At 36.3% G+C, this 72,089-nt stretch overlaps 2 protein-coding genes across 3 annotated transcripts; one reads left to right on the forward strand and one right to left on the reverse strand.

The window, feature by feature from the left end:
- Positions 1–4,563: 4,563 nt before the first annotated feature.
- CHMP2B (charged multivesicular body protein 2B) lies at positions 4,564–36,196 on the forward strand. Its single transcript, XM_069578795.1, has 6 exons — positions 4,564–4,876; positions 22,091–22,182; positions 26,151–26,345; positions 29,992–30,094; positions 33,973–34,079; positions 34,278–36,196. The coding sequence occupies exons 1-6, from the start codon at positions 4,576–4,578 to the stop codon at positions 34,386–34,388; spliced, it is 909 nt and encodes a 302-aa protein (XP_069434896.1). The 5' UTR covers positions 4,564–4,575; the 3' UTR covers positions 34,389–36,196.
- Positions 36,197–40,707: 4,511 nt separating this feature from the next.
- POU1F1 (POU class 1 homeobox 1) lies at positions 40,708–56,420 on the reverse strand. Of its 2 annotated transcripts, none has more exons than XM_069578821.1 (6): positions 56,279–56,420; positions 52,543–52,614; positions 45,366–45,590; positions 42,751–42,915; positions 41,941–42,001; positions 40,708–40,918 (listed from the first exon to the last, which is right to left on the reverse strand). In XM_069578821.1, the coding sequence occupies exons 1-6, from the start codon at positions 56,418–56,420 to the stop codon at positions 40,708–40,710; spliced, it is 876 nt and encodes a 291-aa protein (XP_069434922.1). The 2 variants fall into 2 exon arrangements, with proteins under 2 accessions (XP_069434922.1, XP_069434912.1); XM_069578811.1 differs by having other exon boundaries at positions 52,543–52,692.
- Between the last annotated feature and the right edge of the window lie 15,669 nt (positions 56,421–72,089).

Genomic DNA, 72,089 nt, shown 5'->3' on the forward strand with positions numbered 1-72,089 from the left:
TGACAAAACGCTCACTATCTCATCTAGCACACATCCTGTTTTCCAAAAGTTCTGCTCTTTTATTTATTCTGAGCCAAAGCTTGTCCTGTGATGGACACGTATGCTATCATCATGTATAAAAAGAAATACATATTTGGTCTTCATCTTCATTTCTGACATAAAGCTCCTAAAATCCTTGAAAATTCATAAGTGATAAAAGCAATAAATCTGTGTTGACATTCATAACAAACCCCTTTCAAACACACCAAGTTCATGATAATAAAGTGACTTTTGTAAAGCTTCTAAGGATGGGGGCTGTTCATGAGAGGAACGAGCCATGTGTTAGAGGGTTGGAATTTTGAGTCTCCTTCCTCCAACCCCTGGAGAGGGAAGAGGGGCTGGAAATTTAGTTCAGTCATCACTGATCAGTGATTTAATCAGTCCTGCCTTTTAAGGCATTAAAAATCCAAAAGGTCGGGGTTTAGGAAACTTTCAGGTTGGTGAGCCAGAACACATCCACATGCCACCTTGTTGGGGCTCAAAACTCCATGGGGACAGAAGAGCCTTCATTCAGAACTTGGCCCTAGGTATCCCTTCATCTGATTGTTGATTCATATCCTTTAATATCCTTTGTAATAAGCTGGTAGTCTAATGCAGGTGTCCCCATTCTCTGGGGAGGTTGGCTGGGACCTCCTGTCAAATCAGCAGCAGCATTAGATTGGAAATAAAGTGCCCAATAAATATAATATGCTTGAATCATCGCAAACCCCCTCCCTGCCTGCCAGGTGTGTGGAAAATCTGTCTTCCATGAAATTTGTCCTTGGTGCCAAAAGGTTGGAGACCATTGGTCTAGTGAGTAAACTGGTTTCCTGAGTTCTGTTGAGATAATCTAACAAATTAACTAAACCCAAAGAGGGTGCTTCCTAGGTAGCCCTAGTGGCAAAGAACCTGCCTACCAATATAGGAGATGTAAGAGATGTGGGTTTGATCCCTGGGGTGGGACGATCCCCTGGAGGAAGAGATGGCAACCCACTGCAGTATTCTTGCCTGGAGAATCCCATGGATAGAGGAGCCCGGTGGGCTACAGTCCATAGAGTTGCAAAGAGTTGGACACTACTGAAGCAACTTAGCACGCATTCAAAGGTGGGGGTGGGTGGGTTATAGGAACATCAAGTTTATAGCTGGTTGGTTAGAGGCACATTTAACAATCTGGACTTGCAACTGGCACCTAAGTGAGGAGGGGGGGGGGGGAGGTTGGTGGTGGTGGAATCTTTTGGGATCTGATGCTATCTCTGAGTAAACAGTGTTGGAATTGTTGGAACTGAGTTGAATTGTAGGACACCCAGATGGTGTTGGAGAACTGCTTGGTGTGGGAAAAAAATCCCACACATGGGAGTTGGAGTTAGAGTGTAATAAGTGAATGATAAGAGATGAAAAACCTGGTAGGAAGGTGGGTAAGAGAAAATGGTGGAGGAACACAGTTTGTTTCTTCATAGTATGTCCCCAACACACACGGTATGTGTCATTAGGAATATAACAAATATTTTTCAATGAATAATTTGGAAGACTAGCCTTGTGTCATAATCATCATAGGATATTAAATCACTATTTCTTAAGATTTAAAAATAACATTAGAAAGTTTTGTCTGTCCACTATGCTTATACTTCCCTGGTGGCTACAATTCAGGAGACCTGGGTTTGATCCCTGGGTCGGGAAGATCCTCTGGAGAAGGAAATGGCAATCCACTCCAGTACTATTGCCTGGAAAATCCCAAGGACAGAGGAGCCTGGTAGGCTACAGTCTATGGGGTCGCAAAGAGTTGGACACAACTGAGCGAATTCACTTTTACTTTCTTTTGCTTTCATGCTTATACATGTTTCTTTTGGATTCAGTGAGTTTGTAAGTGATAATGTTGGTTTTAAAGAAATGAAAAATACCAGTGTTCTACATTATGACTCCTTGAAAGTGAAAGTCTCTTAGTTGTGTCCCACTCTTTGCAACCCCATGGACTATACAGTTCATGGAATTCTCCAGGCCAGAATACTGGGAATGGGTAGCCTTTCCCTTCTCCAGAGGATCTTCCCAAACCAGGGATCAAACCCAGGTCTCCTGCCTTGCAGGCGGTTCTTTACCAGCTGAGCCACAAGGGAAGCCTAAGAATACTAGAGTGGGTAGCCTGTCCCTTCTCCAGTGGTTCTTCCCCACCCAGGAATCGAACTGAGGTCTCCCGCACTGCAGGAGGATTCTTTACCAACTGAGCTATCAGGGAAGCCCCTATGACTCCTCGGTGTCCTAAATCTCAGTTATATTAAGTGTACATGGCCTTTAATAAGGTGGAGGTGGTAGTTTAGTCTCTAAGTTGTGTCTGACTCTTGCGGCCCCATGGACTGTAGCCTGCCAGGCTCCTGTGTCCATGGGATTCTCCAGGCAAGAATACTGGAGTGGGTTGCCATTTCCTTCTCTGAGTGATCCATAAAATATAAACAGGTACAGTTTGGACACCAATGAATCAGAATAGATTCCACTTTGCTTATCCAGCTATCAGCCTGCTTCAAATTAGGGAAGAATGACGCTATTCCAGTGCTGGGTTTAAATACTACACATCTCTATTTTGTCTTTATTGTAATGATGAAGCCCCATCTTGAGCTCCTGCTGTGCACTTTTGGAAGGTCTTCCATATGGTTGCTGCTAAGTATTTTGGCATTTTCCCAACTGTTACAATTGGGTCAGTGGGGGGGATTGTGTAGGAGTAATAAAACAAGGGTGACTGCAGCAGGGAAGAACAGGATCACTACACACAGAACAGCTTATTGCCTCTCAGGCATTCAAGCACTACTCAGTGCCATTCATTACAACAGGCAGCCAGGGTAAATTGCCTCTTTGCCATAGAGCTTACTCCAGGAAAGGCCAGGCCTTGGGCGCACAGACTGTGTCCTGCTTACCTTTTTTTCCATTTCTTTACTTTTTCACCTTCCCACAATATCTCAAATAACCTGAGGAGTAAGAGGATTATACTTTTCCTGAGAAAAGAAAGTTTTCCTGAGCAGATTCTCAGCTAAATTTCAGTAGCAACGGCAGGAAGAACAGTTAGCCCTGAGGGCTTTGATGTCTCTGCTGCTGCTGCTGCTAAGTCGCTTCAATCCTGTCAGATTCTATGCGACCACATAGATGGCAGCCCAACAGGCTCCCCCATCCCTGGGATTCTCCAGGCAAGAATACTGGAGTGGGTTGCCATTTCCTTCTCCAATGCATGAAAGTGAAAAGTGAAAAAAGTTGTTGTGTCGGACTCTTAGCGACCCCATGGAATGCAGCCTACCAGGCTCCTGCATCCACGGGATTTTCCAGGCAAGAGTACTGGAGTGGGGTGCCACTGATGTCTCTAGAGGGGGATAAACGAGGAGGGGAAACCTGACTACCTCAAATACTTAAAAATCCTTGAGACATAATTCATAAAACCAGAGGTGATTGATAATACTGATACTGTTATTGAGGTGTCTTCCTGTCAGAAATCACATCTTTGGGAAAAAAATACTATTATTTTCATCCTGTGGAAGGCAATGTTGCTTAAAGCACTAATAGATTGGGAGAAAAAGAGTTCAATGCAAAATTAAAATTATAAATAGCAAAGTAATATATTAAGCAGAGATGAGTACAAATATAAACACACAGAGAGTAAAAGCGGGGGAAGGAGGGAGGGAGGGAGAGGGAAACATACATACACACACAAAAATGAACAATGAATTTAAGATCTTGATCCAAAAATAATATTTCCCATATTTACGCTTATACACAGAAGGATTCTTTAAGTAATTCTTTATGCTTTTCCTTGTACATAATATAAAGCTTTTGTTCCACAGTGAACACCAATATACAGGTATGTAACATTCTAATAGGTTCACAGTGTAGCTATATATTTTTCTTGAGCAACTGAAAGAAACATATTAAAAAACAAGAGTTGGAGACATTTAAGCCGGTGTACAACAAATGTGTGTGGATTTCTTTTTTCTTTCCAGTCAAGAGCACTAAATAAAAAACGTTGCATTAAGAAAGTTGCTCCCCACCCTTCTCCTGGCCACTTCCAAGCCTAGAAACCGGACCCCTGGAGACCCACACCGGGTAATGGGAGCCCCGGGCCCAGGGCCGCAGTGAGCGCCTTGGGTCCGCAGGGGCTGCGCGGGTGGGCGTCGGGGAGATTGCTGAGCCACTCACCGCGGAGAACTCCCAAGACAAACACCACCAGGGCACGGACCTCAGCATTATCATCAGCCCCTGCACTTATAAAAGGCTTAATACAGACAGCAAGGGCATGGTCATAAATCAACTGGTTCCAGGACGACCCACGCTTGTCCTAGGACTCTGGGGACCCCTACTTCCAGCTTCTTCTGGGCACCGAGAGCGCCAAGGATCATCTCTGTCCGCATTCAGCGTGGAACCCGGACCGAGAAGCCACCTGACCCCGCCCGCGATCCCCCAAGTACTGCTAACACTGCTAGCGGCGCATCACTCCCGGCGCCAGGACCCCAGCAAGCTAGAGAGTGGGCAGCCGCGGAAGTGAGGGCAGCGGCAGCGGCTTCAGGCGCCGCAGTGCGCAGGCGCATGCGCAAAGCGCGCAGGCGCCGCCTAGAAGTGACTTCTCCAAAAAGTGTCTTAGTTCGCGGTCACCTGAGCTCCGGGCAACTCGGCTGCGGTAAGCTTCGTGGATACCCGCTCTCCGCGGGTCCTGACTGCAGACCCCGCCCTCTTCAGTTGCCCATCCGCTCCGCCATCCCGAACCTTTCGAGAGTCTGTCCTATCCCTCCTTGTTCTTTCTCACTCGCGGGCCGGATCGGGCCGAGCCGGGCTGCCCGGGTGCGGTTCCTGACCATGGCGTCCCTCTTCAAGAAGAAAACCGTGGATGGTGAGTTCCGTGCCTGGCCGAAGAGGCCTAGCTCTGCGTTTCGCAGGCTTATTTGGGGGACTTCCGGCCTTGACTCTTGTTGCTGTCCCTGGGGGCGGGGCTGGATCAAGTGGCCCCACAGGTGACCGCCTTCGTGCGTCACTTTTCCACTTCCCTGTCTCTTCGGACTCGCCCTACCTCAGTCTCACCTGGGCAGTCTGGCTTCCTTTCTCTGATAACACAATCCTTAACAGCCCCGCCCCGTCCCCAGGTTTCTCCTTCAGCTGTATCCTGAGCATTTCCTGGAGGCAGGATGCGGTTGACCCTTGAGTGTCATTAGACTTAGTGATTTGATGAATTTCTTGTTGGTTTCCTCTGCGTGTTTACTGCTCCTTCAGTTTGGAGCTGTACTACTTGGGAGCATCCAAACCGGAACCCCGTGTTGACGTGGGGGGAGGGTGTAATAGGCTCCAGTTCCCAAAAGAACTTGGTCTGGACCTGGGAACACACCATCAACAGAGATGTGAAATAAATGCTTCTAGACTGACACCAGTAGGAAAATACAAGAAATCCAAGGAAGGTACCTGGATTTCGTTTTCATAGTTGACTTCTGTCTCCTATAAATACCTTGCTGTCTAAAGTAACAAATGCGGTTTGCATTATCTGCATAGATGCTTATGTTTGAATATGCTTGCATTGCTTCGGACATTTAACTCAATGTCATTTTAAGGGGAAAAAGTGAATACAGGAATATACAAATTGGTGTCTGTAAGCAGTGATTGTCATATATGCTTATATAGCTGTTTAATTAGCCTAGATATTTTCATTGACTTTACCAGGAATCAAATTCATTCAAGTTATTTAGAAATCGTGTTTCACATTACATGTTGAGTCTAGGTTGTTGCTGATTCTATCAAAGAATCACTTCTTTGTAAGGGTCTAACTGCCACAAAAGGAGCAGTGGTAGCTAGACAGTGATTGGTACAAACAGGGTGCTCAATCCAGACGTGGGGTAACTCCTTCATTCCTTTGTATTGACTGTTCCGGTGCTGCCACAATTATTTTTTGGAGGATGACAGAGATAGCCTCTTTACCCTCCACACTACCTTTTACTTCAGCACATGTCTTTTTACCCCTAATTTGTCACACAGCATAATACTGTGTGATACATAAAATAATTTTTGGTTATTCTGAATGGATGAAATTGACTTTTTATTAACTGAGAAATACCACTTACAATATTTGCAATATCAAGTTTGGATAGGAAGTAATACAATTATGTGAAATGAGTTTTATGTGTATTTTACCTGAGAATGTTAATCTTTAACATGACACTTTATTTTTTCAGTGTTCAGTACCAACTTTATGGTTTTCAATTATTGTATAGTACTCCAGGGGGTGGGGGGAAAGGTGTATTTATTTTTTGGTTGTTTAAGTCTCATAGAGTGAGAATTTAGTAAACAGAGGGAAAGGGTTGCATCTTCTTACTATGATATTACAAATTAATTTTTTTTAATTAACATTAAAAGCCAAACATCCTAGCTCTTAATTGCTTGATGTCTGTCAAATTACAAAGACATAAAAATCAGTTCTATATTCTCAGTGCTGTGCTTCCTGGTGCTTTTGGCAATCCAGTGACTATTGTACTTGAAGTATAGAGCAGGAAAATAAAAAGACAATGAAGATGTGCTGTGAGGGTGTTTAGCTGTATACTTATTTGCAGCTGGGTTAATTCATCCAAGAAATGATGTTTTTGCTGAATAGACTTACTTGCGAGAAAAAGATCTTAAGGACTTTTGGAAGGAACTATACTACTGACTTAAAGAGCTGAGTGTGAAATTTCTGAATATAAATTTGGCCACTATGTACATTTTACTATAACCAGCAAACTGCATACTTGATGTTTTCTTAAATTATCATGTCAATTGAGATCAATTAATGACATCTTAATTGTAGATCTGTACTTTTGTTACTTTGATCTGGAGATTTGCTGATGCTTTTATTCTTTATTTTCTCAGGAAAAAAAAAAGATGTTTTGTTTAAAAGGTGACAGCATTATCTTAGCAATAATGAGGCTATATATTTTGAAAGTGAACGTATTCTTATGCATGTCTGCCAGATCCTCAGACTCGTTGATTATTGATCATAAGATCTTTTACTGTATGCTGTCTTTTTACTTGTTTCAGCAGTAATGAAATTCTGATATATAAGAAAAATATGTAACTGCTTATAGAGCTGGAGAATAATTTAATCTTTCTTGTCTCTTTGGATTGGCTAGAAGAGTTGCATACTATATCATTAAAGAATACTGCATATGTAAATTAAAAAGGGAGAAAACATTACAGCATTTATTACTATTCAGAGTTATGTTTAATTCATTTTTGACACAAAGATGAACAAGTCTCTGCAGTGTATACTTTGTTACAGAAATTAATGAGAATTGTAGCTCAGTGCTAAGGAAGAGAAAGATTCTTTTGAATTTGAAATTACAATTGACTACTTGCTTTTCCTTATACTGATTTCTAAGAGATATATATGTATGTATACACGCACATACACAGACACATTATATAGGCCTTTCCCAGTAGCTCAGTGGTAAAGAATCCACCTGCAATGCAGAAGATGTGAGAGATGTGGGTTCCATCCCTGGGTCGGGAAGATCATCTGGAAGAGGTCATGGCAGCCCACTCCGGTATTCTTGCTTGGAGAGACTCCATCAACCGAGGAGTATGGCAGACTATGACCCATAGGGTCATGAAGAGTCGGACACAACTGAAACGACTTGTATATATATGTACATATATATATACACATATACATGCATATATATTTTTGTTTTGTTTTCCTTTTGTATTTTTTTCCTAAGTGGACTAATGGTGACCTATTTTTTAAATCTAATTATGAACCTGTAAGTCAAGATGCCATGAGGACTTGTGAATGCACAGCTAAATATGCCTGTTAAAAAGTAAAGCTCTTTAAGCGCTATATACTTTTTGTCTGTTATCCTTAACAAAGACAAATTTGAGGTGCTAGTCTAAGCCAGCCAGAGAAGGCAATGGCACCCCACTCCAGTACTCTTGCCTGGAAAATCCCATGGATGGAGGAGCCTGGTAGGCTGCAGTCCATGGGGTTGCTAAGAGTCGGACACGACTGAGCGACTTCACTTTGACTTTTCACTTTCATGCATTGGAGAAGGAAATGGCAACCCACTCCAGTGTTCTTGCCTGGAGAATCCCAGGGACCGGGGAGCCTGGTGGGCTGCCATCAATGGGATCGCACAGAGTCGGACACGACTGAAGCGACTTAGCAGCAGCAGCAGCAGCAGTCTAAGCCAGCCACTGCGTTAGCATATTGTATCTTATTTAATTCTTACAAAACCTATAAGCACTATTGTCATCTCCATTTTATAGATGAGGAAACTGAGAAGCAAAGGACTAAGTAACTTGCCCAGGATCATTCAGCTACTAAGTGACAGAGTCATGACCTCCTCTCTTTGAGCATTATCATTGTTATTTATTTCTTACTGAAAAGCCTGTGGCACAATTTAATTTTGCGGTTCTTGCTAAGTACATGGACTTCTCAGCATTTGGTAGATACCATGTAAGGCATACCTTTTGTCTATAAGGCAAAATTTTCTTAGAGGAAATATTTTCCCTTAACCCAATGTTTTCTTAGGAAGTATTTTCCAACTCATTTTACTCTTCATCTAAATCTCTCAGAGGACTGGTGATGTCTCCTATCCCCACTTCTCTACTTCTCTGACGTCCCCCCCCCCCCAATGTACAGCAGTTTGATTTACATCTCATGTAATATATGAGATCTTGCTAAGATCATCAGTGACTTCTAGATCACTGAATCCCATTTTTAGTGATCATCTCTTGGGCTACGTTTTGCATTTGATTTTGATAATAATTTCTTCCTTGAAATTCTCTTTTGGTTTGCATAACATAACACTGTCTTCATTTTCCACAGATTCTTCTGACTACTCCTTTTCCTTTTATGTTTTTCTTTTCTTTCTTCCTTCCTTTCTTATTTTAACCTTGCCTTTAAATGTTAGTGTTTTTCTTGGTTCCGTCTTGGATTGCCATTATTCTAACCATACATTTTCTCCCTACGTGATCTTATCTAAACTCTTATTTTAGTTATAACCTAAGTGCTGATGGATCCCAATTGTGTATCTTTAGATATATTTTTCTGAGTTTCGGATCAGTATATCTAATAGTTTGCTAAGTATCTCCACCTTGATGTCCCAGAGTACTTCAAATTAAAAGAGGTCCCCAAAAATATTCATCACCATCTTTTTCAAGTCAGTTCTTTTCCTGGGTTTTCCTCTTCCAAGGTGTAGCAGTCCTTGATTTTGCCCTCTACCTTTAATTAATTACCAAGTCCTCCTTTTGTCTCTTAAATGTTTGTCACATATGAGCTTTCTTTTTCTCATTCAGGTCCCATTTATCTTAAACTTTTTTACATCACTTTTCTGTGTTTCCTTCTTGTAGCTTCATAGCCTTTAAATCATTCATCTGTAAAGTTGCCTGTGTGATTGGTATATATATATATATATACATATATATATATATATATATGAAATCCAAATCTGACTATGCTACTCCTCACTATAAATCCATTTATTGAGTCTCTAGCATGAAAGGATCAAGTGAGTGCCATGCTTGATCTGTTCCTTGTCTTGCTTACTAGCCGTGTCATTTCCCTAAGAACTCTTCTCATATTCATCTGTATATACCGTACTCTTTCTCACTCTGATGTATTTTTAGTTATGGTACGTTTATGTGTAGAGTTCTCTTTTTTTCTTCCTGTAGCTACTTTGAACAGGTTTTTTTCTTTTTCTAGAAATTCTTCTTCAGTGCCACCTCAGTTCAGTTCAATTCAGTCGCTCAGTTGTGTCTGACTCTTTGTGACCCCATGAACCACAGCACGCCAGGCCTCCCTGTCCATCACCAACTCCCGGAGTCCACCCAAACCCATGTCCATCGAGTCGGTGATGCCATCCAGCCATCGCATCCTTTCTCGTCCCCTTCTCCTCCTGCCTTCAATCTTTCCCAGCTTCAGGGTCTTTTCAAATGAGTCAGCTCTGCGCATCAGGTGGCCAGAGTATTGGAGTTTCAGCTTCAACATCAGTCCTTCCAATGAACACACAGGACTGATCTCCTTTAGGATAGACTGGTTGGATCTCCTTGCAGTCCAGGGGACTCTCAAGAGTCTTCTCCAATACCACAGTTCAAAACCATCAATTCTTCGGTGCTCAGCTTTCTTTATAGTCCAACTCTCACATCCATACATGAACACAGGAAAAACCATAGCCATGACTAGACAGGCCTTTGTTGACAAAATGATGTCTCTGCTTTTTAATATGCTGTCTAGGTTGGTTCTAACTTTCCTTTCAAGGTGTAAGCATCTTTTAATTTCATGGCTGCAGTCACCATCTGCAGTGATTTTGGAGCCCAGAGAAATAAAGTCTGACACTGTTTCCACTGTTTCCCCGTCAATTTGCCATGAAGTGATGGGACTGGATGCCATGATCTTAGTTTTCTAAATGTTGAGCTTTAAGCCAACTTTTTCACTCTCTTCTTTCACTTTCATCAAGAGCCCCTTTAGTTCTTCTTGCTTTCTACCATAAGGGTGGTGTCATCTGCATATCTGAGGTTATTGATATTTCTCCCGGCAATCTTGATTCCAGCTTGTGCTTCTTCCAGCCCAGCGTTTCTCAGGATGTACTCTGCATAGAAGTTAAATAAGCAGGGTGTCAATATACGGCCTTGATGTACCCCTTTTCCTATTTGGAACCAGTCTGTTGTTCCATGTCCAATTCTAACTGTTGCTTCCTGACCTGCATACGGATTTCTCAAGAGGAGGTCAGGTGGTCTGGTATTCCCATCTCTTTCAGAATTTTCCACAGTTTACTGTGATCCACACAGTCAAAGGGTTTCGCATAGTCAATAAAGCAGAAATAGATGTTTTTCTGGAACTCTCTTGCAGACTGTGTTAAATACCTCACTCCTTGTGCCCCCTCCCACTTTTTTTTTTTTTTAACATCTTCTTGATTTGTATTTTCCTGAATGAAAGTAGATCTTCACGCACTTCCACAGTTGGATTATGCTTTTCTTAAGTTTTTCCACATTCCACATTTGGATGGTTGCAGAGAGTCTTCAGCATAGATGGGAATGACTCTATAGCAGTTTAGAATTTAGAGACTAAATGCCAAAATAGTGGCAGTTACTAACCAAGAATGGTGTTCCCAGTATCCAGAACATCCTGTAGTCTACATCTATATTATCACCACCCACCTTGAACCTTAGTGCAAGTTTAGAGATAATTTGAGGACTCTTATTGACAGTAGAGGAACAAAGCTTCTTGGGTTTTGCCTTATTGGGTGCTATTTATGTATGCTGGTTTTCCAGAGTTCAAAACTTGTGATATTTTGACTAAGTTGGATAAATCTGACAAGAGGGGGTAAAATTTATCATCTACATAAATTAGATCCCGTTCAGAAATATCCCTGCCTTCTTCCAGATAAACTACAACATTCTCATGGTGCTACCTACAGTACCGAGATCTTTCTTTGCATGGTATGTGTTCCCAGAATGATTATTATCCTGAATATTCAAAAACTCAAATTTTGCTTTCTGGTTGGTTTCTAAATTCTTTGTACACCAAAGAAAAATAATTGAATAAGGAATTCACAAACACAATACTCTTCTGAGCATTTTCTGAGCAAAAATATTGCAACATTTTATTTATAGGAATGGAGACTGTTTATTTTCTTCTTTTTTTTTTTTTTGCAACAATTTCAGATCTAAAGAAAAGCTGAAATGACAATATTCAGTGAATACCCATTTTCTCATTGCCTCAATGTACCAATTATTAACATTATGCCACATTTGTTTTCTCTCCCTTTCTATGTGTGTATGTCTTTTTAAGTACGTTTGTACACATATGTGGGTTTTTGTTGTTGAATTATTTAGGGTAAGTAATAGACATCATGCAACTGTGACAATCCAGCAAATATTTCCCAGAATAGGATATTCACCTGTATAACCACAATGCCATTATGACTCAAAAAATTTAATAGTGTACAGAAGTGAAAGTGACAGTGTAAGTCTCTCAGTCGTGTCCTACTCTTTGCTACCCCATGGACTGTAGCCCACCTGGCTCCTCTGTGCATGGGATTCTCCAGGCAAGAATACTGGAGTGGGTTGCCTTGTACTCCTCCAGGGGATCTTCCGGACCCAGGGATTGGAACTGTGTCTCTTATGTCTCCTGCATTGCAGGCGTGTTCTTTACCACTAGCACCACTTGGGAACTCCCAATAGCATTATTTAATATGGAGTGAAATTCCAAATGTCCTTAGTTGTCCACCCCCCGCACCCCCCAATTCATTACTGCTGTTTTTGTTGCTGTTGTTTGTGGGGGAAGTGATTACCTGGGTGATGAAAAGACTTTCCTACTTATGTGGCATTTGAGAGAAAGACATAGTATTGAGAAAGAAATAGTTATGTGATGATCGGGTACCTGAGCCTTCTAGGCATAGAGAACAGTAAAGTAGGAAGCCCTTTCAGAAGCCCAGGAACAGATGTTTCTGTATGAAATGTCTTTCCTTTACATTTCTCCGTTCCAAACATGATACCAAAGGCTGGTATTTCTTTTCATGCTACCATTTTCTACCTTCAAGTCCATCCATTTATCTGTGAGACTGTTCTTTCAAAGGCTCTTTCACTCATTCCTTTACTTATCTAAGCTGAAAAATGTCCTTGGCAGTTTTCTGAAGCTGTTACTGATGAGCATGCTAAAGGCTGTGTCTTTGAGACCCACATGAGACCCAAAGATCTGCTCACAGGTGACATCTTAAAACTTCCTTAAATTCCTGAGAACACTGATATTTTAATAATCATGAACAAATTCATTTCAATGAGTTCCTCAGGGCTTGAGTTACTTTTGAGACTTTCCTGGTGGGGGAAAAGCATTCTTCGTTGCTTCCTTTTATGCTACCATAGGGCTAGACTCCTGTTCTCTTCTTAGTGTTCCACCTTTTCCTTTCAAGTGAGTCCTGCTGAGTTTTTCAGCTTCAGCCTGGTTTTTAAGCAAACCCCTGGCTGTCTGGACCAAGTACAGAGTAAAGCTGTTGGCATGATTCTCGACTCTCCTTTCTGTTTCCCATAGTTGTTTATTTATTTTTTGTTTTTATTTTTTCTTTGCCATGTATTAAAACTGGTTACTTAGGTGATACATTTTCTTTCAGATTTCTGATATACCATGTCCAAAGCCTGAGAAACAAGTTTGCTTTGCATATCAAATTCTGATTTCTTCTCACCCACTCTCCCACTGCTGTTGTCCTTCTGCCTTTGTAAATTTGGTTTTCAAAGCCAGTATTCTCTAGTTACTGACCTCTAATATTAGTATTTCTTTCTTGGCCCTTAACCTTTGAGTTTGTAGCATTTTTGCAGTTTTCTTTTTTCTCCTCATCAACCTAAGGAGATGGTATATCCTCACATGGCCAGTACCTCATCCCCCTTTATTGTTCATTGTGGAGCTCCCCATGACAGCTTTAGCTGAACTCACGCTCCCAGCTCTTCTGTTCCTAGCCATGATCAGAGTTTATCTAATACTCCTTCACCCACTGGACCAGTGCCACAGTAGCCACTATTTCCTCTGATACTAGCTTGCAGACCTTGCACATAAAATGCAAAGAGGACACCCCCTTTCCTCTTGGATCTTAATCCCCAAAAGCCAGTTCATGGAGATGGTAAAGCAGGATGTGGAAGCATTTTGTGCTCCTTTTTCAATCCACATGATTGTTAGATTCAGGATAGGCAATACAGTTGCATAAATCAAAATGATTTTTCTCTGAAGAAATACATTTAAAAGCAGACAATATGGTATATGTTAAGTTAAAAAGTCCATCATGACCTTACAGTAAAGTGGCAAACCCAGTACACGGTAGAGCCGGTGCTGTCTAGGAGACCAGCTTAAACACAGCTGAGTGGTATGAGTTGTGCCTTAGTGTTCCTGAGGCACTGTAATCCTGACTGCAAGCTTGAGCTCCCTCCCTTCTCTCAAAATATAGGCACTTGAAAGGATGAAAAAAAAAGAAAAAAGTGGGCTTCCCTGGTAGTTCAATTGGTTAAAAAAAAAAAAAAAATTCCCCTGCAATGCAGGAGACCCTGGGTCAGTTCCTGGATGGGGAAGATTCGCTGGAGAAGGGATAGGCTACCCCCTCCAGTATTCTTGGGCTTCTCTTGTGGCTCAGCAAGTAAAGAATCCACCTGCAATACAGGAGACCTGGGTTTGATCCCTAGGTTGGGAAGATCCCCTGGAGAAGGGAAAGACAACCCACTCCAGTATTCTGGCCTAGAGAATTCCATGGACTGTATAGTCCATGAGGTCGCAAAAAGTAGGACACGACTGAGCGACTTTCACTTTTCATATTTGCAGCATGTAATTACTTTTTGCTTTAATCCTCAGATGTGCAAACAGTATGGAAATGAACAGTCTAGAAATAACAACTATGATTCAAGTTGGGCCTTGGACTCAAACCCAGTAGAAAATTCTAGTGAGCTAGATCACATGGGAGAGCCTTTTATATTTCACTTTTTATTTTTGGGCTCTCTGTTTTTCTTTTCTTGGTAATCAGATAAACCTTATTGACTGGGAACCAAAGAATGACCTTAGGTCTGTTTGTATCTTCTTAAGTCCAAAATTTAACTCAGTGATCTTATCACTCTTACACATATGTGTTACTTTTTCAATAAGAAGAGCCTGAAAGGCTTTAATGCCCAGGGTGGAGCTGGCCTGAGTGGCTTTTTCTCAGTGTTGTGCTGGATGTGGGTGAGGACAAGATGGTGGGTGGGGCAGCCCCTGGATCCTTCCGACATGTCCAGGTGGTAACAGAGCGAGCACACCATAGGCACATCCCTGCATTTTCACAGTTTGAAAGTTCAGTACTCCATTTTTCCTTTGTAGAAAATGTCATAAAGTCTGTCATAGCTCAGATTTTGCCATTGCTAAATCGTCACCCATCTTTCTTGATAACTATAGATTTTATTGTTGAAATATTAGCCATCTTTCTTGATAACCGATAAATTTTATTACATATTTTTAAAGAACCTGTTAAATTATGGCTATAGGATAAATCCTTTCATATTTTGGTATATATATGTTTGTACTCCCTTAGATTACAATTAACAGATATATTGGTATAGTGGTTGACATGAAGTAAAATGTAAATACAAATAGGTAAATGAATAAAATATACTTCTTGCTCTTAAAGAGCTGAATCTTAGGAAGAAATCAGACCTACTAAGAAATAAATTTAATGGGAAATAAACTTTGACTTCAGAACATTAAGAATGTCTCCTAACCTTTCTTACGTTATTCCTTCTGAATTATTTGAAGACCAAATTATTAACTATGAGTTAAGTATAGGAATTGTTTTTAAAGAAAATTTGTTTCATAGGATACACCCATTATCTCATATGAAAAAAAAATTTACTATCTTTTCTCTCTTACCTTAATATATTTTAAAGTGTTACAGTTTTGTTTTATACAGTCTAGTGTGTAACATTAGATGGTCTTGGATTATAGCTTAGAACTCTTTAAATATTAATAGGTCATTAACAATAGGCTGTGAAATATGCGGTAGTTAATTTTCTTTATTTTTCCTTCTCTAATATACAGTGACAGTATGGTACACATAGTTACATAAAATTAAGAAAAGTGAAATCAAACAATTTTGATTAAATTATGTTTTATTAAAGATCATGTCATAATACTTGTATTTCAACAAAGATGGCTATATCTATTCTTTATTCTGATTCTCTGACACCAAGTGGGTGTCTCCAGCACTTTAGTTCAATCCTAACAACTGTTTGGAGTTAGCACAGACCCCACAGGTTAAGGGCTCTGTCCACAAAACTGTCCTCATTTAAGAGGCCAGTCACAAGTCTTAGATTGCCACCAGTACTTCTGACTGACCGGCTGTAAACACTAGTGTCAGCCCAACTCCCTCTTCAGATTTGAAAACATACTAGAACAATTCTCAGAACTCAAGAAAGTACTTAGTATTACAAGTTTATTTCTAAGAAAACAACTCAGGAACAGCTAAATGGAAGCAAGGTACTATGCAGGGGGATGGGGTGAGGGGTGGTGCTCAGAGTATCTATGCCCTCTCTGGACATGTTACCTTCCCAGAACATCAGTATGTTCACCAACCTGGAAACTCTACCAGTCTCTTTAAGAGTTTTTATAACCCTGTCTCTGGCTCTACTCCCCTCCCCCGAGGGATGGGGTTGAAAGGCCTCACCTTCTAATCAATCATTTGGACTTTCTGGTAAGCAGCCCCATCCTGAACTCTCCAGAGGTACACTTCCTTAGATCAAAAGACATCTCTATCACTCAGGAAATTCCAGGGGTTTTGGGAGCTCTGTGACAGGAATTCAAGACACAGACCAAATATAAATTTTTCATTATATGACCTTAGTAATGACAAAATATATATTGATAACATTCTAGATCTTTCTAGATCCAACAGTCAGTGCTTTCAGCAGTTGCTTTACACTGTGTCAGTTACCTAGTCACAATTCAACTTATCAATATGGTGGCTTCTCTCTCAGCTCAGTACTTCTGTAACCTTAGAAGACTGTCATCATTATGTTAATATTTCATCTTATCTTAGTTGAATTCAGGGAGTTTTTAGTGTGCAAAAGGATTATATTCCAAAAGTTCACTTGTAATACTGTAGTGTTAAATTTAGGGCATATTTTCTTTTGAAATAGTAGGATAATTGGTCAGTGTTTTCATACCAATCCATTGTCTTGGGCAAGATAGGGGAACTACGTCCAAAACAGGGAAATTGAGGAGGTTTAAGTAGTGAGGACAAGGCTGATGATTGTTTTGAAAGATGGGGAAATGAGAGCTTTCTTTGCTCTTTTGTTTAGTGTCAGTCTATAGATGGCAGAGGAAAAACATCATGTGTGTAGACCTAATTAAATTATGTCCACCTAAAATTCATATGTAGAAGCCCCAACCCCTAATGTGACTGTATTTGGAAACAGGGTCTTTACAGAGATAACAGGTTAAATGAGGTCATGAGGGTGGAGCCCTAATCCAGTAGGACCAGTGTTATCATAAGAAGAAAAGATAGCAGAGAAAAGGCCATGTGAGGACACAAGAAGGTGGCTATCTGCATGTCAAGGGAGAGGGCTCAGAAAAAACCAACCCTGCCAGCACCTTAATCTCGAACTTCTAGCCTTCAGAACTAGGAGAAAATAAAATTCTGCTGTTTCTGCCACCCAGTCTATGGTGTTTGTTGTAATAGCCGTAGCAAACGAACAAGTCATGTTTTTTAAGAATAGGATCCCAGCCAGTGCTCCATGAAACATTTCTACCCAAGAAATGCTAATAGAGGTTTCTTTAAAAGGATTCCTGGTTTAATGACTCTGGAGAATAATTGACCACATATTCTTCCCTTAAAGGTTGACAATGTACTTTTGTATATTAAATGTTCTTAGAAGCCTTGAAGCAAAGAAATTGGTTTAAAATTTTTTCAACTTGAACATTTCCCAGATATATTTGCCTACAGACTATCCCCTTCTTTTTTAAGTGAAACATGTTTCCCATCCAGAAGAAAGTTAGTGAGGGGAGAGAGCTCCCTCTCTTCTCATCTCCTATATAGATATTGTATGGTTTCCTATTCCTGTGTGTAAGGAACATATAGAATGTCTCTGTAGTAAATCCTGAGTGTGAGATGTCCACCAATATAACTTAATTGAGAAACAGCCTAAGTAGAGGAGGAGAAATAGATGTTTTGTAAGTAGGATATAGGAGCTCTGACATCTTATTTTTAACTTTTATTCAGTCATTGTAGTTCATTTTATATAATGACATGAAATGTTTTTCATTCTGTTTAACAGTATTATTTGTTGATATCTGTCTCTCTTTGTAAGGATTGTGTCCTTGATAACTTTATTTTTTGTTTTCCTACAAGCTTCATAGTCAGAGGCTTTGGAATCAGAATGCCTGTGGGGTGAAGCCTAGCGCTTTTTCTCCCTTAGGCAGATTACCTCACCAAATACACCAAATACCAATTCCTGCCTCTGAAACAAGTGAAATGATAGTACCTACCTTTGGGGGTTGTTGTGAAGCACTTAATATACCTATTATTCGGTATAATTAGTTATTTTTATTCTGAGTAAAGTTTCATTACAATAAGAAATGTGTAGAATATAAGCTGTGATGCTCCATCACTACAAAAGATAATGGTTGCTGGCTTTGCTGTTATTTTAATGGAGTTGAAATTCACTTAACATTAATCACTTTAAAATGAATAGGTCAGTAACATTGAGTACATTCGGAATGGTGTATAACCACCATCTCTAATTCCAAAACATTTTCATCACCGTAAAATAAAGCCCTGTATCCATTAAGCAATGACTCACCAGCCCCCTGTCTCTGCAGTTCATGACATTTGGGTTGTTTCCACCTTTTGACTATTTTAAATAGTGCTGAATTTGTGTAGAGTAATGGTTTAGGTACTTTTTTTTTTCAGTTCTTTTGGGTAAATAGGAGGGAAATTGTGAGATGAGTTGGTACTTTTATGTTCAACTTTTGAGGAACCACTGAACTTTTATCCACAATGGCTGAAATAATTTACATTCCTACCCACAAGAAGAACTAAAAAGCCTCTTGATGAAAGTGAAAGAGGAGAGTGAAAAAGTTTACTTAAAGCTCAACATTCAGAAAACAAAGATCATGGCATACAGTCCCATCACTTCATGTCAAATAGAGGGGAAACAATGGAAACGGTGACAGACTTTATTTTGGGGGCCTCCAAAATCACTGCAGGTGGTGAGTGCAGCCGTGAAATTAGAAGATGCTTGCTCCTTGGAAGAAAAGGTATGACTAAACTAGACAGCATATTAAAAAGCAGAGACATTACTTTGGCCACAAACATCCATCTAGTAAAAGCTATGGTTTTTCCAGTAATCATGTATGAAAATGAGAGTTAGACTAAAAAGAAAGCTGAGCACTGAAGAATCGATGTTTTTGAGCTGTGGTGTTGAAGAAGACTCTTGCTTATAGCCATTTTGGCAGATGGGAAATGGTTTCTGAGTTCCCTAATGAGTAGTGATACTTTGTATCTTTTCCAAATATTTGTTGGCCACTTATGTATTTTCTTTGGCGAAATGTCTGTGCAAGGTGTTCACTCATTTGTTGAGCTGTCCTTTGTTTTTGAATTGTAAGAGGTATATATACATATATATATATATATGTTCTGGATTCTAGACTCATATGTAATTGGCGTATATAGTCTCCCATTTTCTACATCGTCTTTGCGCTTGATAATGCCCTTTAGTCACAGCTTTTAGTCTTCGTGGAGTCTGCTTTATCTGTGTTTTTCTCTTGTTGCTTGTGCTTTTAGTGTCATACCTAAGAATCTATTGCCAAAACCCAAATCATGTAGATTTACTCCCATGTATTTGTCTAAGACTTTTATGATTTTAGCTCTTATATTTGAGTCATTCTTCTCTTTTGAGTTAATTTTTATATATGGTGTGAGGCAGGAGTCCAGTTCTTTATTTTTTCTCATGTAGCTGACTGGTTTTCCCAGTGCCATCTAATGAGGAGACTCTTCTATCTGTTGTAGTGGTGGTAGTTTTAAATTCTACCTCTTTACTGAAAAGGTGCTCTAGTAAAATGATTAAGACCACTGATTCAGGAGACAAAACTTGGATCCAAATCTGGCATTACTACTTACTACCTTGTGACCTTGGGCACGTTATTTAAACTTATTAACACATATTTTCTGATACATATAAAATAATAGAAAAACCAGCTCTTTGGCATTATTATGAACGTCATTCTCAATTGTTGTTTTTCAGTTGCTAAGTCATGTCTGACTTTTTGTGACCCCCTGGACTGGAGCACCCCAGGATCCTCTGTACTTCACTATCTCCCAGACTTCGCTCAAATTCATGTCCATTGAATCTGTGATGCTATCTAACCATCTCACCCTCTGCCACCCTCTTCTCCTTTTGCCTTCTATCTTTTCCAGCATCAGGGTCTTTTCCAGTGAGTTGGCTCTTCATTTCAGGTGGCCAAAGTAGTGGAGCTTCAGCTTCGGCAGCAGTCCTTCCAATGAGTATTCAGAGTTGATTTCCTTTAGTATTGACGGGTTTGATCTTCTTGCAGTGCAAGGGAATCTGAAGAATCTTCTCCAGCACCACAACTCAAAAGCATCAATTTTTTGGCGCTCAGCCTTCATTACAGTCCAACTCTCACATCCATAAATGACTGCTGGAAAAACCATAGCTTTGACTATACAGACCTTTGTCAGCAAAGTGATGTCTCTGCTTTTTAATGCACTGACTATGTTTGTCATAGCTTTCCTTTCAAGGAGCAGGTGTCTTTTAACTTCATGGTTGGAGTCACTGCTTCCACTTTTTCCCCTTCTATTTGCCATGAAGTGATGAGACCAGATGTCATGACCTTAGTTTTTTGAATGTTGAGTTTCAACCCAGCCTTTTCACTCTTCTTTCACCCTTATCAAGAGGCTCTTTAGTTCCTTTTCACTTTCTGCCATTTGGTATTATCCTCATATATGAGGTTGTTATTTCCTCTTGCAGTCTTGATTCTACCTTGTGATTTATCCAGCCCAGCATTTCTATTGATGATACTCTGTATAGATGTTAAATAAGCAGGGTGACAATACATAGCCTTGTCATACTTCTTTCTCAGTTTTGAACCAGTCAGTTGTTCCATGTAAGTTTCTAACTGTTGCTTCTTGACCTTCATACAGGTTTCTCTTCATACAGGAGACAGGTAAGATGGTGTGGTACTCCATCACTTTTAAGAATTTTCCACAGTTTTCTGTGATCCACACAGTCAAAGGCTTTAGTGTAGTCATTTAAGCAGAAGTAGATGTTTTTCTGGAATCCCTTTGTTTTCTCTGATCCCACAGAATGTTGAGAATTTGCTCTCTGGTTCCTCTGCCTTTCCTAAGTCCAGCTTTTACATCTGAAATTCTTGGTTCGCATACTGTTGAAGCCTAGATTGAAGAATTTTGAGCATAACCTTACTAGGATGTAAAGTGAGTGCGATTGTGTGGTAGTTTGAACATTCTTTGGCTTTGGGATGAAGACATCTTTTCCAATTGTGGCCACTGCTGAGTTTTCCAATTTCGCTGACATGCTGATTGTAGCACTTTAACAGCATCACCTTTTAGGATTTTAAATAGCTGCCCACATTTCATCAGAACTTCACTATGACTTGTCCCTCTTGGGTAGCCCAGCATGGCATGGTTCGTAGCTTTTTTGAGTTACACAAGCCCCCTTCACCATGACAAGACTGTGTTCCATGAAGGGATCACATACTTTATGTGAAGTACTTAGCAAGTTTCCTCACAGTGAGGAGACAGTTTGGCAAACATTACCATCCATATCTGTGATCTTTTGAAGTAATCACTATTTAATAACAATTAATCTAAATTGTGGTCAATCAGTTAGACTAATACTTTAATTCTTCAAAAGGTAAGACTGATGGATCCTCATGAATTGAAATAAATGAGAAAGACATTAACAATGAATGGCACTTACAATATATCAGGTCATTGTGAGTGTTATTTGTGCCTCCATGATAATTTTTATTTTATAAGAAACTGAGGTTTAGAGTGTTAACTGACTTTACAAGAAACCATCATATAATGATCCAGTAGCAGATGTGTGATTCAAATCCCTGTCTGCTTCATTGGAAGGCTGGCTGCTTCTCTTTATTCTGTTATAATGATGATGACATAGTGTAGAAAAAAAGATTTAGTAAACACATTGCCTGTCTTCCTTTTTGGAATTTCGTGTAATATTGAAGTAGGGAAGAGATGACAAATGTTGTGTGTGTGTGTGTTTGCTCACTCGCTTGCATACATGTGACATATATATACATGTCATAAAAGCAATGTATAATAATCAGTTCTCTAAGGGAGTACTTTAGTGTGATTTATATATTCTTTTGACTAAACCTCAGACTATAATGTGTTTGTACTTCAGTGTTTTTTTATATAATCAATATTTATAATTCATTCTAACATTTGATTAATGTTTGGTTTATTGAAACAAAAAATTTAACATCTTGTAATTTTTTTTAAATTGAGGTTTCTAATTCCAATATTTTAAGTGGTATTAAAGAAGATCTTTAATTCATACATTTAGGTTTCTTTTCTGATTCTCTTAGATGTAATAAAGGAACAGAATCGAGAGTTACGAGGTACTCAGAGGGCTATAATCAGAGATCGGGCAGCTTTAGAGAAACAAGAAAAACAGCTGGTAAGTAGAACATTAAATTTCAGTTTAACTTTTCTAACAAATTTAGAAGTCAGTGTTGGAGTAATTAGCTAACTAGGAAACAGACACATGGCAGGTGGTAAGTGATTTACTTTACTAAGAAATGGCATTTAATACCTTCCTGCAATTTCTGGTTACCTTTGTTTACTATGTCATTCTCCTGATTTTTATCAGGAGTCTTTATTCTGCTGAATATAAAATCAAATTATTCTTCTGTTTGTGAAAGACATAAATGCCTAGGAAGAAATATTGCTCAAAACAGCCATCTTCTTCTCAATCAACAGCAAAGATAAAATAGTCCTAGAAGACAAGAGATCTACACAGTATTGTAAAGCAATTATCCTCCAGTTAAAAATAAATTAATTAATTAAAAAAAAAAAACAAGAGAGGGTTGCAAGAAAATAACTCTGTTAACCAATGGGGTGTCTTACTTTATATTTTAACTGTTATTGACAATGTCTTTGATAATGAATATACTTTTAAAATAGATTGGCTATCTTTAAGTATTTTTCTGTTATGTTTTTAAATGTATATTGCTTAAAACATTTTTAAAAACAAACATGCTTGAGGTATAGTTGACATGCAATTGATTGTCCATGTTTAAAGCAAATAATTTGACACATTTTGATATATGTATTAACTCATGAAACCATTACTACAGTCAAGGTAATGAACATATCCATCATCCCCAAAAGTTTCCTATTCCCTTTGTGATCGCTTCTACCCATCCCCTTTCTCCCTGTGTCCTCCTCAGTTAGGCAAACACTAGTCTGTCATTGTAGATTTTACATTTTCAAGAATTTTATATAAATGAAATCTTAAAGTGATTTCACTTTTTTATGGCTTCTTTCAGTCATAATTATTTTGAGCTTAATCAGTGTCATTACATGTATCATCATTTCTACTGATGACTGTTATTCCCTTGTGTGGACATTGCAAAATTTGACTATCCATTTACCAGCTAATGAACATTTGGGTCATTTCCCGGGTCATTTCAGGGTTATACTGATCTTGTGCTACTTTCTTCATATTTCTGATATTTTTTGTTGTTGGTATATAGAAATACATTCATTTTTTTTGTGCATTGATCTTTTATTCTGTAACCTTCCTCAACTCACTTAGTCGAGTAGCCTTTTTGTAGGTTCTATTAGATTTCTACATAGGCAATCATGTCATCTGTGTAAATAAAATTTTTCATCCTTTTATCATTAAGTATACTAGCTATAGGCTTTTTGTAGAGGCCCTTTCTCAGGTTGAAGTTCCTTTATCTAGTTGTTGAGAGTTTTTATCAGGGACTAATTTTGTCAAGTGCTGTCTTTTTTTGCATCTATTGAGATGATAATTATGTAGTTTTTCTTCTTTAGTCTGTTTGTATAGTGAATTACATAACTGATGATTTTCCAAAGTTGAATCAAACTTTTGCTATTGGGATAAACTTCCTTAGTAGTGATGAATTTTTAAAAAAATATTTTATTTTAATTTGTTGAAATTTTCATAAGAATATTAGTATCTCTGATCATAAAAACTATTAATTTGTAGTTATGTTTTTGTGTGGTATCCTTATGTAGTTTAACATCAGAGTACTGCTGACCTTAAAGCATGAGTTGGCTAGTTTCCCTTTCTGTTTCATTTACTGGAAGGGTCTGTGTATTTCTTTTTTAAATGTTTGATCGGTTTCATCAGTAAAGTCATTAGGAGTGAAGTTTTCTTTGCGGATAGATGTTTGAACTTAACAGAAATCTCTTTGTGGCTAGATTTTTAAATTCTAAAATTTGCAATTTTTAGAAAATAGGTATCAAATGGATCAAGCTTTCTACGTTTTGAATGAGGTCTGGTAGTGCACATCTGTCAAATAATTTGTTCATCTCTACTAAATTTTAAAATGTAATAACATTGTGTTTATAATATTTTCTTACTATTCTTTAACATCTTCTGGTTGTTAAGTGATGCCCTCCTCTGCATTTTCAGTATTTGTCATTTGTGTATTCTCTGTCTGTTTTTCTCTCTCTTCTAATTGGCAGTGGTTTATCAATTTGATCAATTTCTTGTAAAAGAAAAAGCTTTTGATCTCATTAATTTTCTGTATTTTTTCCTTGCTAGTTTATAGAGTTCTTCTCTTGTTTATATATTTCTTCCTTTTATATACTTTGTGTTTTATTTTCTCTGCTTTTTTTCTTCTTTCTCTATTTTGAAGCCTATTAGATACTCAGTTTTTCTAAATGTAAACTCTAACACTTTAAATTTCTAAGAACTGTATTTACAGCAACTCATGCATTTTGATATGTGCATTTTTATTTTATTAAGTTCAAAATATTATCCCATTTCCCCTGTGATTTTTTTTTTCTATTATTATTGTCATGACCCCATGTACTGCAGCACACCAGGCTTGCCTGTCCTCCACTGTTTCTCAGAGTTGGCTCAAACTTATGTCCATTTAGTCAGTGATGCCATTCAACCAACTCATCCTCTTATCTCCCCCTTCTCCTCATGCCCTCCATCTTTACCAGCATCAGGGTCTTTTCTAATGAGTTGACTCTTTGCATCATGTGGCCAAAGTATTGGAGCTTCAGCCTCAGCATCAGTCCTTCCAATGAATGTTCAGAGTTGATTTCCTTTAGAATTAAGTGGTTTGATCTCCTTGTTGTCCAAGGGACCTTCCAGAGTCTTCTCCAGTACTACAGTTGGAAAGCATCAATTCTTGCATGACTTATTTCGAACCATGTTGCCTAATTTCTGCTTGTTATTTTCCTTTCTTATTTTTCTTACTGCTTTCTAGTTTAATTTCACTCCAGTTAGAGATCATACTTGTAGGATTCCAATCCTTTTATTTTTGTTGAGCCTTGTTTTCTGATCCAGAATGTGGTATATTTTTGGTAATTCCTTTTTTTTTTTTTAATGTGCACTTGCAAAGAGTATTCTGCTGTTGGTGATGGAGTTTTTAGTGAATGTTGGTTAGACCAAGTTGTTGATAATGCTTTTGTGAATCTGTATCTTTATAGTTTTTCTGTCCACTTGCCCTAAAATACAGCAATGTACTTAAGAAAGGAGTTGTTGATGTCCCTTATGCTACTTGTGTCTTTGTCTGTTTCTCCTTTCAGTTGTATCAGTTGCACTTAATAAATTTGGAAGCGCTGTTTTAGATGCATACACATTTAGGATTAGTTTGACATCTTTATGTATTAATTCCTTTGTTATGAAATGCCCCCTTTTATTCTGGTAATATTCCCTTTTCTTTCTTTCTTTTTTTTTTAATCTAGTTAATGTAACCACTCCAAATTTCCAGATTTTACCAAGTATTTATATAGAATATGTTTGTCTAGCCTTTTACTTAGTTTTATTTAGCTTTGTTTTGCTAATTAAAGTTGTTTTCTTGAGATAGCATATATTTTTATGTTCTGAGAAGGAAATGGCAACCCACTCCAGTATTCTTGTGTGGAGAATCCCATGGACAGAGGAGCCTGGCAGGCTACAGTCCATGGGGTCACAAAGAATCGGACACGACTTAGCAACTAAACAACATCTAATTTGCCAGTCTGTCTCTTACTTAACATAGTAAATGGACCTTTTCATTGAAGATAGTTGTCTGTATTACTAGCTTCAGATCTGCCACTGTACTCTCTTTTTTTTCTTTGCTATCCTCTACCAATTCCTCGTTTGATTTTTTTTTTTCCTACCTACTTTTGGATTGAGTTTTTAAGTTTTCTTTTTGGCTTTATGTGAGCACTGTTTTGTAGACTTGCTTTGTATGTGTAGAACACAGTACTAGTTCCATCTTATCCATATAAACATGTAAAACAGTTTGCCCTCTCAAATGACTATTTGTATGACTTTGTAAAACCCTCTTAATAATCAGGTGAAAGGGTATAATGTATATGCTCAGTCTGTTCTTCTCAAATCACTGAGGACTCCCCCTTTTATGATCTATGCCTTCTTTTTATTTCCTCTGATAGGAATTAGAAATTAAGAAAATGGCCAAGATTGGTAATAAAGAAGCTTGCAGAGTTTTAGCCAAGCAGCTTGTACATCTAAGGAAACAGAAAACAAGAACTTTTGCTGTAAGTTCAAAAGTCACTTCCATGTCCACACAAACAAAAGTGATGAATTCTCAGATGAAGATGGCAGGAGCCATGTCTACTACAGCAAAAGTAAGTGGAAACCTTTATATCCATAGCTTGTGATTTCATCTGAGACGTTTAAATATCAGCATTCAAATTAGATTTAAAGCTCCCTCTCTTATATGTGTGTGTATTATATATATATATATATATATATATATATATATATATATATATATATATAGGAGAAGGAAATGGCAATCCACTGCAGTACTCTTGCCTGGAGAATCCCATGGAGGGAGGAGCCTGGTAGGCTACATATTATAAAAATAACATATATATGGTATAGAATCTTTGTAATTTTTAATCAAATGAGTTATAATTAAACACAGTTCAAATAAACATCTCTAGGCTTTTTATCAATTTGTTTTATATAAAATTTTTGTTTTAGGCACTTCCACTCTTCCAAGACTACATGTAATGTCTAAATTTTTTTAATTGACTTAAAACATTATTTAGTTTTTTTTTTCCTTAAATTTTAAAAAGATTTTGGGGCTTCTTATTTCATATGCTATATATTCTGATATAATAATTTGGATTATAGTTTCCTCTTGATTCATTTTCATGAAGTTGTCAGAAAGTTGTATGAATATTTTCAGAAGAATTTATCAGTTCATTTTATCAGGAATGTAAGTTTAACTTACAGTCCTTAGATTAAAAAAACTTAATGATTTTACTGTAGAACTTAAAAGACTGTGAGCCTTTCAGACATTTAATAGTGAGCTCTTTGCTGTGTATTAAGAACTGTGAGAGACCAGAAGAAGTTCAAGACAAAGGCTCTGCTCTCACATATATTACATAGTTCATTTTGGCGGTGGGAGAAGGTTGAGATGTGCTAAAAAGGAAGCTTACGCTCTACAACATTCTGTTCTCCATGTTTCAGTGAACTGCACAGATCCTTGAATAGACTGAAGTGAAAGACTTTCTGGAAGACCAAAATTATCATCAGGCTTTAAATAAAGGGAAGAAAGAGCATGAATATGAAGAACAAAAAGAAAAGATTAACCCAGAGGAGAGAAAGTATAGGGTTATATATATTAGGAAAATAGTCCATAACCATTACTTCTCATTATTTGCAGTAATTACATTCTATAAAGTTTGAGGAACACTGAATTAGGGAGTATCGAACCATTGTTCCTAGGGGAAATGGAGGGTTAGGTTCCTGTGAGCCTTTGATCACAGTTGTTGTTAACTTGTGTAGACCATACTTCAGTCCTATGCTTAGGGGAGCATTTTAAACAGTGAAATCACCAACCAAAAGGGAAAAAATAGACCACAAAGATGACACTGATTTACATTATTAGTGCTAAGTCAAGACGGCAGGGTGTCATCTTGGGAGACCTAAGCTGGAATTATGCTTGTTGGGCCACTCAAACTTGATGCCACTCTGTGCATGTCCACAAACGAGCATAAAAGTCCTGCAGGTATTGACTTGAGGTTACAAATACATTTTAGTGAGTAGGCAAATTCACAAATAAGGAATTCAGAAATAATGAGGATTGACTAAAATTGCCTTTTAGACCACAGAACACATGAAATGGAATGTGTCCATTTTATGTACAGTAAGTACAGTGGCACGCTGTGTTCCTTAAGAAACAGATTGTTTCAGAGCTGTCTATTCTGAATAAAGCTTATTCGGTCAGTTTCCTTACTTTTAATGGATCTTAGTCATTTACAGTGGAAATGCATGGTTAAGAGCAGAAAAACTTTGTTTTCCTTTTTTGGTTTTACAAATCGATAGGACTAAATATCTGTCTAATTTGAAGATAAGGTCCTATCTTAAGATCACACACCAGAGCTGGATAACCTTTTAATAATGTTGAGGAAGAAGACAACTCATTTTGCAATTTTCTGCAAGTGATAGGGGAAGAAAACATACCTAATGTGGTCCTGCCATATAACAATGTACAAATTAGAATTTTCACTTAAATTTCTTAAAAATTTGTTAATTCAAGAAATATTTGTTTAGGTCCTCTAAGTAGGAACTATAAAAAGTGATGGGGATGAAATGGGAAGCATAACCAGGCAAGTGCTGACTAAAGTCTATTTACAAAGCATCCCATTTGAGAGGTAGTTTTAGTTCAGTGATTGGGCTTCCCTGTGGCTCACATGGTAAAAAATCTGTCTGTAATGCAAGAGACCCGGGTTCAGTCCTGGGTCAAGAAGATTCCCTGGAGAAGGAAATGGCTACCTAGTCCAGTATTCTTGCCTGGAAAAGTCAATGGAGAGAGGAGCCTGGCGTGCCACAGTCCATGATGTCGTAAAGAATTGGACATGACTGACTGACTAACACTTTTTACTTTTTTTCCCTTTAATTCGATGATTAGAAACATGGGCTTTGGAGTCAGATTACTTGGGTTCATATCTTACTTGATAGCTGTGTGATCTCGACAAGCTCTTCATCCTTCATTTGTAATAGAGAGGAAATGGTAATACCTAGCATATAAAGACTTGTTAGGTTTTAATGTATTTAACTTTAAATATTATATTGAATACATATAGTGCTTAGAACAGTGCCTGGCACACAGAAATAATATATATCAGCATTAGCTGCTCTGTTATCACTGTCAGCCTTGTAGTTGTTATTAGTATATTTTTGTAAAAGTACTGTAATTTGCAAATAAAGTCATATAATTTACACCAATACATAAAACTTTTATCTGTAGTGAGTAGGATTTAACAAGAATATCTATTCTAACCTAGGGTGTCAGAAACTGCTGCCCTAAGGTGGGAAACTAAAATCTGAAGTATTTATAGTGAAAGCAAGTGAAGAAGAGCATTCCAGCAGAGGGACAGTATATGCAGAGGTCCTGTGGTGGGAGGGAACACAGTACAGTTAAGGAAATAGAAGGTCAGTGTACCTAGAGGGCAGTGGTGCAGAATGTGACTGGCTTGTTAGGCAGGGTTAGGATGTTTGGTCTGTTTATGGAATTGAGTTTTCAATGCTAAGAACAATGCAAAGCCCCTAGAGAATGAGGTACGTGTGAGCTGGTGGGGGATGGGAGGGTACAGTCTTGTATTTGAAAAAATTACTTTGGCTGCAGCATGCATAAAAGACTGTTTGTTCTCTATCTTTGAACTGACATATCTTATGTAACACACATACAATAAACACATATACCCAGATACATATATGATAATAATATATAAAATATTTTGGCCATACTTGATATCATTAATTTGTTTTAATTAAATTAGTTGTGAATATAAAATGTTCACATATTTTTTGCAAAGCTCAATGTTTTTATCATTTCTTGAAATCATGGTTTTAAATTAAATAAGTGTCCTTTAATTCAGACATGAAAATTTTTGGAAAAAAGTTAATTTTTTAAAAAAATTTAGACATTACCTGCTTGCCACATAATAGGCAAATGTAGTTTTCCTATATGAGTAGCAATGGATTTTGTTAGCAGTATTTTTTTATTGCATAATTTTTTGCCTATTGTTCAGATAAGTTTTTCCACAGTGGTCTTTATTATATAAATGTTAAGCAGATGGTTTCCAAATGAGTAGTTTAATTTTTTTTTAATAATATTAACACTTTCATGTTTGATTATGGCAGAATGGTTATCTTTTAAAAAAAAATCTACCTTTATTGATGTGTTTCCTTTGGACTTATTCCATAGTAAAATTTCATAATTATGTACGTAACATGAATCTTTTCATATATTTAAAGACAATGCAGGCAGTAAACAAGAAGATGGATCCACAAAAGACTTTACAAACAATGCAGAATTTCCAGAAGGAAAACATGAAAATGGAAATGACTGAAGAAATGAGTAAGTGTAATCACTTGTAATGAAATTTTGTTTTTTCATCTTTCAATTAGAAAGTTTATTTACCAACAACCTCATATTCTCACCCATGAAGACACAAATGAGAAAAGAAATGATGCAGCTCCCTTCTAAATAGACAACTGTATTGGAATTTCATCAAGTTTCTGTGTAAGGCTCAAAATTCTGTTAACATTTCGCTGAGAGAAAAATGTAAAATATGTGATGCCATATTTCTGTGCTATTTGGCCTCAGCAGTTTTACTTTATAGATTAGAGAAACAAAACCAACTTGTGACTAAAACAACGCTTCCTAGTATAAGTTAGATAATTTAAGAGTTGTGTTGACTATTTCATACTGTAGAAGATCTATAAATATATAGAAGATATATTTTTTCATATTATAGAAGATATATATTTCATACTCTAGAAGATCTGTTTATATTACAGGTAGAGATAATGGAGCTTTTTCATTCTTTTTTCTTTTTCCCCTTCCAGAATCTAAATTTAATATTTAATTTTCTTCTTATTGAGTATAAACTACACACTGTGGTAGAACTATGAGGAATAAGAGGAATAAGGCTATAAACAAATTTATCATTATACCAGCTATAGTGTTAATATTATTTCTTTCCTGTATTTTTCTATATCTTATAAAGTGAGATAACATAGATGATTTTGAATCTTATCTTGCCTTTAAAAACATAGTAGTATAACATAAAGATGACCTCATAACCTTGAATTTTCTGTTATATAAAATGGATTTAATATTATATAACATCAATATATCCTAATTTATTGAACAATTCTTATATTGGTAAGGTTGTTTTAAAATGTTCAGTTTATTTGACAGTCTTTTGATAAATATGTTTCTGTAATATCTTTGTCTGAATTTCTTCAGTGTTCTTAGACTGTTAACTTTTATAAGACTTTTGGTTCATCAGTTCAGTTCAGTTACTCAATCGTGTCTAACTCTTTGTGACCCCATGGACTGCAGCATGCCAGGCCTCCCTGTCCATCACCAACTCCCAGAGTTTACTCATACTCACGTCCATTGAGTCGGTGATGCCATCCAAACATCTCATCCTCTCTCGTCCCCTTCTCCTCTCGCCTTCAATCATTTCCAGCATCAGGGTCTTTTCAAATGAGTCAGTTCTTCGCATCAGGTGGACAGAGTATTGGAGTTTCAGCTTCAGCATCAGTCCTTCCAATGAATATTCAGGACTGATTTCCTTTAGATGGACTGGTTGGATTTCCTTCCTGTCCAAGGGATTCCCAATTTGGTTCAAACTACCAGATTATTTCAGAAGGACTATCCAATCTTTATTTCATCGATAACAAATGAGTGACCCTTCACAGCACCCTGGTCAACATTGAATTGTTACTTGTATAATACATTGAATTGTTACTTGTATAATATGTCAAAACTAGCATCGTTTCACAAAGATATTGTCTAACTATTTTACAGCTGTATAGGGATATGTCAGTTTAGCTGTTGTTTATCTCCTAGCATTTTAATTTGACAGCATTTATTGTATAAAGTAGTATCTAAATTACTAGGATTACTAAATTCACGATAGTCCTAGTATTTTATTTCAGAGTATCTATTTTCCTTCTGTGGTTTAACAACACTGTGCTTCTTTGGTGGCTCAGATGGTAAAGAATCTGCTTGCAATGCGGGAGACCCGGGTTCCATCCCTGGGTCAGTAAGATTCCCTGGAGAAGGGAATGGATACCCACTCCAGTATTCTTGGGGCTTCCATGATGGCTCAGATGGTAAAGAATCTGCCTGTAATACAGGAGACCTGGGTTTGATCCCCGGGTTGGGAAGACTTCCTGGAGAAGAGGGGAATGGCCACCCACTCCAGTTTTCTTACCTGGAGAATTCTCTGGATAGAGGCCCCTCATGGGCTCTTTCATGGGAATACAAAGTGTCAGTCATGACTGAGCACGCATGCGTATGTCTGACAGTTTCAAAAATTCTTTAGGTTTCACTTTTACTTTTAAAAATATAATTTTTCAAAAACATCATTAGTGAATTCTTAGTGACTGAGAGAATTGCCATTTATATAATGATCATAGTATCTAACATGTTTATGTGGATTCCAATGATGGCACAGGTGTGAGCAGATCTTAGTGGAGGAATTAAATATTCCATTAAGCCATAATGAAGAGAATCAATAAGCCTGTATTTAAAATTCGTGTCTATCACTGTTGTTCTCATTTGTTTTTTAGTAATTTGCAAGTCTGAAAGAATAGTAGTTATTGGTGGTGACTCATTTTTTTCAGTAAAGTGTATTAACATTAGTATTTTCATCCAGAGATAAATACAAGGTTTAGATGGACATATCTTTTTCAAATTAGAATTTATATTTTACAGTGTTGTTCCAATGCTTGTTCACATTCAGGTTTTGGAAACAAGATCTTTGGGAAATTTTTATTACATCTTTAATTTTGTTAACACTTTTCCTGAAAACATTTTTCTCTGCTAATCCTGATTATACCATTCTGGTGCTGCTTCTCTATCCTCTTCTTTCATTTTTTTCTGTGAGTAGTTTTTCATTCCGGCCCTTATTAACTCTAACCTGGACTCCCTACAGCCCTTGTTACTTCACTACCATCTGAGTATCACTGCTAAATAATTTTTCTGGAGGCTTACTTCTGAGCATGCTGATCAGATTCCCATAGTGACACTTTTCTGACTACAAAAATAAAGTCCCACATCATAAATCAAAGACAATTTTCAGGTCAAGCCCCTTTCTTTTCTCAATGCAAATATTGAGGCCCATAGTGGTAAAGTGACTTCCCATAAAGTGGGCCAGTTACTAAGTGTAAGAACTGAGATTCTAAATAAAAGTTTAGCATTCACTTTACTTCTTCAGAGATGGTGTTCCTTTTTTTTTTTTTTTTTGGTCTTAAGCTCTTTAGCTTTTTCCAGTTGATTTTATACTATTAAACTAACACAAAAAAATCAAAATTATCAAACAATGCTCAGTAGAGATCTTAATCAATATCAAGCTTTATTAGCAATGTCAAGGATACAAGCTGTTAAGATACTCATGCAGAACAGGGAGAGGGGTGGGGCCATCCGAAATGACTCGCCAAATCTTTTCTTCCCGTAACAGACATAAGCATCATAGATGATATGTCTAATCTGTTTGCTTATTTCATGTTCAACAGAACATTTACAAAGTGTAGGAAATATATTTATACTTCAGGTGGTCACCTATCTTATATGTTCTTTTCAAAGAACTCATAGATATAAACCCATAGGTTGTAGCTACAACAATCCTAAAACAAAAACAGCCTGCTAAGTTCATAAACAGGGACTCTCTTGCTGGCAAATATTAGTCGGTTTACTGGACAACCAGTTAGCAGGGTGCTTACGTGAGATCAGGCTAGGTTACTTGTCTTTCTTCCTCTGGGACCTTCCCCAGTGATCATGTTAATAACAATCATAGGCCAGTTTTTAAAATTCTTTCCTTCCCAACCCCTTTGCATTTATACATCTTACATAGTCAAACAGAAGAACTTACTCTTCCTTACATGTATCCCTGTTGCTTTCCACTGTGACTTTGCTCATGCTACTGTATCTCTGCATGTCCTTCAGTGACCATCTCAAGTATTTCTTCCTTCCAGATGGGCGTCGTCTCTTCCATTTGAAACTTTTATAATCATTCACCTTTCCATTTATCAGAATCTGGTTTTTTTTTTTTTTTCTGTTCTCCTTAAGTGTAAACTATCTAAGGTATTTACTTTTCTCCATCTATTCATAGATTTTATTTGCACTGTGTAAATTACATTGCTGGGCCTTTTTCTAAAAATATAAACCTAACCTGAAATCTGTTTGAAAGTAACTGCTTTGTTTCCTCTTCTCCCTTCAAGTCAATGACACACTTGATGACATCTTTGATGCCTCTGATGATGAAGAAGAAAGCCAAGACATTGTGAATCAAGTTCTTGATGAAATTGGAATTGAAATCTCTGGAAAGGTATGAACGAATGTCCTATTCTCTCAGATGGAAATACTTTCTCTTCACTTCATTATGTTAAGGTTTCCTTTATGTTAGATGTATGTTTTTTAATATCTGTTTGAAAAGTAAATTACACCTCTTGCAGCATATCCTTTATGTCCTAACCCGAAAGTTTGTTAATACATTTTTTTTTCTCTTTTTCTCTCTTTAATGTAGATGGCCAAAGCTCCATCAGCTGCCCGAAGCTTACCATCTGCCTCTACTTCAAAGTCTACAATCTCCGATGAAGAGATTGAACGGCAACTCAAAGCTTTAGGAGTAGATTAATTTAAAAAGCCATTATATTTTGCCTATTATAATTATTTAGTATAAACCAGGCAGAGTGAAGATTCCTTTTACAAAGCACATTTATTTTGCAGAAATGAAGACCATGAGTAAACAGTTTTTCCTAACCCATGGCTATTTTGAATCTTTTGCCAAAGAATGACAATGATGCAAAAATGGGAACAGTTTGGATTTTAATTAGAACTCTTTGAGAGTGATGATGTGTAAAATGTTGACTTCTTTTCTGCATGGCATAGAGGAATTATATTCATTCCTTAGTGTATTTATGTTCTGAATCTTTTTACACAGAATACAAATCTTGTTAAAGCCATGAGGCACCAACTTAAAGAGACTTGTAAGAATATTAAAAGTACCATTAATTTTGTGTCTGTTACTTGTCCTTTGTAAGTGATATGTGTTATGACCATAGGCGGTTCAGCTGTCAAATTATTTTTAAGTCACCTAAAAGAAGAGTGCTATTTGAACATCTGTCTTAAACAAAAACAGTTATGAGCTTTTCTTTTCTTTTCCTTTGGGAGAACATTCTACTTGGTAAGTTTATTACCTTTGAAAATGTGCTTGGCACCTGCCTTAAACAGTACAAACATATTGTGCACATCTTTAAATTATTTTAACTGACAGAAAAGAACTACATTTTAAACTCAAATTGAAGCCTCTTGCAAAAATTAGCCAGGCACTTTTTTTTAAAGCTTATAAAGTGAATTAAATATAATTAGCAAAAACAGACACTGAATTAATAACATTTTATATTAATAAAACAATATATTTTGGTCTTTCTTCCAGAACTGAGAAGATTTCTTCCATATGAATTATAATTGAATCTCTTTAGTTTTGAATTGTATTAATGTGTATATCAAACCCTCATTGGGGTTTGATGAAGCCATCGTTCTCAATTAAGTAACACTACTAAGACAGTACTCAACCTAAATTTTAAAAATTAACATTTTTTTCTTGGTAAATAAACTACAACTTTGTCAGAAATTGCTGCCTGAATGTGTATTAATGTATTAACTGCATTTTTTAAGGTAAAGTTGCTATGTTATTTAATGTATGTATAGAAAGTGAGAAGAAATGAAGACATGGCAGATTAGATAGAATTTAGAATTACGTTAGCTTTGAAAAATGATGTTGTCATATATGGATTTTAGTACATCCCACCCTTTAAAAACTCTTCTGGAGGAGATCAAATAACTGTAACCTGGTTAATTTGGGACAATGAATGTTTTGGACTAATATGGACAACATAAATACATTTTAGGACTAGTGGACATATGGCATAAGGATTGATGAGAAAAATGAAAACCTAAACTTTATAATCCATAAACCATTTTATAATGTTCAAAGATAAGATTTCATTATTGATGACATTAAATACAGGTACCCTGAGCATTGATGGGTCAAAACATTTTACTTGATTATGGAATGTTAACACAGGACTTGTTTTGATTCTTGGATGTACATAATAATGCCAACTACCTTTATTTACTTTCTTGTTTACATGTGGGGTTTTTTGTTTTTAAAATTATTTTGTTTAAAAAAAACCTCAATAAAGATTTATTGCTGTTATGTTTTTTTTCCCCCTTATCTCTTTTACTCTATTTTTGATTTCTGCTAAAGTTAAAAGTTTTATGCATATCTGGTAATTTTTCAAAAGAATGATTTTTATTACTTTCTTGGAAGGAAAAATTAGATAACAATGCTGTTTATATGTCTGTTTAAGAACTAGCAGTTGGTATAGAACTGATGCTTGTGAATGGAATAAATCTAATAATTGGTGGTTTCACATGAAATTTATCTGATAATTTCTTTCCTGGAACTTGCAGGGGATAACCATTTTAAAATCTTTAAACAGATAAGTCTTAGAGATTTTTAAAAACAATTTCAGTCAAACATGAATGCCACAGAAGACCTTGGGACCCAAAGGAAAAAATAGAGTCATTTTGATTTGGCTATATTTATAAAATGCTCTAGTTTTGATGAGCATTGTCTGTAAATTTGTAAGTTATGCTGCTTCTTGTTCAGTCAATAAGTCATGTTTGACTCTGCGACCCCAGGGACTGCTGCACGCCAGGCTTCCCTGTCTTTCACTGTCTCAGAGTTGGCTCAAACTCATGTCCATTGAGTCAGTAGTGCCCTCTAACCATCTCATCCTCTGCTACCCTCTTCTCTTTCTGCCCTCTATCTTTCCCAGCATCAGCATCTTTTCCAGTGAGTCAGCTGTTCATATCAGGTGGCCAAAATATTGGAGCACCTTCAGCATCAGTCCTTCCAATGAATATCCAGGGTTGGTTTCCTTTAGGATTGACTGGTTTGATCTTGCAGTCCAAGGGCCTCTCAAGAGTCTTCTCCTGCACCATAGTTGGAAAGCATCAATTCTTTGGTGCTCAGCCTTCTTTACGGTCCACCTCATATCTGTACTTGACTACTGAAGAAACCATAGCTTTGACTATACGGACCTTTGTCAGCAAAAAGCAAAACTTCCTTTTAGACCCTTAAAACTAGTAAACAAGGATTCTTACACACTGAGTTTAATGAAACAACTGATTTATATGTTTACTTGATTTTCCTCATTTCCTACTTTTGGCAAAAGGATTTCTTTAGCAACTGACAAGTGTGCTAATAGAAAGTGAGCGGAAGAGGATAGCAATTTCTCTTACTGAAGGATGCAGCCCAATGTCATATTCTATTACTGGATGTTAATGTCATGGATGGAGATCACTGAGTCTGAGAGAAGTAGAATTTGGCACAAAAATATCAATACTCATCTTAGAAAACATAAAATGACCATCTGTCAGCTGATTGTGTTGCACAGACTTTTTATGTTTGGAGAGGGAGTGTCTGGTTATGGCAGAGGTAGTGGAAATGAGTTCAAGAAATTAATACAACCTTGTAAATCGACTATACTTCAATAAAATAAATTTTAAAGCAGTTGTGCCTATGTAGACCAGAGTGGAAAATCTGGTGACCTGTGAGCTTCATGTTACCTGCACAGTGAGGTGTATTATTTGTAATGAATGCCTTTAGGAGAAGCCCGCCCTCACCCCATGGACATTCCTTACTAGCCCAGTAGCCACACCCCTAGCTTGGTCCTGGTTGGTCCAATTTAAATCTGTACCCCTGTTTCAGACATTCCCATGTTTAAACTGTGTATGTGCAAATCTGAAAAAGACCTGCGATGACTTTCTCTTTTGATGCCATTACTCTACATGAATAGGGTTTTATAGTTACAGAAGAATAGATTAACTTTTCAATTTCTATAGAATCTGAGTCCATAAATGTGTTTAAGACAATTCCTATTACTTAGTTCTTTCAAGAGTCAACTGGATTGAATTTCCCTTCAAGGAAGCCTGAGGATCCTGAAGTCTGATTTCAGGTACCCAGCTATAGGAACAGCATACACCCTCTCCCTCCCCACAAGCCATCCTCCCGAGAACCTGAAAGTATGCATGGGTGCACACACACATCTCTGTCCCAAACACTGAAAATAATTCTTTTAACTATTTTTACCATTAGATATGGAAAGTGAAAGTGTTAGCTATGCAGTTGTGTCTGACTCTTTGTAACCCCATGGACCATAGCTTGCCAGGCTCCTCTGGCTATGGGATTTTCCAGACAAGAATACTGGGGTGAGTTGCCATTTCATTGTTCAGGGGATCTTCCTGACACAGGGATTGAAGCTGGGTCTTCCGCTTTACAGGCAGATCCTTTATTTTTGCCATTAGAAATGGAAAGGTAAATTAAATGAATTTCTCAGCCACCTCTATAGGGTAAAACTGAGCGTACCAGTAGGTATAAGTGACAAACAGAGCCTTCCATTTTAATGGAACTCCATGAAATTCTTGAAGATTTCTCACGGAAGAGCTCATAAAAACAAGAAATGGAAAGGCTCTGTGGCTAATGTCAGCTTTGGATGTATTCCCAAATGTTAAACACATAGACACTGCACAGTAAATCACATCTGTCACTTGTTTAATTGCAGTTTAGAATTCTAAATAACATTTACCATTTTCTATTTTTAAGGAAGCCAATATCTGTTAAAATACTGTCTAAATAGTTAGAAAATATAGTCTCAAAACTCATTTATACAAATGAGTTAATAGCAAACACCAGTACATTTACAACTGGTAAATAACTAGTAATAAGGGACTAGTAGTATTATTATTACTAGTAATAAATAGTAAATAAGGGATTGCTATTTCAATATTAAATATTGCCTCGATGTATTTTAGGGAGAAAAACTGGTTTCCAATGCTAACTGTATCTAAAGTTGGAAAGAATGACCTTATAGAAGAATGTCTGATTATAATCTAAACATCTGTAATGATGACTGAGGCACATATCCGTGCTTGTTTTTGCTATATAGAGTCAGATTGAACATTCCCAGAAGCTTCATATTTAAGTGCAAAGAGTCACTATTCTAGATTTATAATGCATTACATTTGCTTTTATTTGCAAGTTTTAACAGCACGCATGCATGTATTTTTAGGAGTGTTGGTCTGTATGTACATTTTGCTCTGCCTTTTACAAACTAATGAATCACTTCCCCAACTAATGCATGTTTTAAGCAAATGAATTATCAAGAGAAAAGTTATAAATCCACACAGCTGAATAATTTGGAATTTACTCTTATGAAAAGTCTTTATATATACATAGTATACATAAATATATGTATATATGTATGTATGTATCTGTATATTATTTAACACCTCCTGGGTAGTAGATGTGTACTTAAGCATGGATTATCAGGCCACTGAAAACTGATTTTTTTTTGGTTTGCTTTTAATAATATATCAATGTTTCCAGCTATCCAATTGATGTTGATTATGTGCACACATGTATATATAATCTACATATATTATGATCTGCATAATCCTTAGTCTTTATTAATATTACAAAAAGCAAGAGACAGGACAGTATAGTTTATTTAGTAAGCATTCTAAATAAAGAAATTTATCTGTTCCCATTTTTTGTTATATAAAATAAGTTAGGTAAACCTTGCCAGCAGATTGACATTCAAAACACAAAACAAAGTCGCTATTTGATAGTGGTAACGCATCACAGTTTGCTTCTAGCTACAAGTTTTAAAGAAGTGCATTCTTTTTTAAATTGAAGTATAGTTGATTTACAATATGTTAATTTCAGGTGTACAACTGATTCAATATTTCTATATATTCCATTTAAAGTTACTATATACTATTGGCTATATTCCATATGCTGTACAGTGGTGCACAGTCTTATTAATTAAATACATGTTCCTTAAGGTGCAACTCCCTGAATTGAAAAGCTCAATACAGCAAACTTTTTCATTAACAATTAATCATATTCTAACTAATTAAACCAAAAATGATCCTCTTTTCTGATGGGACCCCAGATGATTTTCTAGGTTGTGAGATTTCAAAAATGAGCTCTGGTATTAAATTTGACTCTCTTCAAGTTTGTAGCCACTGTTAAGAGTAAAATCCCTTGTTCATTTAACAAAGATTTCTTTCCACTGTGAGCAAAGGCTTTCCCAGGCACTGGAGAAATAGCAAGTAAGCTAGACATCTTCCTTGTACTTTTATAGCTTATAGAAAGAGTAGTGTGGGGCTCAAGAATCCATAAAGCATATTTTCCACAGCTAAACATCAAAAAGCTAATGTCTGGGAAGAATAAAAAGATCATAAATTAATATTTCTACAAATTTCTTTTGAAACACTTCTTTGGGCTCTGTGCCCTAATTATTACTTCAAAGGTGTCGCTTCTGATTAAGATTTATTCCTAAATGCAATAATAAAATTCTAAGGCACCTCTGGTTCTTAAGTGCAACACTTTTAGTTCAAACAAACTATTAAAATTGATGGCAAGCAGGGCATCAGGTAAGGAATTTTCTAATTGGATCTTCTCTACTGATATTCTTTATGTGACAGAACTGGCTAAAATATTAAAAAGCAGATATACAGCCTTTGCAAAAAGAAAAAAGACCACATGTGCATACTCGTGTGTGTGTGTGTGTGTGTGTATGTGTGTGTGTGTGTGTGTGTGTGTGTGTGTGTTAGGGAGAGAGAGAGGGAAAGATATAGTGAGAGAGACAGAATCATTGTTTTAATCCTATTAGTTTTTGGCTTAAAATGTACAATATGCCTTCTGAGAATAATTCATCAACATAATTTAAATTGTATTTGTTTTTAAAGTAGAAGAGAAACACTTCTGCAAACATTACTGATGTGACGTTTGGAAGCTAACCAAATAACTGATTTCTACTTTGGCTGGAGAAGGGAAAGGAATGGAAAGCAGAAAAGCTCACTATTACACAACGGGAGACCTATCTGCATTCAAGATGCTCCTTAGAAATAGGAAATAAACTCTGATTCAGGCTTGTTTTCACCCGTTTTTCTCTCTGTCTTCGGTTACAAAACCAAACCCTCACCACTTCTTTCTCCAGGTTTAGTTCTTCAGCCATCCTCAGGATCTCCTGAGAGGAAGGCTTATTCTGTTCTCCAAAGTGTCTCTCCAGGGCGTCTTTAGCAGCAATACTGGGAGATGGGGAGTTGGCAGGAAAGAAGAAGGGAGATGATCAAAATCAAGTTAGGTTAAATTTCCTAAACATTAGTATTAGCATTAACGCAAAAAGGAAACCTAAAGACTCTGAAAACACCTTCCAAGCTCTTCAACAATAATAAATGTGAAGTTTTTTTTGAACATTTAGATGCTTGTCTCATGTAGGCTCCTTTTACCAGAGTCACAGGAAGAAATTAAGGAGGGCAACCCAGACATTGTTTACCCACTTTCTGCCACAAGAGGGCACTGACTTACTGAGAAGAAAATAATTTTGCATGCATTTCTAAATGTCCCCCAGAACTCAGGTTATTGAAGTGTTTAGTGTACAACTAACCAACCAAAACAAAACCTGTATTTTAGCAATTCCTCCATGAACCTCATGGAAACTACAAAAAGATAAATAAACAATCTGGCTTGAAGTGCTAGAAGTCACTTTGAACTTTAAGCAACTAAAATACTAGTGACCAGTTTTGTTAATTTGTAATAACATAGATAACATATTGACTTCCCTGGTGGTTCAGATGGTAAAGCATCTGCCTACAATGTGGAAGATCCGAGTTCAATCCCTGGGTCGGGAAGATCTCCTGGAGAAGGAAATGGCAACCCACTCCAGTATTCTTGCCTGGAAAATCCCATGGACGGAGGAGCCTGTAGGCTACAGTCCATGGGGTCTTTCCCGAAGCAAGACTTATGTCTAAACCGACAGTAGAAACAGCCATTCTTTTTAGCTGTGATTGTACAGCTTCTGTTTTATCCAAAGCCTGCAGAGCAAAACTGTTCTTGAATCAAACAATACGTATTTTTTCCATCAAATTTTAAATGTCCAGCTGTTTCTCAGCAGTACTTTATTGAATGTTGTGCTTTTTCACCTATCTTATTTTCTCAATTGGCTCTATTCATTTTCATGTTATATTGAACCTATATTATACTCAAATGCTCATTCCATTTAAAAATATCATTTTCTTCTCCACTAACTTTTAATATCTCAAAAGTATACCTGATAGTTGTTCTCCGTTTCCTTTTTCTTTCATTTGCACCAACTTTCTCATTGTATAAAGCTGTGTTGCGAAAACAGTGAATAATTACAAAAACAAAGCAGGTTTTTTTTTTTAACTATCAGATTTGGATTTAAAGTTTCTTTATAAAACAATACAAAATAGAATTATCATACATTTTTGTTTTAAATTTTGCAGTACACATCATTTTAGATTAAAAGCCCTAGGTTAAAATGTTAACACAGAAAAAAAGTACTAACTTTATAAATATTAACAGTTGTCTTTAAATCATACCCTATCTTTGTTGAAACAGTTGCTCTAAACGCTATCAAACCTTGCTCTTTAGCCAGCCTTGACATTAATATAAGTAAATAATTTTATCACATTAAATTGTTCATCTAGCAATTGCTTGTTATTCACTAGAAAGAACGGTGTGTGCGAATGGTCTGGCTACACTTATATTAGGTTATAAAAATGATTCATGAATAATTACTACAGTATATAGCACAGCAGGAAAAAACCTGGATACATTAAAAAGAATCATTTCACCACTTTACACCTTTGCCACATTGTGTAGAAACTTTCCCTATATATTTTATTCTCTGATTATTTACCTTCTCAATACCTTTATTTCTACACTTTCGCTGGCCTTGCTTTTCTTTATAGTGTGATGAAACAAGATACTTATTTTTCATGTCAAAGAGAAAAATCAAACCAAACTTCAAACCTCTCGCTTTAGCACAAATTCAACCGAGGGAAACCATTGTTTTCAGGTTAAAATATCACTGTTTCCAGAAACACAGCTTTTGTACCTCCTACTTGCTCAGCTTCCTCCAGCCATTTGGATAATATTGCTTTTAGTTTGCATGCATTCTTGAAGCTGAGCTGCAGGTTTTCAAATCGGCAGATAGTTGTTTGACTGAATTCAGAGCCATGCACAGCTGCCAGAGCTTCCCCAACATTTGTCTGGGTGTATCCTGTGAAAGAACAACAAAGGCCATCAGCTTCAGTTTTGCAAGAAACACTGATTTTGGTCCACTATTGTGTAAATGTGTGTATGTATCTTTGTCAACTATTAAATATTGCTTTTAACAATATATTTGTTGGCAATTTAGAATAACAGTAATGTTACTCAGTGTAGAATTGCCTGGTATTTTAAAAAATTCCTTCTAGTTAATAAGTTAATACTTTAGAAGTCAAAAGAATTCAGATAGGAACATCTGCCATTCATATTTAGCCAAACTAGATAAATGTGTTATACATACTTTGCAAAAATATATAAGAAATGTTTCTAGACAATATAGCATAGGTGTAAAGTAGTAAAATGATTCTTTTTAATGTATCCAGTGTTTTTTTTTTTTTTGCCACTGTGCTATATACTGTAGTAATTATACATGAATCATTTTTATAACCTAATATAAATGTAGCCAGACCATTCTTTGCAACCCCATGGACTATACAGTACATGGAATTCTCCAGGCCAGAATACTGGAGTGGGTAGCTGTTCTCATCTCCAGGGGATCTTGCCAATCCAGGGACTGAACCCAGATCGCTTGGAGAGCAGGCACATTCTTTACCAGCTGAACCACTGGGAAGCTGAAGAATACTGGAGTGGGTAGCCTATCCCCTCTCCAAGGGATCTTTCTGACCCTGGGATCTCCTGCATTGCAGGTAGATTTTTTTACCAGCTGTTCTACCAGGGAATCCTTAACACACACTTTAGAAGACATTTAAAATTTCTCTCTAATCATTATTATTAGGCATCTGTTGAAATATGCTCAAAATCTATAGATATTAAAATATAATACGTAAAATACATGGTGATATATCAAATATTTTTATCTCAACTGTAAGAGTGAAAAATTCAACATGTTGAAGTTACCAAATAAAACTAAGAACTGTGTTTACTTTCCCTAAAAGCATGTTTATTATGAGACTTTGGTCACACAACATTTTATGTATATCACCAAGCATTTATTATATCATTTGGCAATGCTTCTATCTCCAGGCAAAAAGTTTTCATAGATTGTCTCAAACATTCTCAGAATATAAGTTGATAAATGTCATCAATGTAGAATTTGAAACACTCACAGTCATATAAAAAGTAAATTGAAAATAAATGTTATAAAGATGCCTACTGCTGTGTTTATGACAAATAGTAACTACATATTAATTCAGGGCCCAAGGCTATATACCTGTATGCATAAAATGATTACATATGATGCCCATCAATTGATATCATTAAAAGTTACCAATGGCTCAGTCCACAAATGCAGAAGTTTGTACTATGAGTTCAATCCATTAAAAATATATTTCATGCATTTAAATCAAGGTTAATTATTATGATTATTTATATTAACACTTCACCCTAGAAAGTGAGCAAAGGCTATGAACAGATCGCTCACAGAAAAGGAATTACAAATGCCTGTCCAACACATGAAAGAACTTCTTTCACTCTTCACTCATAAGGGAAATTTAAAATGAAACTACTACTTTCATCTAACTGATTTGCAAAGGTCCAAAAGATTAATAGCATCTTTTCCCTTCAATAACTATTTTTTATTCTACATGCCAGTCACTCTTCCAAGTGCTGAGGGCATGCCATTAAGGAGAAAGCTAAAGGAAATAAACAAAAAACAAAAAACTTCTGCCTTAACAGAATTCATATTCTGAAGAGTGGCAAAGGAGATACTCATGGTGGCAATAAGATTTGTTAGAACTTACATAGAGACCAATTTGACATCTATTGAAATTACAAATACACATACTCTTCAATCAAGCAATTTTGCTTTTAACACTTTCCCTACACATATATTTTTATAGGTGCAAAATGCTATTTATGAAGTTAATCACTGCATCATTGTCTTCAGTAACATAAGATTGAAGACCATCTAAATTCCATCAGTAGGAGACTGGTAATATATTCATAAAATGGAATTGAGAGATGCATTAAAAAGAAGAGTTCTCTAAAAAACTAATACTGAAAGCTCTCTAAAATAGTCAAATGAAAAATGTCTATATGAAGAAATACATGAATTGGCTTATATGAATATGCATAGAATAGAAGGATACACAGAAACTAATAACATTGATAAACAGGAAGGATAAGCAGAGGGATACAATTCACACAGCTTTTTAGCCTTTGAATCACACAAAGGTATTAATTCAAATAAAACAAAGGTATTTCTGAACTTATGTTTGAAAAAGAGGCCATTAATTTAGAAATCTATACATTTTGGCTGCTAAGAATTTAGAAGGAAGTGAAGGTTTCTGTAGGTTTTCATAATTCAAGTAACTTACATCCACAGTAGAGATGTAGAATGAGAATTGTCTTGGATTTCTGAGCAGCGTGTAAGACATGAAACAGTAATAGCGTAAGACTTTGCAGATGGGGTTGTGTGTCCCACAGCTGTTAACAAGCACCTACCTAGCTTAATTCTTCTCACTTTAAACTCATTGGCAAACTTTTCAAGTTCTCGAATTTCTGGAGAATCCATGTCTATTGGCTCTTCAATCAATTTGCTTTTCCGCCTGAGCTCCTGCTTGAAATCAGCGGCAGTGGGATCCTCTGAAAGGAGAGGCTGATGCATGGGAGGAAAACCATGACTCAGCGTGTGGTCAGGAAACTTATAAAGACAAGGGGTTAAGCTCCCTGTAACAACAAGAAAAGGACCATTTGTAATTATCCCTCATTTTGATACATGGAAAATTTTGGCCCATCAGATTGTTCTGTGAAGGCCAGTCTCAGTTCTAAAAGGTTACCTGACATTCAGTTTTCTGAAGTAGAAGTCAGTGTAGCTTAGTATAAATGGAATCATTTTTTTCCACCTTCCTGGGAGCAGCGAAAACAAAGATAATGCAAAGCCAAAGGAAAGAACCAGGGACTTGCAAATAATTTAAATAGAAATAAGCAAATTTCAAAAAAGTGTGAGTTTTTCATCAATGTTTTTCTCTTAAAAGACATCTAGGGACTTCCCTTGCGGTCCAGTGGTTAAGACGTCATCCTTCCAGTAGAGGGGGCCTGGGTTTGATTCCTGGTTATGGAATTCAGCCTGGCTCCCCAAAAAAACAAACAAAAATCTATTCATCTGTTATTGTGAATCTGAGGTTCAACTCTACCAGAATGTATATTTTGATCTCTATTTTCTTAATTATAATCAAGGTGTATGTTAAGTGCTCTGCTGGGAAATTTTTATAGCATTGAAAAATTGATATTACAGCATTAAGAAATCCAATGTTTTATCAGTAAATGCTTAATTAGGTAAAGGCAGGTAAAAAGAAAATTATGAGAACACAAAATACATTAATAAGGTTTAAATAGATTTAATGGTAATGATGGATGTTGACAAAAAGTAACTTTTAAAGATCTATTAGAAGGTCAGCAACAAGATTCTTAAACATATACTATGATGGAATCATTTCTTGATTACTATTTAAGAAGAAAAAGTAAATGTCAAGGAAGGGTGCAATTCTAGATATGATACATAATCCCTCATAAATGATGAAGCATTGAATCCATTGAGTTAGTTAAATGAGAAATCTCAAAAAACTACATGATTTAATTGTTTAATTGCTTCTAGATTTCATTCTTCACTTGGAAAGAGGAGACTGTCTCAGTCAGGGAATATGGGTGACAGGATGGTATAAGCTAAATTCCCACACATTTTATTTCTGTTTTCTTCAGCAGTATATTACATTTTTATTCCTAAGGATTTCACTTTATATTAAATGACATGGGTATAACTAAGACATTTTGATATAAATAAAATATTCAATAATTAATCATTTTTCTTATGAGTATAAATTAAATTTAAATGACTATAGAATATAGGCAGTAATCATTCTTAGAAACGTACTAAAAAATACATCAGTTTTATGCTATTTATAATTTCTCTATAAATACAGTCAGAAATCAGACATGAGTAATAGTGTATTTTGCCAGAATATATAAATCTTAAATTAATATATCAATATGTAATGAGCAAAGAATATTGCAAGTCAGTAAATTGTTGGCTCATATTATTTATATGAGAAAATATAATTTTGAAGTGTACCCCTATCCAGTAGACTATTATTTTTCTGAAACAAAATACATACAAGTGAGAAATTAAGCAAAATATCATGAAATAAGTTTAGCTGTTTCACAGATATAAAAAATGTACAAAAAGAAACTATTTCTGTCTAAAGCAATTCATATTACTTTCAAAAATCAAAACTATCCAGTTTTTGTTGTTGTTGTTGTTAATAATCCACTTTTTGCTTTAGTGGGTGGTACATTGAATAGACCAGTTAAAATTTTAAAGAACAATTTTATCAATTTTTAATTTATTACAAAATTCAATTTTTAAAATGTTTGTTACATTTTAACAAAGCTTATTTTTGGCCTAATATTAGTTTTAGATTTCTACTAGTTAAGTAAAATACTAGTATATAAAAAATGTATCACCTTTATGTTAACATTTACTTAATATTTATCTAAGGACTTTTGCTTTATTTTCAGAGGAAAAAAATGTGTATTTTTTAAATCCACAATTTAAAATCCATATAAAAACAAATAACTTTCCTTGGGTGCTAAGATGAATTCACTATACAATTGAAACTAGAAGTGAAGCCCAGTGAACACCGCAATAAGCCACATCAATAATCAGTTCATTTTTCAGGTAATCTGTACTCAGGAAAATCAAATGACTCAAGGATTCTGCATCTTAAATATATTTGGCCACATCAAACAAATGCTTTCAAACAAAAGATGCGTTCAAACAAAGGATGCTTTCAAACGAAAGTATTATAAGTATTTACTAAAATATTGGAAGTGTGCCATCTCTATTTATGGAAAGATTTAAAGCTAGTGTATACATTATAAATACTCTGGAGAAATGGACATTTAGAAAATGAATTTGAACATGAGTCCATAAAGAGTACACAAGAAATACCATGTTCAAAAGTTTGGCATCCAGAGGAGAAAGGAAAACACAATGTGTGTTGCATTATTTTTCATTAACTGAAAGTATCCACAATTATCCACAGGGACACAGTTTTCCTGAAGCTAATGTTAAACAGAAATTTGGGACAGTCACAAGCACAGTCAGACAAACTGATTTCTATTATATGATCCTATATTTGGGGGGAAATGGGGTTTGATTGGTATGGTATATGTGACAAGGTATTTTAAAAGGTTTTTCTAAAGCCTGGAATATTAAAAAGTCAGGGTTTGAGCACGGAGAGAAAAGATGCAGAAAGTTGTGTGCCGCAGAAGTTTCATGAATATTTTCCAAAACACTGATAAACCAAACTTGTCTATAAGCCTAGAACAAGTGCACACCTAAATAGCTTTGAAGGGTTTGTACATTCTTTACAGTCCAAGATGGATTTCCACTCTGCAGATTAATCCGCCATAGCCTCTCTGAACTGCTCTGCATGGACTTCTGGACAGCAGAGGAGGGAGAGGAACAGAGGTTAAGTCTTTGAAAGCAGATCATGGGAAGCTGAGGTCCAGCGCGCCTTACAGGCACCTGATTCAAGGTCCCATGATACGGGACAGACTGCTTTTCTGCAGCACGTGGCTCAGCTAGATGCTAACTGACAACATCTCTGAGGTTGTGGGCTAGAAGCTTTAAAAGAGCAGACAGGGGAAGCAGAAGGACGCAGTAAAATACCCCCACCTTGCTGTAGATATGCACAGCAAAGTTCATTTAAATATTTCCATTTATTTTCTTTGTTTACGTTCATGCATGACAATGTGAAACAATTCATAAATTTGAACTGTGATTTTTTTTCTCATTTGTGCATTGCTGCATCCTATCCACATATAAACAGGTCTTCTGCCTAGTTCTGTAAATTAGGTTGATTTGGAGCACAGCCATGGCCATTTGATTACAGATTGCCTGTGGCGGCTTTTGAGTTGTGAATTTGAGACAGATGCTACATAATTTAAGGAAAATACACAGTGTCCATGCTACTGCAGGCGCCTTGAATGATCCAGAGGCAAAAGATGGTCAGAATTACTTCTTCCCTTAGTGTCAACACATCCAGAATAAGTGAGGCAAAAATAAAACTAAATAAAACAAAAAAGAAAAAAGGAAATAGAAAAAAGACAAGAACGAAGAGATGGCCTCCAAAGTAGACTGTTTTCCTATGTAAATGTGAAACATATTTCTGGTACCTTTTGTCCTAGCCCAGGTGCAAAAGACACTTTTCAGCTATACTCATCCTTTATTCGTATTATCTACATCTCATTAAAAAAGAGCATTCATCTCCTTGAATAATTTTCCAGCATCAGCTATTTTGCTTTCCTCTTAAGATCAGTTTTTAATCAAGGACTCTTACTGTACATCTTGGGTGGCCATCATGACGCATAACCTTGCTGGGTTTAGCAATCATTACAATGTAGCTGATTGGCCCAGTTTACACAGGATAGTGGACAAGGTACACAGCTCATTAAGTCTGCTTTCCAACTTTCACCCAGCTTTACAAATGAGAACAGACACCACCTTGTATACCCAGAAATCAGAATTTTGAAAGGTTTTTGTTATTAGTTTTCTTTTGTGTTTATCTAGAAGAGATTTGTGAATAGTATTTGTAATTCCCTCTTTCCTATCATCCATCCTGTAGGCTGTTGAATTATTTAAGTACTTAGGAGAGAAGAGACAGAAGAAGAAATTTAACTACGAATGTATCTGAAGAGAAGATCAAGGAGAAAATCAGGCTGAGCTGGTAGAAAGCTGCCACAACTCAACTCCGATAGAGCTATGTATGGTACCCATCTCAACTTGGATGTGAAGAGACTAACACTTTGAGATGCTCATTTGAACGAGATTTATAATTAGCTCCTGGTGTGGCTAATTCATTTCACCCCACCAATCATTCTCTTTGATATCCCCACAACTGGACTATGAGGCACAGAGGATTCATCTGATGATTAGAATTCTTCCTACCAACCTTAGCTTAAAATATGAGCTGTAGCTCTTGCTTTCCAGTGGGTTATTAATTTAATGAAATGCTCAGACTAAATATAAGCATCAGAGTATAGGGATAAAATAACCATATTCAAATAAAGTAATTTCACACCCTTTGAAATATGGCTCTTTCTGCAGCTTCTCTTTTATATGGAGTATGTGACAATGCACCTTTGTTGTTGGTGATTAGACGCTTCTGTGGATTGTGTGGAAGTGGCTGATTTGATGAATGCCTGAGACTTCTCAGAAAATTCAAATGACATTACCAGGTTTCTCTTGTGTATTTTAAACCTTTTCTGAATTCCTGAATACTTCTGAATCCCTGTGTTTTATAACTCAATTTGTGTAGCTTCTCTGGGGATGACAGCAGAAAGGTTCAGATTCTCTGAGATTTAATCTGCCGTGATGCAAAGGCTAATACTGAATATATGTCAAAATAGTGACATTGTAACAAATTACAAAGCACATCACATTTTAATGATCTCCCTCTCAAAAATATTCAAATATAATCTCTATGTTTGCCATGGTGAATTTTTCTTTCAGCAACAAAATATATGTAATTTTGGGTTAAGACTACAGCGATACCTCTAAAGCTTAGGACATCAATTTTTTTTGTTATTATCACCAACCAGGGCTTTGAATCATTTTAAAAGGTTTTTCCAAAGACCTCTCCTTTTTAACTTTTAATGAAGATGAGAGTTTGCTGAGGGCCTGCTGAGGAAACCTGGACCAGCACAACCTGAGTTGCCTGTGGACTCTCATTGTGAACCTGGGCTTGTTATCTGCAACCCTGGAAACGGGAGGGATGTCAGATTTCTCAGGCCAGCTGTGAACTCAGCAGCTTCTACCTAGATCTGGTGTTCTACCTAGATCTCACAGTGTTTGGTCTGAGGGCTAACCTCCACTCATTGCTGCCCCCTGCAGGGTGCAGAGTTGACTTAATTTGCACCTGGGTTCCTGGGAATTACTGTGAAGGAACAGCAAGGACTCTCTCCTCCAAGAAAGAGTAGCGCATGTCTATGAGCTCGTCATTTCTTGTCTCTGTAATCCAAGTGTGGTGGAGGCCACAGAAAGCATTTGACCAGCAGCGCTAGTGGCTAAATGCACATTATTCTACTATTTTTATAATGAAAGTAGTTCATCTTCAATGAGAGATCCTCTCATTAACCATGGAAACTGATTAACAGCTAAGTACACGAATCATAAATGGTCCGTTTTCACAGAGGAAGAAAAATATGACTTTCCTTATTTTTTAATTATTGAAGAGAGACATTAGGATTTAAAGGTAACCATTAAGAACATCAGTTTTCACTTCATCATAAAGGTGAGGATATGAGTTTGTTCAGAATGCTTTATAACAGAATGTAGGGAAAGCTAATTTGTTCTGTAATATATCATTTTAAAGTTTTAATGTTTTATTTAGTGTTAATCTGAGAAATTTTTAGAAATTAAAGGTTGGTGAAATAAATTCTTTGTTCAATTTAATTTCAAATTTATAGGCATAAATCTATGTTTGATTTTTTAAATTACCTATTTAGATAACAACTATCACAGAAGCATGCACACACACATTTATATTTTTCACATAGAACATTAGTAGTTTATTGTCACTGAAATTATTTCTTGCTGCAGAAATAAAAGATTAAGAGATTTCTGAATAATTTCTGTGCACAAAAAAATTACTGTATAGCCATAGTCTAAAATTAAGTCATAAATTTTGTGATGAGTGGATCTCTTAGGTCAGATTTTCTTTTCCTTAAGAAATTTGCTAACAATACCTTCATTTAAGTGTCAACAAACAAGATAGTTTATCTTGATCTAGTGATGCTTTCTTTATCCAGAGGGAAATAAGTATGTAACTTATACTATTTCAGTCTTATCCAAGACTCAGAGCATCTCAGACAGGGCTGCCAAAGATTCAACTATTGCTAAAGCAGCTGCAAATCTCTCTTAGCCTTCAATGTCTTATTTATCTTTATAGACCAAATGGCCAAAAGAAATACTGTGATGAGGAAAATGCTCTATAAGTTAGTCTGTCTGCTTTGGTAGCCACAAAAGATTATTAAACACTTTCCTGTTTTATTTTAAATTCAGGAACTGAAGGAACAGCCAAAATCTCAAGGGAAATGATGACTATTAAGTTCCGTACCTCATAATCATTAACCCTGTTGGTATGGAGGCGGGCAATGAAGTGGTCATTTAAAGATTTTGCTGACTTGCTTACTGTTGGCAACTGAGGAATTTTAAATCTGACCTTATTTTAGTTAATTTACTTTTAAATTTAAATAGTTACATAAAGCTACCTTATTATTACTGGAGGCAAGCCCACCAATGGCATAAAAAAGTGACAATTAGCAGTTTGGCAGCAGAGAATTAGAATAAAAATCATACAAAGCAAACACAGGAGTTAAGAAGCATAGCAGTTCATTTCAGACTTGTAGAGAACAGCAGTGATCAGGTATAACCATTATGATCTCTGAAGGTGTCACAGATCAGGGACCATTATAGTAAGTGGTGGATTTAGCAGCAATTTCTAAGGTTAGGAGATCTGAATTTCATGATACACTCTGGTCAAGATTCCCTTTGACCCAGAAAATGCATCCAAGCGTCCCCAAACTCAATCTTACATGTAAAGACAATTTTTCTTACCTGCCATCACGCCATAGGTCGATGACTGGTTTCCGTAATGACAGGAAGGAACAGAATAATGAAGTCCTGTTGCTGCGTTTCCCAATGTTGCCACCACAAAACATGTGCACAAACATTTAGGAGTTTGGATCAAAGACAAAATAGACGGGACTGGTAAGAAAATGTATGAGGATTCAAGACACATTCGTTTCATTTCAAAAGTACACATTTATGCTATTCTTAAAGTTATATGCCAATAATTTGTTCTCATTTGGGGGCAGTTCTCTGATGAGTATGCTAAAACTAGGAGTTGAAAATTTTCCCAAGTAATGAGTTCATGAATCATCACAGTGGACTAAAGCCTTCATTAATTATATCCAGTGCTCTGGGTTGGCGTGACTGACCAGTTTTAACCTTGGGGGCTACAGTCCATGAGGTTGCCAAGTGTCGGACATGACTGAGTAAGCACACGCACACTACCAGAAGCTGCAGAATTTTTGCAGGTTTCACCCAATGTAGACATTGCAAAGAACTGACCAGAGGATAGTCTCTTAAAATTCTCATATAACATGGTACTATAAAATTGTCTCTTTCTGGAGCAATGAATGCAGAAATCAACTCTCCATCTGTCTTTACTTTTACTTCTGCTTATTCACCTAGCAAATTTCTTCCATCAAAGAGGAAGTGGCAGAGCCACTAGCCTTTTATTGGGTATGATCATAAAACTCCATTAAATTCAGAGGCTTACAAAAACTCTGTGACAATGTACAATGTATTTAGGCTGATACTGAAACCATGAGCTTGTAGATTTTCTGCATGCACACAATTAATTGAATAATTCTAATGATGAAGCTGGTCAAACTAGAGGTTTATAAAGGTTGAATCCAGCATATAATTTAACTTCATTTGGGCTTCCCTGGTGGCTCAGAGGTTAAAGCATCTGCCCGCAATGCGGGAGACGTGGGTTCGATTCCTGGGTTGGGTAAGATCCCCTGGAGAAGGAAATGGCAACCCACTATTCTTGCCTGGAGAACCCCATGGACGGAGGAGCCTGGTGGGCTATATATAGTTCACGGGGTCGAAAAGAGTTGGACACGACTGAGCGACTTAAAAAATAAATAAATAAATAAATAAATAGCTACAAGTATCACTGAATTGAGGTGTACTTTGAAATTAAATTTGAATTATTTAACTTTTATCAAGCTTTCAACTTGAATTACAATGAACTGCTAACAATAAAATCACTAATCAATGTTTTCTTATGTATCTTATTTTTTACTTTTCCCCATTATATCCTGAATAGAGTAGTGGATTTTCAAAAATATAATTGTGTCTTCTTGAATAATATGATATTAGAAGATATTTATAGTCCTTCTTGAAAATATGTAGTCTATCAATTAAAGACATAAAGTAAAACATTTTCTCTAACTATAACTCATTTTTAATATTTTAAAGTATCTGTATAAATTTTCATTTTACAACTGACACATAGAACTGAAGTCATTTTGTGTTATAATGATTTCTATGCATTCCAAAATTAAACAAACATGAAACGCATTGAATATCCAACTGCTTCTCTCATTATGCTGCTGCTGCTGCGAAGTTGCTTCAGTCGTGTCCGACTCTGTGCGACCCCATAGACGGCAGCCCACCAGGCTCCCCCGTCCCTGGGATTCTCCAGGCAAGAACACTGGAGTGTGTTGCCATTTCCCCCTCATTATAATCATTTCTAATTCTTTACCTAGACAATTAGATCTATATGATTACAATTTGATGGAGAAATTATAAAATCAGTGCTATTGCTATTTAAAACAATAACAATAGACATTTAGGACATTTTTACTAATTATGATTTTTTTTACTTCCAAGGTTTAAATTCCTTTTGTTTTGCTGATTTGGGGAAGTTGTATAAATGAGAAACTAATTTACTAGATACATTATTTATTTAATTTTATTTATTTTAAAGTAAATAGGGTTTTGAGCTTAAACCTGCTTAATTTTAACCTCAATTCCAATTTTTATTCTAGCCAAATACTATCCACATACAGTATATTATGCAAACAATGCGTTATCCATCTCATTCTCAATCTATTTAAACGTCCATTATTTAAAATACACAATTAGCTATGTGATAATTGTATGGGAAGACTCCAGGAGATAAGGAAGGACAGGGAGGTCTGGCATGCTGCAGTCCATGGGGTTGTAAAGAGTTGGACATGACTTAACGACTGAACAATACAACAATATGTGATAATTGTTTAAATTTACTTATACCACACCTCTTCGTAAAAATACTTTATTACAATTTTTTAAAACCATGTTTGAGGATATTTGCATCAATATATGTTTAATTAAATTCTAAGACTCTTCAGTAGATAAAAACATCTCTATATTAGTTATTTTCCCAAAATCTAGATATATGATCTTCATATACTTGAAAATTCTGTTGAAGATTAATACCAAACTTACATATTACTTTCAAAGCTGCTTAATTTTATAAAATATAAGGCTAAAATATTTTAAATTGGCATATAAATGTATCAACTCAAATTAATTTTTAAATTTATAAAATTTAGTTCATACTTAAATTGCTTTACAAGTGAAAAGTGTTATTTAACAGACATTTACCCAAGACATTGTTTATTAATCAAAACCCTTTGTTACTGAGTAAAAAGTGGACACATTAACAAAACATACTTATTTGCTTGGTTGTGTTTGAGACAATATATTTGAATTAATTTTAAGTTTCATCTACGAAAGTTATATAAGAAAATATAAAAGCTTGGTTAACGGTTGAAATCTCTTCAGAACTAAATTTTGAAAAAATTCAAATCAGTTCATGGGTTCTAAATATTATATTGCCTCTAGCCTAGATGAGAGAGGAGTTTGGGTATAAATGGATATAGTATATGTCTGGCTGAATTCCTCTGCTATCCATCTGAAAATATCAAAACATTGCTAACCGGCTGTACTCCAATATAAAATAAAAAGTTTTAAAAATAAACAAATAAATATTATACTGCCTCTAGACTTGATTTCTGAGTTTTTAGTTATTCTAAAGAAGTTAAGTGTATTTAAAGTGAAAGTGTTAGTCGTTCAATTGTGTCCGACTCTTTGCGACCCCATGGACTGTAACCTCCCAGGCTCCTCTGTCCTTGGACTTCTCCAGGCAAGAATAGTGGAGTGGGTTGCCATTCCCTTCTCCATGGGATCTTCCTGACCCAGGGATCAGACCTGGGTCTCCTGCATTGTAGGCAGATTCTTTATCATCTGAGTCAAGTGTATTTAAACATCTAATTATTTTATTCTTTGAAACACACTGTTGTTGGTATTAGGAATCATTCAGTTGTGTTTACTATGAGGTGTACGGCATTTTTTAGACATGGTAATAAATGTAATCTAAAAACCAAATAAATCTCTAAGATGAAAAAAAAATCACCTTTTAAATTATTTTACATTATTTCTTTAGTTTAACACTTTATCCATACATATTTGCATAGAAATAGTTTTCAGACTCCTGTTTACTTATATAGAAGACAGATATTTATAATAAAATCAACAATACTTGAAATTACTACACTTACTAATATTTCTTGAATATTTTCTTAGGCATTTTGGCTTCTTTAATATCCTGAATATTTAACTTAATACACATTAAATTTTTTTTTTTTAATGAGATTCTAAACTAACAAGATTCAAAGCACCCATCCTGACATCTTAAGGTGCAGCCGCGTGTAGACTGTTATAAAGTTAGTACCTGTGGACATCACGTTGGTGGCGTGGTTGGAGACCGGTAGGCACTCCGCAGCACTGGGATGCATTATCAGAGGCAGAGTTGCAGAAGACTCAGAATTCAGAGGTATAAAGGTATCAGTCGAAGTAAAAGGTTGGCAACTCATTCCCACAAAAGAATAGAAAACGGAGAAGAGGTGCCACTCCTCAAGTCAGTTTTATTATATTACCATCTCAAAGGGCCGTTTCAGATCTCACTACCTGCATATATACATCAGGGAGGCTCTGAAGCACCAAGAGAGCGCATGCTGGTATTTATACTGCAGGGAAATCCCTTTATACATGTTAATCATCTTTTCCCAGGGGTATTGCTTTATCAATCTGGACAGTCTTCCTTCTTACCCAAACACAATCCATGCCCAAGAGGGGAAGCTGGTTCTTGGGTAGGGAATGAAGGCAAAGGAGAAATCTGAAACTTAATTTGACGACTTCAGTGATTCAGACCTTTTAGAGAGGAATCAAGAACTTAAAAATAAAAAAAGTGTCCCTCAAAGAAATAATGCTGCAATGAATTGAAAGACACCGGGTGCCTCTTTGCTACGAACACAATGACGAATGTATATGTATGAGATTTGTTTTTTCCTTTTTTCTGATGACTGCATTAAATCTGAAAAATAATATAAAAGTACAGGACACAATTTTAAGAAGCAGAGTCTTTAAAAAGAAGCATAGAAGACTAAATGTGAGAATGACTATATTACTGACTACTGATTCATACACAGTGCAATCCTGAAAAACTGTAGGAACAATTGAACTTTTCCTATATCATAAATAGGAAATGATAAAATATTAAAGTTGGAGTCATTTGTAGACAAGATGAACATGAGCGACAGTATCTCTCTCTTGATTTCAATTTGCTCAACCAGACGTACTCACTTAGTGAACTCTTACTAGATGGCAACACTGTTCTAGTCACTTTCCACAGTTAGGTCAGCAAATTTCACAGCATCTTTGTGAGATCTGTACCATTCTCACTGAGCTTAATTCTGCCAGAGCCTCTGATCTTAGCCATTCTGCTCCAGAACCTTCAATGGGCACAAACTTTCCACACAAAGTATATCGACATTATAAGACTATGAAAAAAAATACTATAAATAATTGTTTTGATGATAATTATCTGTACGACAATTTCACAATGATCATGGTTTCTACATATAAATAAATGACTGCAATACTATCTTTAGAATGTATACTAGGGGCGATATAGGGATGAGATGTAACTTGACAAACATAGATATTATTGACATAAGCAGGAACTGATGCTCCATTCAATTCTTTTGAAATTTTATATCACAGAATGTTTAACTTGGAATTGGTTGCTTCATGCTAAATTTAATATTAATGTTGATGAGAATACACTTTCAAAAATGGAAATTTGAATGCGTTATCGTTAACCAATTATTTTGTAGAAAAAAAGGTCATGAGATATTGTGTGAAAAATATTTGTTCTAAAATGGCATATTTTTCATTCTGAATTCTCTTTTAAGTTCCATTAGCCTTCACTAATGAGAGAAGAAGGTTGCAAGTAATCAAGTATTTATTTTACTCTTGCAGAATTCTTGTAATTTTTAGACTTCACATATACAAAAATGTATTTGAAATACATGTTAATTTTTAAAAATTTAAGAAAATTTTTATAAACAGAATTTGCTAAGAAAATTTAGTTTAAAAATTAAACTAAATGGTATTTAGAAAGAATAGCACTTTAAAATTTCTCCTAACAATTTTTCTATAGTGTAGGTCATTGGAGTATGTCAGTAAATTATAGCAACCCAATAATAAAGAGGAGCACTGTAAAACTTGCCTGGAACAGCAACGAAGGACTTCACCAGTATTTGCCATGCTACCTAATATTCTAAAATTGCATTTTTCCACATCATTTCTTTAGTGATGATTTATTACTTTTTGACTATTTGTGCTATGAAGTGGAAACCACACTGTTAGAGTTAAAATTATGTATAGCCAGGAAATAGATGTTCCCATTATAATCTTTACTTAGCACTGTAAATTATTAGTTCATCAGATTTTTAAATCATCTTTTGTAAATAGTTTTCCTTTTGCTGATTATTGAACTACATAAATCTATCACAATTTAGCCAGCTGTCTACATCTTTATTAATTTTTTATTGTTTGTATTGCTTTTTGCTTTTCACTTCTATATGTGTGTCAAGTTGCTTCAGTCATATCCAACTCTTTGTGATCCTATGGACTGTAGCCCACCAGGCTCCTCTGTCCATGGGATTTCTCAGGCAAGAATACTGGAGTGGGCTGCCGTGCCCTCCTCCAAGGGATATTCCCAACCCAGGGATCAAACCTACATCTCTTAAGTCTCCTGCATTGGCAGGCAGGTTCTTTACCACTAGCGCCACTTATATATATGCTGCTAAGTCACTTCAGTCATGTCCAACTCTGTGCAACCCCATAGACGGCAGCCCACCAGGCTCCGCCATCCCTGGGATTCTCCAGGCAAGAACACTGGAGTGGGTTGCCATTTCCTTCTCCAATGCATGAAAGTGAAAAGTGAAAGTGAAGTCGCTCAGTCGTGTCTGACTCTTGGCGACCTCATGGACTGCATGCAGCCTACCAGGCTCCTCCATCCATGAGATTTTCCAGGCAAGAGTACTGGAGTGGGGTGCCACTGCCTTCTCTGATATATATACACATATATATATACACACACACACATATATACACACACACACACACACACACAACAATGCAATTAACTCTTTGTCCAAAATATATTTTTTTACGCAATGCATTTTTAAAACTTATCTGTAGACTTGTTTTGAATATCCATCATTCAGGATGGGTTATTAGAAATGGAATTATGAGTTTCCCCTATGATATTTTTAAAGTTCTTGAAAACAGTCTCAAATTGCTATAAAAACAAAAGATTTTTAAAAGGACACTTTTAGGTTCACAGCAAAGTGGAGCAGAAAGTACTAAAGGTTCTTGTATGCACTCTGCCTCCACATACGCACAGTCCTCCTCAATATCAATATCTTGCACCAGAGTGATATATTTGTTACAACTGATGAACTGATTTGTTGTAACTGATTTGTTACAACTGATAATGATACATCATTATCACCCAAAGTCCACAGCTTATATGAAGTTCACTCCTGTGTCTTCTACTAGCTTGAACAAATGTTTAATGACCTGTATCAACTATTGTAGAATCATACAGAATAGTTTCACTGCTCTAAAAATGCTCCCTTTGCTCGGCCTATGATTCTTCCCTTCTTCCTAACCCCTGGCTCCACTAATCTCCATAGTTCTGTCTTTTCAGAATGACAGTTGTTTGGATTCATACAGTATGTAGAGTTTTCACATTGGCTTCTTTCACTTGGTAATATGCATTTGTGTTTTCCCTAGATCTTTTTAGGGTTTGTAGATCCTTTCTCTTTAGCTCTGAATAATATTCCATTGTTTGGATGTACCGCAGTTTATCTGTTAACCTGCTGAAGGACATCTTGTTACTTCCAAGTTTGGATGATTATGAATGTGTATGCTCAGTTGCTTCAGCTGTGTCCGGCTCTTTGCTACCCTATGGGCTATAGCCCACCAGGGTCCTCTGTCCATGGAATTCTCCAGGCAAGAATACTGGAGTGGGTTGCCATGACCCTCCTCTAGGGGATCTTCCTGACCCAAAGATTGAACCTGCATCCCCTGTGTTTCTTTCACTGCAGGCGTGTTCTTTACCCGCTGAGCCACGTGGGAAGCCTGATGAATATGGCTACTATAAATACCGGGCTTCCCTTGTGGCTCAGCGGATAAAGAATCTGCCTGCAATGCAGGAGACCTGGGTTCGATGCTTGTGTTGGGAAGATCCTCTGGAAAAGGGAAAGGCTACCCACTCCAGTATTCTGGCCTGGAGAATTCCATGGGCTGTATAGTACATGGTGTCGCAAAGAGTCGGACATGACTGAGAGACTTTCACTTTCACTATAAACACCTGTGTGCAAGATTTTGTGTGGACATTAAGTTTTCAACTCTTTAGTGTACATACCAAGGAGCAAGATCACTGGATTGTATGGTAAGAATACGTGTAATTTTGTAAGAAACTAACAAACTGTTTTCCAAAATGGCTGTACCACTTTTTATTTCCACCAGCAATGATGAGAGTTCTTGTTGCTCTACATCCTCACCAACATTCAGTGTTGCCAGTATTTTGGATTTTGACCGTTCTTATAGATATGCAGTGGTATTTCACTGTTTTCTTTATTTACCGTTCCTTTCGTTGAATTTTAAGGGTTCATTATGTATTTTGGATAACAATCCATTATCAGGTATGTCTTTTCTCAGCCTGTGGCTTGTCTTTCAAGCTGCTTTTCAAACAATTTGTTCTATTATGATTTAGTTTCTTTCAAATATCAGGATCAAATTGAACAAAAAATAGTTGTTTGTTATTAAGTAACACAGAGGTTTCTTAGAACTCACAGAGGCCGGGCCACAGGGAGAGACTGAAGAGGAAATGAAAGTCATCTGCAACGTCTCTCTGATGCTCCTCTTTGCTTTACTCTGTGTCTCTCACTTTCTCACTCTTTAAACCACAGCCTGTGTGTGGCCACCACACAGATCTCCAGATGATACCTTAAACTTTTAACCCAAAGATTACTCTTCTATTCCTCAATCTACATTTATGAGAAAAACAGTCTGACTGGCCGTGGCTTTTGTTGTGTTCCGAAAGAACAACATGGTTCCCTCTGTTCACCCTTGTGAGTGGATTGGTTTGCCCTGAACACTTTCAGGCATTTGTAGACAATGAGGGATAGAAGGATTGTTAACTGGGAAGACATCCTTATAATGTGACTGATCCTGTTCCACAACTTCAAAATAGCGTTAGTAAACTAAAACTTTCACTTTTGCTGCATTCTCAGTGGCATTAATAAACTGAAGTTTAATCACTTAGCTCTATTTGTCTCTTAAGACAATAGCATTTTATTAATTTAATTCGTATTTTATTGTTAATATGCTATTTTTGCATATTTACATTAGCTATATGTATTTATTGTTTTGTTAACGAAATGTTATATTTGCCTTTTTACTTAATATTTATTTTATTATAAATTAATGATTTTAATATATATTAAGAATAATAATTTTCATTGTTTCAATCATTTTATGGTTAAATTTTTAAAATTTTTCTGTCCGTCACATTTGTTTTAGACATTGGCATAAATAATGTTTTGCACATGAACTAAATATGTTGACCATTTCCTTTGTGCATTTCTTACTGATTTTAAGTTTTAAAATTCATGTTTTGTCTAGAGGTTTTGTTTTTGTTCTTGTCATTGTTTTTATTATTTTGAAGGCTTAAAAAATTCCTCTAACATTTTAAGCTGGCGCATACATTATGTTTCTAGAGTTGATTGATTTAAAATCTTTTTCTTCCACTTTTACTGAGATACAATTGATATATAGCACTGTATAAGTTTAAGGTGTACAACATTATGATTTGACTTAAATATCAATTCATAATGAAATGTTTACCACAATAGGTTTACTGAACATCCATCATCCCTTATAGATATAATATTAAAGAAAGAAAAAATTTCCCTTGTGATGAGAACTCTTTAGATTAACATTTTTAACAACTTTCATATATAACAAATAGTAGTGTGAATTCTTTATCATGCTGTACATTATGCTCCTACTATTTACTTATTTTATAACTGGAAGTTTGTACATTTTAACTGTGTTGTGCTGTGCTCAGTCACTCAGTGATGTCTCTTTGCAACCTCTTGGACTATAGCTCACAAGGCTTCTCTGTCCATGGGGATTCTCCAGGCAAGAATAATAGAGGGGGCTGCCATTCCCTCTTCTAGGGGATCTTCCCAACCCAGGGATCGAAGCCAGGTCTCCAGCATTGCAAACAGATTCTTTACTGTCTGAGCCACCAGGGAAGCCCTACCTTCAACCAGTTTCTCTTTCCCCTAAACCCCACCTCTAGTATCCTCAAGTCATATCTCTTTTACTATGTTTTGTTTGTTTTTGAAGTACAGTTGACCTATAACACTATTTTAGTTCCTGGTATACAACATAGTGATTTAATATTTCTATGCATTTCAAAATGATCACGTTGATAAATCCGTTTGTCATCTGTTACCATACAAAATACTACATACTATTGACCATATTTCCCATACTATATATTTCATACCCATGACTTAATTTGTAACTGAACTTTGTACCTCCTAATCTCCCTCACCTATTTCTCTCCTCCCTCCTCTCGCCTCCCCTCTGGTACACACTTGTTTGTTCTCTGTATTATGACTCTGTTTCTGCTTCAGTTCAGTTCAGTTAAATCTCTCAGTCATGTCTGACTCTTTGTAACCCCATGAATTGCAGCACGCCAGGCCTCTCTGTCCATGACCAACTCCCGGAGTTTGCTCAGATTAATGTCCATCGAGTCTGTGATGCCATCCAGCCATCTCATCCTCGGTCGTCCCCTTCTCCTCCTGCCCCCAATCCCTCCCAGCATCAGAGTCTTTTCCAATGAGTCAACTCTTCGCATGAGGTGGCCAAAGTACTGGAGTTTCAGCTTCAGCATCATTTCTTCCAAAGAAATCCCGGGGTTGATCTCCTTTAGAATGGACTGGTTGGATCTCCTTGCAATCCAAGGGACTCTCAAGAGTCTTCTCCAACACCACAGTTCAAACGCATCAATTCTTTGGCACTCAGCTTTCTTCACAGTCCAACTCTCACATCCATACATGACCACAGGAAAAACCATAGCCTTGACTAGATGGACCTTTGTTGGCAAAGTAATGTCTCTGCTTTTCAATAAGATGTCTAGGTTGCTCATAACTTTCTTCCAAGGAGTAAGCATCTTTTAATTTCATGGCTACAATCACCATCTGCAGTGATTTTGAAGCCCCCCAAAATAAAGTCTGACACTGTTTCCACTGTTTCCCCATCTATTTCCCATGAAGTGATGGGACCAAATGCCATGATCTTAGTTTTCTGAATGTTGAGCTTTAAGCCAACTTTTTCACTCTCCTCTTTCACTTTCATCAAGAGGTGCTTTAGTTCCTCTTTACTTTCTGCCATAAGGGTGGTGTCATTTGCATATCTGAGGTTATTGATATCTCTCCCGGCAATCTTGACTCCAACTTGTGCTTCTTCCAGCCAGCGTTTCTCATGATGTACTCTGCATAGAAGTTAAATAAGCAGGGTGACAATATACAGCCTTGACGTACTCCTTTTCCTATTTGGAACCAGTCTGTTGTTCCATGTCCAGTTCTAACTGTTGCTTCCTGACTTGCATACAGGTTTCTCAAGAGGCAGGTCAGGTGCTCTGATATTCGCATCTCTTTTAGAATTTTCCACAGTTTCTTGTGATCCACACAGTCAAAGGCTTTGGCATAGTCAATAAAGCAGAAAGAGATGATTTTCTGGAACTCTCTTGCTTTTTCCACGATCCAGCGGATGTTGGCAATTTGATCTCTGGTTCCTCTGCCTTTTCTAAAACCAGCTTGAACATCTGGAAATTCACAGTTCATGTACTGCTGAAGCCTAGCTTGGAGAATTTTGAGCATTATTTTACTAGCATGTGAGATGAGTGCAATTGTGCAGTATTTTGAGCATCCTTTGGCATTGCATTTCTTTGGGATTGGAATGAAAACTGACCTTTTCCAGTCCTGTGGCCACTGCTGAGTTTTCCAAATTTGCTGGCATATTGAGTGCAGCACTTTCAAGGCATCACTTTTCAGGATTTGAAATAGCTCAACTGGAATTCCATCACCTCCGCTAGCTTTGTTTGTGGTGATGCTTTCTAAGGCCCACTTGACTTCACATTCCAGGATGTCTGGCTCTAGGTGAGTGATCACACCATCATGATTATCTGGGTCGTGAAGATCTTTTTTGCACAGTTCTTCCAGATATTCTTGCCACCTCTTCTTAATATCTTCTGTTTCTGTTAGGTCCAGACCATTTCTGTCCTTTATCGAGCCCATCTTTGCATGAGATGTTCCCTTGGTATCTCTAACTTTCTTGAAGAGATCTCTAGTCTTTCCCATTTTATTGTTTGCCTCTATTTCTTTGCATTGATCGCTGAGGAAGGCTTTCTTATCTCTTCTTGCTATTCTTTGGAACTCTGCATTCAGATATCTCCTTTACTTTTCACTTCTCTTCTTTTCACAGCTATTTGTAAGGCCTCCCCAGACCACCATTTTGCTTTTTTGCATTTCTTTTCCATGGGAATGGTCTTGATCCCTGTCTCCTGTACAATATCATGAACCTCCATCCATAGTTTATCAGGCACTCTATCTATCAGATCTAGTCCCTTAAATCTATTTCTCACTTCCACTGTATAATCATAAAGGATTTGATTTAGGTCATACCAGAATGGTCTAGTGGTTTTCCCTACTTTCTTCAATTTCAGTCTGAATTTGGTAATAAGGAGTTCATGATCTGAGCCACAGTCAGCTCCTGGTCTTGTTTTTGTTGACTGTATAGAGCTTCTCCATCTTTGGCTGCAAAGGATATAATCAATCTGATTTCGGTGTTGACCATCTGTTGATGTCCATGTGTAGAGTCTTCTCTTGTGTTGTTGGAAGAGGGTGTTTGCTATGATCAGTGCATTTTCTTGGCAAAATTCTATTAGTCTTTGCTTAGTTCTGTTCATATATTTTATTTTTTTTATCTTTCACATATAAATGAAATCATACAGTATGTGTCTCTCTCTGCATGTCTTATTTCCCTTAGAATAATACACTCTTTGTCCATTCATGTTGTCACAAATGACAAGATTTCATTCTTTCTTATGGCTGAGTAGTATTTGACTGTATACAGATACCATACATTATTCATTCATCTAATTATGGACACTTAAGTTGCTTCCATACCTTGGCCATTGTAAGTAATGTTGCAATAGAGTTCACTTATAATTGCTTAGATACAAATAAAAACTATAACACAGTTTGAAAACTATCAGGTAAATAAGTAAAATTCACTTCAAATTAAAGTAATAAAATAGAGTAGATACTTAGGTCAGGCATATTTTTTAGTTTGGGTCATTCTGTGGCTTCTCCTCAAGTAAATAGTTATTTTTTAAAATACATTAAGTTTTGACAAAATAATCATATTTTGACAAAAATATATAAACCTAGGAAAAATGCTATTAGGAAATAATATTTAAATCTATTTACTTCCAGGTAATAGAATTTAAATAATTTTTTTCTGGTTTCACATCTTTGTTTTCTTGCTTCTCTCCATTTTTGCATGAGTTGAGAAATGTAGTAGTCATTCAGCATGAATTGGGTTGGCCAAAATTTCATTCGGTTAGTAATTATGTTCTTCAATAAAGTTCTTCATTTTTCTCCACACCCTCTCACCACTCATTGTTTGTAGATTTTTAAATGATGGCCATTCTGACTGGTGTGAGGTGATATCTCATTGTAGTTTCAATTTGCGTTTCTCTAATAATGAGCCATGTTGAGCATCTTTTCATGCATTTATTAGCCATCTGTATGTCTTCTTTGGAAAAATGTCAGTTTAGGGCTTCTACTCACTTTTTGTTTGGGTTGTTTGTTTTTCTGGTATTGAGTTGAATGAAGTGCTTGTGTATTTTGGAAAGTAGTCCTTTGTCAGTTGTTTCATTTGCTATTATTTTCTTCCATTCTGAGGATTGTCTTATCATCTTCTTTATAGTTTTCTTTGTTGTGCAATAGTTCTTAAGTTTAATTAGGTCCCACTTGTTTATTTTTGTTTTTACTTCCATTACTCTAGGAGGTGGGTCATATAGGATTGTGTTGTGATTTATGTCATACAGTGTTCTGCCTATGTTTTCCTGTAAGAGTTTCTGATCTTAAATTTAGGTTTTTAATTAATTTTATCTTTGTGTATGGTGTTAAGAAGTGTTCTAATTTCATTATTTTATACATAGCTGTCCAGTTTTCACAACACCATATATTGAAAATATTATCTTTTCTCCATGGTATATCTTTCCTCCTTTGTCAAAGATAAGGTGCCCATAGGGGCATGGGTTTATCTATGTGCTTTCTATCTTGTTCCATTGGTCTATACCTTTGTTTTTGTGCTAGTACCATACTGTATTGATGACTGTAGTTTTACAGTATAGTCTGAAGTCAGGAAGGTTGATTCCTCCTGCTCCATTCTTCTTTCTCAAGATTGCTTTGGCTATTCATGGTCTTTTGTATTTCCAAATAAATTGTGAAATTTTTGTTCTAGTTCTGTGAAAAATACCATTGGAAAGCTATGAAAAATTAAGACAGCATATTAAAAACCACAGACATCATTTTTTATTCCTTTTTCCCAAAAATAGAGACATCAATTTGCTAACAAAGGCCTGTATGGTCAGAGCTATGGTTTCTCCAGCAGTCATATATGGATGTAAGAGTTAGACCATAAAAAAGGCTGAATGCCAAAGAATTGATGCTTTCAAACTGTGGTGATGGAGAAGACACCTGAGAGTTCCTTGGACTGCAAGATCAAACCAGTCAGTCCTAAAGGATATCAACCCTGAATATTCACTGGAAGGACTGATGCTGAATCTGAAGCTCCAATACTTGGCCACTTGATGTGAAGAGCTGACTCACTGGAAAAAAGACTCTGATTCTGGGAAAGATTGAGGACAGGAGAATAAAGGGGCAACAGAGGATGAGATGGTTGGATGTCATCACCAACTCAATGGACATGAGTTTGAGAAAACTCCAGGAGATAGTGAAGGACAGGGAAACCTCATGTACTGCAGTTCATGGAATCACGAAGAATTGGACATGACCTAATGACTATTGTATTTGGTAGTATAGTCATTTTCACAATATTCATTCTTCCAACCCAGGAACATGGAATATGTCTCCATCTATTTATGTCATCTTTGATGTCCTGCAATGTTGGTGGGAATGTAAATTGAAACAGGCACTATGGAAGACAGTATGGAGTTTCCTTTAAAAAGCTAGGGGAAAAAATATCATATGACCCAACAATCCCACTATTGGGCATATACACTGAGAAAATAATAAGTGAAGGTGACATGTGTACCCCAATGTTCATCCCAGCACTATTTACAATAGCCAAGACATGGAAGCAACCTAGATGTCCACTGACAGATGAATAGATAAAGAAGCTATAAAGAAGCCATGCATGATGGAATATTACTCAACCACAACAAGGAACATATCTGAGTCAGTTCTAATGAGGTAGATGAACCTAGAATCTATTACACAGAGTGAAGTAAGTTAGAAAGAGAAAAACAACATTGTATATTAATGCATATATATAGAATCTAGAAATATGGTACTGATGAACTTATTTGCAGGGCATAAACATAGAAAACAGACTTTTGGACACAGGTAGGGAAGGAGAGGGTGGGATGAATGGAAAGAATAGCATGGAAACGTATAGATTAACACGTGTAAAATAGACAGACAGTGGGAATTTGCTGTATGACCCAAGGAACTCAAACCAGAGCTCTGTGACAACCTAGAGGGGTGGAATAGGGTGGGAGGAAGGTTCAAGAGGGAAGAGATGTATTTATATCTATGACTGATTCATGCTGATGTATGTCAGAAACCAACACAATATTTTAAAGCAATTATCCTTCAGTTTGGAGAAGGAAATGGCAACCCACTCCAGTATTCTTGCCTGGAGAATTCCATGGACAGAGGAGCCTGGCAGGCTGCAGTCCATGGGGTCGCAAAGAGTTGGACACAACTCAGTGACTTTCACTGCAAGACAGGAAAAAAGACACAGATGTGTATAACGGACTTTTGGACTCAGAGGGAGAGGGAGAGGGTGGGATGATTTGGGAGAATGGGAATTCTAACATGTATACTATCATGTAAGAATTGAATCGCCAGTCCATGTCTGACGTAGGGTGCAGCATGCTTGGGGCTGGTGCATGGGGATGACCCAGAGAGATGTTGTGGGGAGGGAGGTGGGAGGGGGGGTCATGTTTGGGAACGCATGTAAGAATTAAAGATTTTAAAATTAAAAAATAAATAAATAAATAAATAAAAATAAAAAAAAATCAATTTAAAATAATAAATTTCTTCATGAAAATGAAAAAATGTCTTTTATTTTTATTTAAAACCAAAGGAACTTTTTGGCCAACTCAGTAGATATATATTAGAGCCAAACTCTTTGGCCTTGAACTCAAGATTGACACCTTAATATCTGCAAAATGACAGGGAAGTAACATCACCTTACAGTGTCTCAGTTTACCTTTTCTGCAAAATGGATATAATACTAATATTCATTTTACTTAAGACAATGCCAGGCAGGTAATAAGTTCTCAATAAGTGTTAATAATTATTAATCAATGAATTTTAAAGTAATAAATATTTATGTGTATTAAGCCTATGTGCTGTATGGATATTATTTCATTTGATTCTCACTAATCCAGTTAGCTAGGCAACATTTTACAGACTGGGAAACTGAGGAATAGAGAGGGTGAAGACTTACCAAAAGTCATATGATAAGTAGTGGAGCTGATATAGAAATCCAAGCCCTTCATTTGAAGCTACATAATACTGCCTTTTATTGTATAAGCAAAAAGTATAATGATTTTGAGACTTATTGAACTCTAGTTCCATATCTCTAGTTATGTATCTCTGTATTCCGATTTTTGCTTGTCACATGACTTCAGGGAGAAAACATTGCAAAAGAGCTAATTCTCTATAAGATGCAGTGTTCTCATCTTTTTAATATGTGGATCTCTCTAAAAACCTATATTGGGTTTATTATAATAGTATATTACCAGCACGTGCATGTATGCATGCTAAGTCACTTCAGTCATGTCTGACTCTGTGTGACCCTATGGACTGCAGCCCACCAGGCTCCTCTGTTCATAAGATTCTCTAGGCAAGAATACCAGAGTGGGTTGCCACACCCTCCTCCAGGGGATCTTCCTGACCCAGGGACTGAACCCATGTCTCTTATGTCTCCTGTATTGGCAGGTGGGTTTTCTACAACTAGCACCACCTGGGAAGTCCCATATTACCAGTGTACTACATGACTAATATAAATATTATTTCTCATTGGGTAACGGACTGGCACTGCTGAATAAGTTAACCCTATTCAATAATCTGTTCAATTGGTGTTAAAATTCTTTCTTTACCAACTTGTAATTTAAGTCACTTTGAACTAATTAGAATTTGTAGATATATGTTACACACACACACACACATATATATATAATATATACAGAGCGAGATTTATTGAGAGCGGAGAGAGAAAGGAGTTAAGACAGGGGATTCCCATCAGGATATGAAAATGAATCTAAATTAATTTATTCAGTTGGTCTAAGTGACAATAAAGTATAGTATTCCCACAACTCAAAAAGATGATAAATTTTACTCAAAGCGGTTTTTAAAGAAAAGATTATACAGCCATATGGCTTGAAAAGAAACTTTGTTACATTGGAAACAGACATTATTCAAAACATGCATCCATCATGCATGTCATATTTAGCTCTTTATTGATAGTGAAAGCAGCAACGAATGTGGGCATTATGCAGTTTATTCTCACTTACATCCTTTCGTATCTAGAAATCAAGATTCTTTATTGCCCAAGGAAGAGATAATGTCAATGACTTGCAGCCTTGCTGAAGATGAATGCTTTCTTAATGCTGTCTAAAGGGTAAACTGGGTACTTATGGAAAATAAACGTCAAGGTGAGACACTGACTTAGGAATGATGCTCGCCCACAAGGGTAGTATCCCTGTTGTACTACAGCTTATGGGTAGATTTATTATTTGCCTCACTCACTTAAACCAGAGTAAGTCTAGTCTAAACAACAAACTGCTGTGCTTGAATTAATTTAGTTGAAAAAAATCTCTTTGCTCCGAGTTTAATTATACGCATTAACACACGATGCTTATACATTTTAGAGTGAGTAAATCTTTCATGAGACATGTTTGCTATTTGAACCTAAATTAGAAGTTATATTGTTATTTCTTATACTCATGGTGTTAAAAAAAAAAAAAAAGATTAGCTCCTTAGCAGCCTTATTGGGTGACACAAGGATATCATGTGGTGTAACAAGAAATGTATACAGAGCACAACCAATTAATTGATACTGTGCCGAGTAAGTCTGACTCCTTTTTTTCATTTAGGCATCTCTGAAGATGAAAGAAGCAAACGCTTTCCTTAGTTACTGCAGTGAGATTATTTAATTATGATCATCTGGCTGCGGCTTAGTTCATGACACAAGATAATCTATTGTAGGGATTGTAAAGGGAGGACAAGGTAAGCAGGGGTGCAAAGTAGGAGAGGGCAAGGTGTTTCATTTCCTCTGATAGAGATCAAAGGCTCCCTTTGATTATTTGGGATAGCCTCAGTGTTCTGTGCTGTTTTTGAGGGGGGCTGCAATATGTCAACTGAAAAATCCAGTCATTTATGTGTAACTCACAACATTTGCTTAAAAAAAAATACTTCTGTAACATCAATGTGGTAATCATTTCACAGTGCATATAAATAGTAAAATCATTATACTGTACACCTTAAACTTAAATAATGCTGTATGTCAATTATATTTCAATAAAACTGGAAGAAAAAATTCATAAAAGTGAATGTAAGCACAGTATTACAGATCATAATGAAAAATTAGAAGGCTTTCAAAAAGCAAATTCATACTATGTGCTGCTTTAAGACTACCTAGCCTGAAATGTCAACTATACCATCTCCTCTTGTGCTTATCCTTGTTTTTTTTTTTTTTTTTACTATCATGTTTATGCTGCTTTTATATTTTCTATTTATCAGATAGTGGAGGATAGTGAAGCCTGGCATGCTGCAGTTCATGGGGTCACAAAGAGTCATACATGGCTTAGCAACTGGAAAACAAAAACAGCTTATCAGGCAGTAATGTCATGAGCAGATAAAGTGTTTTGAAAACTTTCATAAATCTGTACTAGTCTAAATCAGATGTGGCTAAATCTTTCAATTAATGATTAAAATGGGGGAAAACTGAATGGCTTGGTGAAGGTGGGAGAACTAATTTACTGAAAAACCTCCTTGTCTGATGGCCTCTCTTGGCCCAAAGGCACATAGTACTGCTTTGAGCCCAATTATTAGGATAAAACATTTTTGTATGGTAAATAATAAGACTTTTTTCTAATTTGAATTTAGATTCAATTATTGTTTGTCATACTTTGTGACCCACTTTTGCTGTGCTTTGAAGTATGTTTTCCCACCATAAGTTATTTAAAAGACTGTAGTTTTATAATATCCAAGTGATTTTATGTTGATCTCTTTTCTATATTTTCCCAATATTGTCAGATATATAGATTATTAAATATAAATTTTTATATACATTTAGTTGAAAATATTTCCTATATATTTTTTAGTGTTACTATCACAGAAATACCCAAATATTCTGATTTGTACTTGCTTCAAAAATCTTAATCCCTTCATATATTTTCATCAAGTACAAAAACCCTTTCAATGTAGTAATTGAACAAGTCTGTGGAGGTAATTTCAATTCTTTATTAGGCTTCTTATTAAGCAAGTAAAATGCACTTGTTTCTTCAGGGGAAAATGGAGACAACAGATTAAAACAATTTATAGAATTCTTTCCTATGCCCTGAAAAATAGCAATTTACCATAAATGTGTGTGTCATATGTATGTATGGATATACACATATATTTTTATGACTTATTAGCTGCCTAGATCTTAGATCTCTGAATAAAAATGAAAGTGATTACATGACTCTTGACAGGAACCTAGAAGTTTAATTACGAAAAATGAAGGTTTCAATAAAGGGTAAATAAAATTAGAATTTCTTTCACTGAGACACCTGCCGTGCACCA

The sequence above is a fragment of the Ovis canadensis genome, chromosome 1 (assembly GCF_042477335.2).
Source record: "Ovis canadensis isolate MfBH-ARS-UI-01 breed Bighorn chromosome 1, ARS-UI_OviCan_v2, whole genome shotgun sequence".
In the NCBI taxonomy this organism is placed as follows: domain Eukaryota; kingdom Metazoa; phylum Chordata; class Mammalia; order Artiodactyla; family Bovidae; genus Ovis; species Ovis canadensis.

What these genes read in the sequence shown, in the direction of transcription:
- CHMP2B (XM_069578795.1), top strand. Translation starts at nt 4,576, where the DNA reads ATGCGCAAAGCGCGCAGGCGCCGCCTAGAAGTGACTTCTCCAAAAAGT. An exon ending in AGAAACAAGAAAAACAGCTG is followed by an intron (nt 22,183 to 26,150) that starts GTAAGTAGAACA and finishes TTCCTCTGATAG; the next exon opens with GAATTAGAAATTAAGAAAAT. An exon ending in GGAAATGACTGAAGAAATGA is followed by an intron (nt 30,095 to 33,972) that starts GTAAGTGTAATC and finishes TCTCCCTTCAAG; the next exon opens with TCAATGACACACTTGATGAC.
- POU1F1 (XM_069578811.1), bottom strand. Translation starts at nt 56,420, where the DNA reads ATGAGTTGCCAACCTTTTACTTCGACTGATACCTTTATACCTCTGAAT. An exon ending in GACCTATGGCGTGATGGCAG is followed by an intron (nt 45,591 to 52,542) that starts GTAAGAAAAATT and finishes TTGTTGTTACAG; the next exon opens with GGAGCTTAACCCCTTGTCTT. An exon ending in GGAAGCTGAGCAAGTAGGAG is followed by an intron (nt 42,002 to 42,750) that starts GTACAAAAGCTG and finishes TTCGCAACACAG; the next exon opens with CTTTATACAATGAGAAAGTT.